The following is a 72,089-nucleotide window of genomic DNA, read 5'->3' as shown; positions in this document are numbered from 1 at the left end:
TTAAATTTTTCTAAATATTTTAAACTAAGTTTCTTATATTTAGCTGTTGTTGTAGTAGTAACTTTCTCTTTCTCTCTCCGTGTAGTACTAACTTCCTCTTGTTCTCCCTCGTCAGAGCTGGGGAGGTCTTCCTCACTTTCACTACTCGAAGCACCATTTTGAGACCTGGCGGCGCCATTTTGGGAGCTGGTGGCGCCATCTTGGGAGCTGGCGGCACCATCTTGGGAGCTGGCGGCAAGGTCTTTGCTCTGACTACGGGTGACTGGGAAAGCATAGGTATGGTGAGCACAATGGGGGTGGGGTGAGTGGACATTTTCTGGGAGTGCTAGGGCAGCAATGGTTTGAGTTGCCGACCGGAGTTCGGCGAGTAAATCGGCGGCCAGCTGCCACTCTTGATTAAAGGTTTCTTTAAAGTTATCGGAGTGTAGCCGGAGATTTTTTGTTATCTTTTCTAAAGCATGGAATTGAGGCAGAGACGTGGCTGGATAAAAAGGAGGATACGGATTGGGAAAATTAGGATTATGGGGGGTGGCCGAAATGGGGGAAGGGAATTGGTCTCGAACATGGAAGGGATTTTAGCTTTTGGTTTCGTCTCTGGGTTTTCAAAAAGAGGGGGGGTTTTAGCCTCTGGTTCGATTTCGGCTTGATCGGGCCATAGACTAGCTTGACTGGTTGGGGTATTTGGCCTACTTTCATTGGGGTTTTTGTTAAGGGGGCTTTCAGGCATATTATTACTGAGCTGCATGCTGAAGTGGGACGAGAGTGCTCCTTCAAAGCTTCCTCTCCCTTTTTGCAAAGTTCTTGAATGTCTGGAGCAGAAAAATGGACTTTTAGGGTTTCAGAAATAAAACTCCAGTAAGAAAAGGCAGTAACTGGGACTTTTTCTGGCCCAAAAGTTTTGTAATAGTCTTGTAGGCAGTCTCCGACCCTTTTCCAACACTTATGATCTATGGTGCCTTCTAGAGGGAACCAAGGGCAGGTTTTTAACAAAAATTCAAAAAAGCATGTGAGATCATTTTTCTTAACTCTAGTTCCTCGTGCCTTGAGTGCCTCTTTCAATTGTTTCATATATAAACTATGTTGGGAATTTCCTTGTTCCATGGTGGGGGAGGGGGGAGCCTACCTTTTTTCTTTTTTCTTTCTTTCTTCTTTTTGCTGACACTGGGTGATTTCACAACAGATCTGTCTCACGAGCGAGTACCTCGTGGCGATCTCAGGTGACGGATCTGTCTCACGAGCGAGTTCCCTTGTGGCAATCCCGGGTGCGGTGAGTGAGAGTGCTCTCTTCTTTAGTGCGGTGTTCTATCCCTCAGAGGCTTTGTGCCCTATGTTGGGCACCAGTTTCTCCCAGCCAGCGGGACGATCAATGGGAGCTCCAGATCCTAGGAGGGAAAGAATGGTATGGGACAAGAGAGACACAAGGAACGACAGCAAGACAGTATTCTGATCAAGCTGCAAAACTTTATTGAGGGGACTGAGCATATATACTCTAGGGAGGAGGGGGGGTGGTGAGTAAGGATAGGTGGCGGTCTGGGATTGGCCGCTGCTGTTGCTAGGGCAGGAGGCAGATTTGAGGTAAGAACTTTTGGCGGGAACTGGTTCTGTAAAGAAGGGGGGAGGGTGACCTAAGCTATTGTTGTATCAGCTCGGGCGGCCATGTTACTGGCATTGCTGAAAGGTAGATTCTATGCATGCTGCCTTAATTGCCCACAACACTTGCAGACACCTCCCATCATCTTGCTTCAACACATGGCAACAGAGTTTGATAAAGAAGTAACCTTGAGTTGGACTCTTTAGGGTCTTGTGACTGTAAGCTTCTACCCCAAATAAATACCCTTTATAAAAACCAACATTTCTGGTATTTTGCTTTAGCACCCCTTTGGCTGACTAATACAAGTGGAATAATTTCTTAGGTTACTGACATGTTGAGGTGCTTGCTTAGGAAGAGCGTCTCTGAAGGGGGTCTTGTCCTTACAGTATATTCTTGTCTCATGAGGGTAAAAGGAGTCTTACCATATAGAACCTGAACATTTACTGTGCCCTATTAGGGTAACTATTTTTATCTGTCAGTTTCTAGTGAAAACCATGTTTTGGGGGTTAAATAAATCACACTGTAATTCCAGTTTGGTAACTCCTGAGATGTGGCCCAGAGTCATTCCAGAAAGTTCTTTCTGGTTGTATCTGAGGTTTCCTGTCACCTGTTTTGGGAGTAAGTGGGGCAAAAGCACAGACTCAGCAATTACTTGGATTTGTTTCATCTGCTATATGGTGTGCTAAGAGGACAAAGGAATTGTGCTTACAATAAAAGTACACAGGACAGAATAGGGTAAAGAGAAGACAAAAGATCATGGTGAAGGAAGAGTGTTATTGGAGATGGAGATTGGACATTGCCATGATTAAAGGATGAATAATGAGATGCTTAAATGGATAGAAGAAAGACAGGGAATGAGGTAATAAAATCTGGCTGGGCCTTTTACTGTGAACTTGGGTGAAAGCTGACCAATTCATGACCTCATCTACTTGTTCCAAAGGTCTTGGTGAAAACTGTATACTTTTAGCTCCAACTACTTCTGGATGCTCCTGGTGAAACTTCAGTCTGAGGTTCTATTGGAGTGCTTTACCAGTCTAATTAGTTCTTATATATTTATTTATATATTTATATGTAAATATATATATTTATTTATTTAGCTTTGAGGCATGGATCCCAGATTGAACAACCTGTAATGTAACAGCAGTGTTAGCAATGAGTAAAACAGTATAAGGTCCTTCCTACCTGGGTTCATGTTTAATTTCTCAATGACAATATTTCAAAACACCAGGTTTTCTACTTGCAGATAATGCCGAGGTCTGTCAGGGAACTCAGATGAGAAAGCCAGTAAAGGCACTGGTAGGGTTGCCCCCTTCCCTTGCTCCACCTTTATTGCTTTTCCAACATTATATTTTTGGCAAATGAGGCAAGTGGTAACTGCCTGATGCAAATAAAAGCTAAAGGAACCAAACCATTGTTTTTCTAAAATATCACACATTTTGCTTGCCTATGATGTGTCAAACTATGAAGTAATTTATCGGGCAAGGGACTTAGATACCACCACATAGACTTTTGGGTGCCTCCAGAGCACAATGGAAGGAACTATACATCCAATCTCTTCTTTTCCCATCTGTATCAGTCAGAGAACATTGCCCCAATCCTGAAAGGTATTGCCACCTAGTTGGCATTGAAATGGAGTTTTCAAAAGGCCATTTCACTGTTCTATCAATCCAGCTGCTTCAGCATGATGGGGAATAGGATAAGAACAGTGAACTCCATGGGTATGTGTCCATTCCCACAAATCATTTGCTATGAAATGGATTCCTCAATCAGAAGTAGTGCTGTGTGGAATGCCATGGCAGTGGATAAGATATTAGGTAAGTTCATGGATGGTAGTTTTGGAAGAAGCATTGCATGCAGGGAATGCAAACCCATATCCAGAATATGTATCTATTCCAGTTAAAACTAATTGCTGCCCCTTCCATGGTGGAAGTGGTCCAATGTAATCAATGTGCCACCAGGTAGCAGACTGATGACCTCAAGGAATAGTGCCATATCAGAGACTGAGTTGAATCTTTGCTGCTGGCAGATTGGACACACAGCAGTGGCTGTAGCCAAGTCAGCCTTGGTGAAGGGAAGTCCATGTCACTGAGCCCATCCATACCTCCATGCCTACCTCCATGGTCACTTTGCTCATGATCCCCGTGGACAATGGCAGGAGTGGCTGGGGAAAGAGGCTGAGCATTAGTCACAGAGTGGTTCATCTTATACACTTGATTATTTAAATCATCTTCTGTGGAAGTCACTCTCTGGTGAGCATTCACATGTGACAAGTATTTTTGTTTTTTGTCTACTCAGAAAAGTTTGTCTGCACACCTCTTCCCCAGACCTCTTTGTTACCAATTTTACAATCATGTTCCTTCCAAGTCCCTGACTATCCAGCCAAACCATTGGCAACAGCCCACAAATGAATGTACAAATACACCTCTGGCCATTTCTTCTTCCAAGCAAAATAAACAAACAGGTGCACTGCTTGAAGTTCTGCCCACAGGAGAATTTTCCCTCACCACTGTCCTTCAGGGAAGTCCCAGAAAGGGGCTACAGTGCTGCAGGTGGCCACTTTTGGGAGATACCTGCATATCATGCAGAACTATCTGTAAACCAGGCCCGAGTTTTCTCTTCCTCAGTCAACTGATTATAAAGGCTGGGAAAGGGAAGTGGATTTGGCCCCACAGATAGGGCATCCACCTACCACATGGGAGGTCCAAGGTTCAAACCCAGGACCTCCTAACTCTGACCCATGTCATGAGCTGGCTCATGTGCAGTGCTGATGTGCACAAAGAGTGCCCTGCCACCCAGGGGCTTCCCCTGCATAGGGGAGCCCCATGTACAAGGAGTGTGCCCCAAAAGGAGAGCAGCCTAGTGGGTAAAAAGTACAGCCTGCCCAGGAGTGGTGCCACACACATGAAGAGCTGACACAGCAAGATGATGCAACATAAAGAGACATGGATTCCAGGTGCCACTGACAAGAATACAAGTGGACACAGAAGAACACACAGCAAATGGATACAGAGAGCAGACAACTGGGGGAGGGGTTGGGGAAGAGGAAAGAAATAAATAAAATAATAAAATAAATATATAAAAAATAAAAAAATAAAAAAATAAAGGCAGGGAAAGAGAAAGTAATATGGCAGGGATGGTAACCATAGGTATTTGGGCTACTTCCTCATGCAACTTACTTGTGCCTTCTGGACCCACTTGAGTCCTATCTCATATATACCACCTCCACTTATTTTTTTTTTGAAGGTACCAGGGACTGAACCCAGGATCTCATACATGGAAGCAGGCACTCAGCTACTTGCACCCCATCCACTCCCCCTACTGCCACTTTATTATGGAGCACTGCTGTGCATGCCCAACTTTATGGACTGATGAGTCAGGAAATACCCAGTTCATATTCTCCAGGAGGCTGCGTATACTCTAAATCAGCATCCACTTTATGGTGCTATTCCTCCCATAGCTAGGATTCATGGATCCAGGAATCAAGGGGAAGAAATGGAAGTGATGATATCAACATGATATCATCTCTATTACCCCTAGAGATCCACTAGGAAAATTTTTGCTTCCTGTCCCTGCAATCTTAAGCTCTACTGGTTTATAGGTTTTAGTTTCAAAAGGAGGGAACAAACAATGATTTTATTGAACTGGAAGTTAATAAACCTGGCCACCTGGCCACTTTGGGCTCATCTAACCTCTGATTCAACAGGCAAAGAAGGGAATTACTGTACTGGCTGGAGTGATTGATCCTGGCTATCAAGGGGAAATAAGATTGCATCTACACAATGGGGTAAAGAAGAATTTGCCTGGAATACAGGAGATTCTCTAAGGCGTCTCTTAGTACTGTCATACACTGTGATTAAAATCAATGGAAAATTGCAACAACTCAATCCAAGGACTAACAATGACTCAGAATCTTTAGGAATGAAAGTTTGGATCACTGCACCAGGCAAAGAACCACGATCAGCTGAGGTGCTTGCTGAGGGTAAAGGGAATGTGGAAAGGGTAGTGGAAGAAGACAGTGATAAATAAGAACTTCAATCACAAAAGCAGTTACAGATAACATGCCCCACACCACTAGACACCTAGAAATTTCACTGAGGTCAAAGGTCCTTGTATTTTTGCTGGTTTTATCTCTCATCCTCTCTCACACAAAAGCCTTACCAAGAATTCTAGAGTTGTTTCTACTTCTCACTGACTAGGACCTATCAACATGATATCATCAATATAATGAGCCAGTGTGCCAGTGTGATGTCTTGTGGAAGGAAGAGACAATCAAGTTCCCTGCAGACAGTACTATGACATAGGCTGGAGAAATGATATACTTCTGAGCCAGGACTGTGAAGGTATACTGCTGGCTTTGCCAGCTGAATGCAAACTGTTTCTGGTGGTCCTTACTAATAACAATTGAGAAAAAAGCATTTGCCAGATCAACAGCTGCATACCAGGTACCAGATGATATGTTGATTTACTCAAGCAATGATGCCACATCTGGGGCAGTAGCTGCATTTGGAGTCACCACTGGGTTAAGTTTATGATAACCTACTGTCATTCTCCAAGATCCATCTGTTTTCTGCCCAGGCCAAATAAGAGAGTTGAATGGGGATATGGTGGGAATCACCACCCCTGCATCCTTCAAATCCTTGATGGTGGCACCAATTTCTGCAAAACCTCCAGGAATCTGGTATTGCTTTTGATTTACTATTTTGCTAGGTAGGGGCAGTTCTATTGGCTTCTATTTGGCCTTTCCTACCAAAATAGCCCCCACTCCACAAGTCAGGGATCCAATGTGGGGATTCTGCCAGTTACTGATATGTCTACTCCAGTCTGGAACTGGGGATATAACCACAGAATGGGTTTGGGAACCCACTGGACCCACAGTGAGATGGACCTGAACTAAAACTCCATTGATCCCCTGACATCCATAAGTCCCTACACTGACTGGTGGACCACAGTGATGTTTTCTGTCTCCTTAAACTAAAGTCATTTCTGAGCCAGTGTCTAATAATTCCCAAAATGTCTGATCATTTCCTTTTCCACAAGGCACAGTTACCTTGGTAAAATACCATAGGTTCCTTTGGGGAAAGTTGGGAGGAAGTTTAACAGTATAAATTTTTGGCAGTTTAACAAGACCCCAGGGGGACCTGGCCTTCCCCTCATTCAAGGGGCTCTAGGTCTGTACACTCTCTCAAGCATGGGATTAATTAAGGAGCCATGATCTCTGCTTCTGTAATTCAAGTTAGGGTTTTGTTCACTCAAACTAGAACACTTCTGCTTATACAGATCAAGTAGCGGTTTAGTAGACTGCCTCCTTTACTTCTAGGTACCCATTAGCCAATGCAATAAGTCTATGCAACTACACACTCTTTTTTTAGAACAGCCCCTACAAAGCAAAATAGTAAATTAAAAGCAATACTGGGCCCAGTGTCCTAGACCATGTAACCACTGCCAAGGAAAAAGTCACGGCTCCCCCAAAGGCTAAAGGGGACCAGAGGTGGGTCCAGCAGCATACGTAGGAAGTTGGTGCCAGCTTTGCAAATTTTAGGTTCCAGGCAAAAGCACAGCCTTCCTGATCTACCTTATGATTATGGTTCTCTGGGGACCAACATCAATACACAGATCCATAAACAAAAGTGTAGGTTGGTGGGAGAAGGAGTATGGGTTGAGAAAGAGGAGCTGATGCTGGATATATGTAGACTGTTTAATAAGCTCAAATGTAAATATGTGGTAATGGATGGACTTGGTAGTAGCTCATTATAAGGAGTGTAACAAACATTCTTGATTTATGGATGTGATTGTGGCTGAAATGAGTAGTCTAGGGAGGTTAACGTTAGTTGCAGGCCCACTGGAGGATAATATTTGGAATGTTTAACAATGATTTTGGTGATAGATGAGGATTGTTGTTAATAAATACAGGAATGTTCTATTACTACAAGGTGTTAAGAGTGTGGTGATACATGGGAAAATATAACTAATGTAATTTATAGACTATAGTTAGCAACAACATTGTAATGATTTTGTAGCAAAACAAAAGGTACTATATAACACTAAAGGTCAAAAAAAAGAATATGGGGTTTGGTTTTATGAGATATGAACATTCTTAACATTTTTTTATCTTCTTCAATTTTTTCATTAATAAAGAGACCTTGACTATGTCATTTAGCTAATCTGTGTTCATCTGCGTATCTTTCTGAATACCAGAAGAACATTGAGTTAGTGGTTGGAATTAGATGAGATAAAAGTGCCTGGACAGAGCATTTTAGGAGTAATGCTTCAATAACCTGTTGACCTGTTGAATTACCCTTTTAATTTTTTTTTTTTTGAAAATTTTTGAATGATTATAACACTTACACATAACAAGGGCTCCCATGGCGAGGGTTCATACCATAGAAACCCATGAAAAATATATTGCCAGAATAGAGACAGCTCTGAATGGATCATTGCTGAGACCAGCTCAGCAACAGGTCTGCATGAAGGGAAGGTGATGCAGAACTGAAGAAATAAAAGGACAGAAAGAAAGACACAAGAGAGGAAACAAAGATGGGACCACAGGGCTTCACAGCTTTTGAAACTGAGAGCCTTAACCCTAGTTTCCCCATTGTATTTATTTGCAAGCTTAGTGAGCAGCTGTGGGCTACAGGAAGCAACTTGCAACATCTACAATAAGGTAATTTACAATAGCAAGAAGCAACTTAGAACATTTTGTACAATAAGAGGAAGCAACAAATAGGTAAGCCAATTTCCCACAACAGATCATAGAAAATACCATTCACTAAAGTCAAACTCAGGGGGTTATTCTATTCTTGGTATTATCCCCTTTTCACTGGGGAAGCTATCTCCTGTGCTGGGAGATGCTCTATAAGGTACAGCTGGTATTAGAAAAGGCAGCTTTGTAATTAGAAAAACTATCTTCCACCTACAGTTGGCTACCACCTCACTGTAGGATGAAGTATCAGAACTTGGTCAAATGACTCTACAAAACTGACTGGTATCAGACTATATTCTAGTTTCCCTGAGAGGTGTGTGTGCACTAATAGGCACCCAGTGCTTTGTATTTGTAAGACAGTCAAAAGAAAGTTCACCAAGAAGTAGTAGCAGCAAAAAGATGTACTTACCAAATCCAATGGATGTGTCATGATGATGGGAACGAGTGTTGCTGGGGGGGGGGGGGGGGAGAGGTGGGGTGGGGGGTGGGGTTGAATGGGACCTCACATATATATTTTTAATGTAATATTATTACAAAATCAATTAAAAAATGTAAAAAAAAAAAGTCTATTGTATAGAAGTACTCAAAACAGCATACATGCCTCCTGAATCTCAATGGTTTTCTTTCCTTTTTGGTTGTTTTTCTCAGCTTACAGGCTAGTTCAGGGGACCTCTCAAGGGAATGGCCTCTTTTATATTATTAATGGCCATGTTTTTGACTCTCAAGCACATCTTCACTCTCAGGAACACGAGGTTACTGCTGCTGATGTTATTAAATGTTCTTGCATGTGCCAAGGCCCTGAGGTAGTAGTACCTCATACCACATAAGTACCATATAAGTAGTACCACATAAGTAGACTTATGTGGTAGGAGAGCCTCCAGGAAGCCAGTATTGCTGGTGCAAAATGAGCAGGCAAGACTATTAGGAGTAATATATTTAAAGCAAGGTGAGGAGGAGGGTCAGTGTCAGCCTTGCAGGTCCTGGGAGACTTCAGCTTTTACTCGGAGTGGGGAATGGCTTAAGGTTTCTGAGCTTAGAACTGAGGAGATCTCACTTAGGTTTGAACAGGATCTCTCAGGTTCTGAAGGGGGCAGGTGGAAATGCAAAGAGGCTTTGGGGACCACTGCAGACCAGGAAAGTCCCACATGCATTATCCAGGAGTGACTGAGGATGTAGCTATGGGAAGCCAAAGAGAAAACTGTGAGTTGATACCCTGCAGCTGGGAATGCTGCCCTCCCACACCCCTGGAGGTGAACAGCCTTGGTAAAACCTGTGGCTGAGCAACCAGTGGAGAGGAGGAAATAAATTCCTCCCAGGGAAAAGGGAGGATGTGTTGGAAGGCTGACTGTGGTTTCTCTTCAGCAAATGTAACTACTATAACTCACTCGTTCAGATGAGCTGGTGGACATGGAAGGATTCATCTCCATGGAAGGCTCTGCCTAGCAGTGCCATTTTCTGGCCAGCCAGGAAGTGAAGGAAGATAGACTGGGCTCTCCCAATTCTTTCCCAGGCATGGTATACCTGGTCAGCCTCCATTAGTGGCTCCATGCCACAGTTTTGACTACTTAGGCAGGGCAATATTAAATTTTTAGAAAAAAATAAACAGAAACTCAAAGAAGAGCTGGGAAATAAAACCACTGGGCAGGAGAGAGAAACAATAAAGCAAAATCATCAACATAATCAAATGCCTAGGTATCAACAAAAGATAAACTCACGTAAAAACAGGAAAGTATGGCCCATTCAAAGAAACAAACCAAGAATCTAAATGAGAGCCAGGATTTAATACAAATAATAAATGGTGTTCAAACAAACCTCCTTAATCAATTTAAGAAGATGAAGGAAAATATGACTAAAGAGATAAAGGATATTAAGGTGATACTGTGTGAGCATAAATAACAATTTGAAAGCCTGCAAAGTAAAGTAACAGAGTTTATGGGAATGAAAGAAACAATAGATGAGATTAAAAATACATCACAGGCATATAACAGAAGATATGAAATGTTAGAAAAGAGAATAAGTGAATTTGAAGAGAGGATGTTTGAAATTGAAAAGATAGGAGAAGAGAGAAGAAAAGATTGCGGAAAAACTGAATGGGGTTTCAAGGAATTGAATAACAACATGAAATGCACAAACATAACAATTATAGGTGTCCCAGAAGAGGAAGATAATGGGAAAGGGGTAGAAAGAATATTTTAAGAAATAGTGACTGGCAATTTTCCAACTTTTATGAAAGACATGATTATCAGTATTCAAGAAGGACAACATACCCCAAACAGAATAAATCCGAACAGACTCAAACATCTACTATTCAGAATATCAAAGGCCAAAGATGATAGCAGCAAGAGAAAATAATGAATTACTTAAAAGGGAGCCTTACAAAGGCTAAGTGCCAATCTAGTTTCAGAAACCATGGAAGTGAGAAGGCAGTGGTAAGATATTTTTAAGGTACTGAAAGAGAAAAAATGCCAGTCAAAAGTTCTTTATCCGGCAAAACAATACTTCAGAAAAGACCATGTATTTAAAGCCTTTACAGATAAACAAAAACTGAGAGTATGTTACCAAGAGGCTGAATCTACAAGTGGTATTAAAGGGAAAAGACAAGTGTTAGAGAGAGCCATGGAAAAGACTGTAGCAATGAAGAATATAAGTAACAAAAATTGAAAGGGTTAAAAGACAGACAATAGTAAGCCAAGGGATAAAATGAAGTAATGCCTTTATAGTAGTAACACTGAATGTTAATGGATTAAACTCCAATTAAAAGACATAGATAGAATGCATTTTTTTAATGAGCCATATATTTGTTGTCTATAAGAAACTCAAGTTAGATGCAAAGACACAAACAGGCTGAAAGTGAAAGGTTGGAAAAAGATATTCCATGCTAATAGCAATAAAAGACAGTGGGTGTAGCAATACTACTATTGGATAAAATAGATTTTAAATGCAAAACTGTTATAAGAGATGAAGTAGGTTTCTATATATTAATTAAAGGGAGACTTCACCAAAATGAAATAACAATAACAAATATTTATACACCCAGCATACATGCCCAAAAATACATGAGTCATACGCTGGCAAAACTGAAGGAAGAAATAAACATCTTTACAATAAGAGTTGGACACCTCCACACTTCATTCTTGGCCTTAGATAGAACATCTGGATAGAGTATAAATAAGGAAATTGAGAGTTTGAATAATATGATAAATGAATTAGATCTAACAGACACTTATAGAACATTACACCCCCAAACAGTAGGATATACATTCTTCTCAGCTGCTCATGGATCTTTCTCCACGACAGACATATGTTGGGATATAGGTCAGATCTCAATAAATTTTAATACAATGAAATTATACAAAATACTTTCTCTGATAATAATGGAATTAAGTTGGAAATTAATAACAAGTGAAAAAAGGGAAAATCCACAAATATATGGAGATTAAGCAATACATTCTTAATCAGTGCATTAAAGAAGAAATTACAGGGGCGGCAGACTTGGCCCAGTGGTTAGGGCATCCGTCTACCACATGGGAAGTCCACGGTTCAAACCCCAGGCCTCCTTGACCCATGTGGAGCTGGCCCATGTGCAGTGCTGATGCACGCAAGGAGTGCCATGCCACACAGGGTTGTCCCTGAGTAGGGAAGCCCCACACACAAGGAGTGAGCCCCATAAGGAGAGCCACCCAGTGCGAAAGAAAGTGCAACCTGCCAAGGAATGGTGCCACACACACGGAGAGCTGACACAACAAGATGACACAACAAAAAGAAACACAGATTCCCATGCTGTTGACAACAACAGAAGTGGACAAAGAAAGAACATGCAGCAAATAGACACAGAGACCAGACAAGTAGGGTGGGGGGGAAGGGGAGAGAAATAAATAAAATAAATTTAAAAAAGAAGAAATTACAAGAAAAATCAATAAATACCTGAAGACAAAAGAAAATAAGAACACAACATACCAAAACTTAAGGGATATAGCAAAGGCAGGGTTGAGAGGGAAATTTATAGACCTCAATGCTTATTTTAAAAAAGAAGAAAGAGCTAAAATTAAAGACCTAACTGCACAACTGGAGGAATTAGAAGAGTACAGCACATCAATCCCAAGGCAAGGAGGATGAAAGAAATAATAGAGATTAGAGCAGAAATAAGTGAAATGTAGGAAAAAAAATAGAGAAAATCAACAGAACTAAAAGTTGATTATGACGTTTAGACTAATGTGTCACCTTGGACAGGTAATGGTGCCCAGTTGTTTGATCAAGCAAGCACTGGGATAATTGTAATACAAGGACATCTCATGGACTTTAATCATCAGGGTGTTGATTGCATAGATGGTGGTTACATCTACAAAAACCGAGGAGATTGCCATCAGCAATGACTGACATCTCATCAAATTAGTTGAAGGCCTTAAAAGGAGAAGTGATTTCAGCATTAAGAGAGAAAATTCCCATCTCTACTTCAGATATCCAGTGTATCTAAAGGAATTCAATGAGGACCTTGATTTGAGTTTATGGCTTGTAGCATGCATGGCCAATGGAATTTGAACATATGCATCCCCACAGCCACATGAGACAATTTCACAAAATCTCATACTCTTTACAGATATCAACTGTCAGTTCTCTTTCCCAAGAGAACCCTAATATATGAGTTCTTTGAGAATATAAACAAAATCAATAAACCCTTAGCCAGATTAACAAAGACAAACAGTAAGAAGATGCAGATAAATAAACTCAGAATTGAGAAGGCTAATAGTACTCCTGAGCCAACAGGAATAAGAGTGATCAAAAGAGGATACTATGAAAAACTGTATGCCAATGAACTAGACAATATTGATGAAATGGACAAATTTCTGGAAATATATGAATAAATAATACTGGCCCTAAAAGAAATAGAAGTCCTCAACAAAATAATCACAAACAAAGAAATTGAAACAGTCATCAAAAACGTCCCCAAAATGAAAAGTCCAGGGCCACATGGTTTCACAGGTGAGTTCTACTAATCATTTAAAAAAGATCTTATACCAATTTTGCTAAAATCCTTCCAAAAATTGAACAAGAAGAAACACTTCCAAACTCATTCAATAAAGCTAGCATCACCCTAATACCAAAGTCAAATAAAGATATTATAAAAAGAGGAAATTACAGACCAATTCCCTTAATGAATATTGATACAAAAATCCTAACAAAATACTCATTAACTGTATCCAAAAACACATAAAAATTATACACCACAATCAAGTGTGTTTTATACCAGGCATTCAAGAGTGATTCAACATAAGAAAATCAATAAGCATAATACATCATATTAATAAGTTGGAGAAGAAAAACCTCATGATCATCTCAATAGATGCATAAAAGATATTTGACAAAATACTTCATTTCTTGATAAAAGATACTCTGAAAAGATAGAAGGAAACTTTCTCAATGTGATAAACTGCATGTAAAAATATGCACAACTAACATTTTATTCCATGAAGAAAGACTTAAAGCTCTATGACTGAGGTTGGGAACAAGCCAAGGATGCCCACTTTCCCCTCTGTTATTCAAAATTTTCTAGAAGTTCTAGCTAGAAAAGTAGACAAGAAAAAGAAATAAAACGCATTGAAATAGGAAAGGAAGATTTAAATCTTTCATTATTCACTGATGATATGATCCTATACTTAGAAAATCAAAAAAAAAAATTTTCACAACAAAATTATTAGAATGTATGGACTATTCCAGCAAAGTAGCAGAATACAAGATTAATATGCAAAAATCAATAACATTTCTAAACACTACTAGTGAGCAATCTCTGGAGAAAGTCAGAAAAAAATCCATTTACAATACTGACTAAATGAATAAAATGTTTAGGATTAAACTTAACCAAGTATATAAAAGATTTGTTTTCAGAAAATGATAAAACATTGCTAAAAGTAACCAATGATAATCTAAATAAATGGAAGGATATCCATTTTCCTGGATTGGAAGACTAAATATCATTCAGATATCAATTCTACCCAAACTGATCTACATATTTAATGTAGTCCTTATAAAAATTCCAATGTCCTTCTTTGTAAACTTGGAAAAGACTATTTTAAAATTTACTTGGAAGGATAAGAGCTCCTGAATAGCTAAAAAAAAATCTTTAAAAATGAACAAAGTTGGAGGATTCTCACTTCCAGAATTTAAAGCATATTATCTAGGTGCAGTGGTTAAAACAGCTTTGTATTGGCATATAGATAATTGACCAATGGAATTGAATAAGGTGTTCATAAATAGGCCCTCACATCTCTGGTCCAGTGATTTTTGACAAGGTTGTCAAACCCACTCAGCTGCAACAGAATAGCTTATTCAACAAATGGTGATAGGAAAATTGTATATCCATAGCTTAAAGAAATAAAGGAGACCATTATCTCACATCTTATGGAAAAATTAATTTAAAATGGATCAAGGACCTAAATATAAAAATAAAACAGGAGGTGGGGCAAGATGGTGCCTGAGTGAGTGCATCTCATAATCTCTCCTACAAAGAAGTGGCTGAGTAGGGTTGGAGTCCTGCTAGACTGGGCTCTTTTGGGTGTTTGCAGGGCAGGAGGTGTCTAGATATTGATTTGGTGGGATGGTGACAGAGGAGATTCTTGCAAGAGGTAGAATTTTGGGTCTCTTGCAAGGAGGTCAGAGGTTGTGGGTGGGACCCTTCCCCCTGGGGCTGGCGGCTCAGCTGCAGTGATTCCTGAAGGCTTTGTTGTGCTGGGGTGTTCCCAAGACCTGAGTGGGCTGTTTGGGGGCTTGCAGGGCAAGAGGTGTCTGGAAGTCGATTTGGTGAGACAGTGATGGAGGAGGTTTTGCAAGAGTTGGAATTTTGGGTCTCTGACATGGAGGTCAGAGGTTGTGGGTGGAGCCTCTTGCCCTAGGGTTGGCAGCCCAGCTGTGGTGATCCCTGGGATCTTTGGTGTGTTGTGGTGTTCCCAAACCCTGAGCAGGCTGTTTCAGGGGCTTGCAGGGCAGGAGGTGTCTGGATGTCGATTTGGCGAGACAGTGACAGAAGAGATTCTTGCAAGAGGTTGAATTTTGGTTCTCTGACATGGAGGTCAGAAGTTGTGGGTGGGATCCCTCCCCCTAGGGCTGGCAGCCCGACCACAATGATCCCTGAAGGCTTTGTTGTGCGGCAGTGTTCCCAGGCCCCATATTAACTAGATGCGTGGTTCTCAGGTCTGTGTCCTCTAAACCCTGGTGACCCACGCTCCAGAGACTCACACACCTTGAGTCTGCAATATCACAGGCTTCCCATCCCTGAATCCACCATGTCCTGAGGTCCATCTGAGGTCCTTGATCACCCTAGCCCTCCGCATTTTGTGTTGTTGTTATTTTTTTTCTCACTCCTTGTGCTTGGAGGAGTGTACCAGCTGACTTGGGGAGAGTCTGGGAAGAAAGAAGAGGTGAATCTGCTGAGAAGACCCAATTTACCTAAATGTCCTGGGATAAGAAACTTGGTCTGGGAGAAGGTGGAGTCAGAAAATCAATTAGACCTCCCCTAGCACTCCTAAGGGGGAGGTAACTGTAGGAGGTGCTATCCAAGCTTCCAGTAGCATATTTGGGGTTTCTGGTGAGGTGTAGGTGCTCTCATGCTGGAAATAGAGTCTTAGTCTTCTGTGTTGAGTTGGTTCAACAAGACCTACTTGAATATCCTACTAGACTTCTCAGGCAGCTTTCCTGCTGCCCTGGGAGAGAAAGAAGTGAGGAAGGGAGAAAGGGGGAAGGTAAGATCCCTAAGCCTATTTAACTGCAAAGAGGATTCCTAGCTTGAAACGTTGGTTCTTTTTTTTTTGTCATGATTGCTACTATTACATTGTCTCCTGGTCTTTTCTCCCTTTTCTCCCCCAAGGTCCTTTTTCATTTATTTAGTTTTTTTCTCTCTTTTTCTTTTTCTTGCTTGTTCCCCCCCTTTCTCTTTCACTCCCCTTTTCTCTTCTCTTTTTTTTCCTCTCTTTTACTTCTTTTTTATTTTATTTTCTTTATATAATAGGTGCTGCATGGAGTGCTTCACATTAGCAGTGTTTCCTCATCCTCCTTTCCTCTTTACTGTGTGTATTGATTTTGGCCATCTACACTATCCCCTTTCTGCTACATCTTTCTATCCTCCATCAGCTACTATTTCTCTTACAGTCGACCTCCCTTTCCTTGGTCCCCAAATTGTCTGCTATTTTATTTCTAATACTTTTGTTCTCTTTTCTGTCTTTTATCCACTCTTGATATTATTGTCTTTCTTTTCTCTTTCCCTCTCTCATGAAAACACTGACCTTTTAATTCATACTATAGTCCTCCCCTTATTCAGTTGACTGTCTCATTATAGGTACTCTCCTTACTGCTATAACTCTAAACAACTTACATGAGTCTAATATCCATTCTCCTAGATCTCACATTGTTGCTCTGTTAACATTTATTACCAATACTACTTTATACATTTTCTTTTCTTACTCATTTTGCTTTCCCTGGCCCTAATATTTTTCTTCAAAGTGAACTTACCCAGGAACAAGAAAATAGAGTAAGAAGAACAAAGTGACAAAGAGGAGACATAACACTTATGCACGAACAACAACTAATTAATCCCAAGACTAGACAAAGAAGCTAAGGAACTGACTAAACTGATCAAGATAAAATGATGACCAGACAGCAATAAAAAACTGCAAACCAAACCAATAATCAGGAAAACATGGCCGAATCCAATGAACAAACTAAAAACCAGGAAGAGGAGCAAAACATCAGACAAGAAATTACAGATCCCAAAACATATATTAGAGACCAAATTAATAAGGTAAAGGAAGACATTAACAATATGAAGAAAACACTTGGAAAGAATACAGAAGAAATTGCAGACATATGCAAAGAGATAACAGATATGATGGTAATGAACACCACACTCTCATCAAATAGCAGCAGATTAGAAGAGGCAGAGAAGAGAATTAGTGATGTGGAAGACAGTACATCTGAAATCAAACAAATAGTACAACTGATCGATAAAAAGATAGAAAAAATCCAGCTGGGACTTAGGGACCTGAATGACAATGTAAAATGCACAAACATACATATTATAGGCATCCCAGAAGGAGAAGAGAAGGGAAAGGGGACAGAAGGGGTGTTGGAGGAAATAATGGCTGAAAACTTCCCAAATCTACTGAGGGAGAGGGATGTACATGTCCAGGAAACACAATGCACCCCAAACACCATAAATCCCAACGGGTCTACCCCAACACATATACTTGTCAAATTATCCAATGCCCAAGACAAAGAGAAAATTCTAAAAGCAGCAAGAGAAAAGAGAACCATCACATACAAGGGAGGCTCCATAAGATTAAGTGATGATTTCTTATCTGAAACCATGGAGGCAAGAAGGCAGTGGTATGATAAAGTCAAGGTACTAAAAGAAAAAAAATCTCCAACCAAGAATACTCTACCCAGCTAAGCTAGCATTCAAAAATGATGGAGAGTTCAAAATACTCACAGAAAAACAGAAATTAAAAGAGTATGCAAAAAAGAACCCTGCCCTTCAAGAAATACTAAAGGGAGTTCTGCTGGAAGAAAGAAAAAAACAGGAAAGGCAGAGTTGGAGAAGAGTGTAAGAGCAACAAAAAGACAAAAAGAGAGGGAAACAAACAAACAAAATATGACAAACACAACTCCAAAAAAAATATGGCTAACAAATAATTCCTTGAAAGTAATAACACTGAACATCAATGGATTAAACTCACCTGTCAAAAGATGCATACTGGAAGCTTGGATGAGGAAATATGACTCATCTATATGCTGTATACAAGAAACACATCTTAGACCCAGGTATTCATTGAAAGTGAATGGCTGGGAAACAAACTTACAAGTAAACAATAATAAAAAAAAACGACATGAGTAGCAGTATTAATATCAGACAAAATGGACTTTAAATGTGAAACAATTATGAGATACGAAGATGGATACTACATGTTAGTGAAAGGGATAATATTTCAAGAAGAATGAACAATCATAAATATTTATGTTCCTAACAAGGGTACCTCCAAATATGTGAGGCAAACACTGGACAAACTAAGTGAAAAAATAGATGCCTCTACAATTATAGTAGGAGACTTTAATACACCACTATCAAATTTGGACAGAACATCTCAAAAGAGAATCAACAAAGAAACAAAAACTTTGAACAGTATATTAGAGGAGCTGGATCTAATAGACGTTTACAGATCATTACACCTGAATACAGCAGTATATACATTTTTCTCAAGTGCACATGGATCATTCTCCAAGACAGACATATGGTAGGCCACAAAGAAAGGCTCAATGAATTCAGAAAGATCAAAATCATACAAAATAATATCTCTGACCACAGTGGAGTGAAGGTGGAAATCTGCAAGGGCCAGAGGCCCAGATTTCACAACAAGATATGAAAATTAAACAGCACACCCTTAGAAAAACAGTGGGTCAAAGAGGAAATCTCAAAAGAAATTAATAACTACCTTGAAATTAATGAAAATGATAACACAACATACCAAAACTTATGGGACACTGCAAAAGCAGTACTGAGAGGGAAATTTATAGCTATAACTTCATACATCAAAAAAGAAGAAGGAGCAAAAATTGAAGAACTAACTGTACATTTGGAGGAATTAATAAAAAAACAACAAAGTAACCCCATAGGAAGAAGAAAGAAAGAAAGAAAGAACAAAGATAAGAGCAGAACTAAATGAAATAGAAAATAAGAAAGCACTTGAAAAGATAAACAAAACCAAGAGCTGGTTCTTTGAGAAGATGAATAAAATTGACAAACCCTTAGCTAGACTAACAAAGAAAAAAAAGAGAGAAGATGCAAATATACAAAATAAGAAATGAGAAAGGAGATATCACCACTGACCCCACAGAAATAAAGACTATCATAAGAGGATACTTTGAAAAACTATATTCCAACAAAAATGACAATTCAGAGGAAATGGACAAATTCCTAGAAACACAAAAATCAGTAGCTTTTCTGTACACCAATAATGAGCAAGCTCAGGAGGAAATCAGGAATCAAATACCATTTACAACAGTAAATAAAAAAATCAAATACCTAGGAATAAATTTAACTAAAGATGTAAAAAAACTTATATACAGAGAACTACACAACACTATTCAAGGAAATCAAAGAAGACCTAAATAAATAGGATATTCCCTGTTCATGGATAGGAAGACTAAATATTATTAAGATGTCTATCCTACCAAAACTGATCTACACATTCAAGGCAATCCCAATAAAAATCAACACATCCTTCTTTAAGGAACTAGAAAAACTAACTATGAAATTTATTTGGAAAGGAAAGAGGCCCCGAATAGCCAAAGACATATTGAAAAAGAAAAACGAATTTGGAGGAATCACACTACCTGACTTCAAAACATACTACACAGCTGCAGTAGTGAAAACAGCATGGTATTGGCACAAGGAGAGACACACAGACCAATGGAACTGAATTGAGAGTTCTGATATAGATCCTCATATATATAGTCATATAATATTTGATAAAGCCACCAAACTCTCTCAACAGGGGAAGAATGGCCTATTCAACAAATGGTGCCTGGAGAACTGGATATCCATATGTAAAAGAATGAAAGAGGATTACCATCTCACACCTTATACAAAAATCAACTCAAGATGGGCCAAAGACCTAAATATAAGACCCAAGATGAACAAGACCATGGAAAGCAATGTAGGGAAGCATCTACAGGACCTTGTAATAGGAAATGGCTTCATGAACTTCACACCCAAAGCACAAGTGGCAAAATAACAAATAGATAAATGGGACTTGCTCAAAATTAAAGCCTTCTGAACCTCAAGGGAGTTTGTCAAGAAATTGAAAAGAGAGCCTACACAATGGGAGAAAATATTTGGGAACCATATATCTGATAGGAGACTTATAACCTGCATATATAAAGAACTCCTATATCTCAAAAATAAAAAGACAAACAACCCATTTTAAAAATTCGGAAAAGATTTGAACAGACACTTCTCCAAAGAAGAAATACAAATGGCTAAAAAGCACATGAAAAAAATGCTCAAAATCCCTAGCTATAAGGGAAATGCAAATCAAAACTACAATGAGATACTATATTACTCACATAAGATTGGCAGCTATGAAAAAAAAAACAGAAGACTACAAATGCTGGAGAAAATGTGGAGTAATGGGAACACTCATCCACTGCTGGTTGGGAATGCAGAAGGATCCAGCCATCCTGGAGGACAGTTTGGTGGTTTCTCAAAAAACTAGCTGTAGATTTGCCATATGAACCAGCAATTCCACTGCTGGGTATATACCCAGTAGAACTGAAAACAGGGACACAAACCGATATTTGCACATCAATGTTCACAGCAGCATTTTTCACTATTGCCAAAAGTTGGAATCAACCCAAATGCTCATCAACAGATGACTGGATAAATAAAATGTGGTATATACATACAATGGAATACTACTCAGCTTTAAGAACGAATACATTACAAACATACGTGATAACATAGTTGAGTCTTGAGAACCTTATGTTGAGTGAAGCAACCCAGGCATTGAAGGACAAATACTACATGACCTCAATGATATGAAATAAGTAAACCAAGCTACCTCAGAGAGCTAGGGGCTGGATGATAGGCTTAAAGGAAATTGGGGGGTAGAGGACGGATATAAGCTGACACCTACATGGGAGAAATCTATGATAAGCTGTAGGTAAGTATTTGTACAAGGAAGGGATAAAATGGGGGAATAAGGTTACCTTTGGGTGGGGCTTTGTTGGCTTGAGGGGGGCTTGGGACAGGAGGATGGGTAATATTTCCCAAGACATTGGGGGGGTGGGGGACATATAAACATAGGAGACTGTCAGGTATTTGGTTGAGAGTATAATGCTGAGAAAACTTTTTCAAAAATATAATAAGGTTACCTGTTTAAGAGTCTTAAAGGGGATAATCTGATGCAGGACAGATTCCTAGGGAGTGTGTGAGTGCTCATTTTGCCATAGTGGATTATATCATTGGATAGAAACCCGTATAATGAGAGTGAAGGTATACCCACATCCTGGGGAGGACTGATGTTCTCAAATAGAGGGAATTGTATCTCTCGAGAGAAATGGTGGCTCACGATGCATTAAGGTAGTTGGGCATGTCAAGCCCTCAACACTGTTGCAAGTATCTCTGAACATGGCCCTTCAAGTAATGAAGATTGACTGTCAGTGTGGGCCCTAAGGGGAGGGAAAAAGAGGTATCGAATGGATGGAATCAATGTAACTGTGTGGGCAATAGAAGTGTTCCACAAGATTACACAAGGATGGATACAAGACATGTTAAATTACACCAAAAATATCTAGGGGCTGAGAGGCTAAAATGTAAATCATAATGTAAAACATAAGATAACTAAAAATTTAGAAAATTGTATAGTCTAAAATATAAACCACAATGTAAACCCAAATGTTACCTTGTTTGAAAGCTATTGTCTCAATATCTGTACATCAGTTTCAGTAAATATAGTATGAATATATAAAAAGATTATTGCTATGGAAGGGAAAAGGGTTTATATTGGATATGAGAGAGTACTGTATATTGTATGTATGAATTACTGTGATCTAAAACTTTTGTGAAGATAAGCTTAATAATTAGGGAAAAAAAGAAAAAGAAATGACGTAGATACTGAGGAAAAGATGGAAGAAGTTGCCTTGCCAATTTGCAAACAGGGCAACACTTATTGCAGTGATGGAAGGCAAAACATCAAAAACAAAGCTTTTGCATTTTTTAATTTTTTGATACCCCAATTTATTTTTACCTTAATTTTTCTAAATTAATATGTATTCTATATCTAACCTTTAAACTCATCATTTTATACCATTTTACTATTCATGGAACCTGGTAATACATTTGGCTTCATTTTTCAAGAAGTTTTGGATCACAGAGAGGTTCAACCATGGCAGGGGAGGAATACTGGGGTGGGATGTTATTGACAGGGGACACATGTTTGGCAGGGAGTTCTCCAGGGCATATATCTAGGGTACATAAAAATGTTTGGATGTTTTCATAGTGGTTACAATTAAGAACAACTGGGGGAGTGCTGAGTTCCTAGCCAGGGAATCTCTATCACAGTCCCAAAAGGAGCAGCAACAATCCCCCAAGTCCAATGGCAAAGACCAGAAAACTGTTCAACAATGAACCCTTGATACTAATGACTATGCTTGTGATCCTGTGCACCTGAAATAAGAACAAGGCCTAGAGCTGCAGGGTGCCTAACATTTACCTCCTGAGAGCCTCCGTGTTTCTCAAATGTGGCCAGTCTCAAAGCCAAACTCAGCATGTAAATGTGTTGCCTTTCCCCCAGCGTGAGACATGACTCCCAGTGATGAGCCTCCCTAGTGCCGAGGGATTACTACCAAGTACCAGCTGATGATGTAACTAGAAAATGACCTTGAATAAAAGGGTAAACTAGGACCAGCAGAATATTTCAGTCTACATATAATACCAGGAGTTAAAAATGCTTTTTGACCTGAATCAAAGGGGGAAATGGAAAGGACAAGTGAGTTTATATGGCTATGAATCTCCAAAAAGAGCTGGGAGGTTATCAAAGGGGTTGCCCTTATGCACACCTGAGCAGAGTCCCAAAGACAGATAAAGTAGATACAACCCCAGGTATTGGTTCTTCTGAGGGATACAGAGACCCACAGGTTCTACGGTCATGGCAGATGGAGTTCAGTGCCATGTCAGTTGGCCCCACTTTGGATTTTGTGTTTCTGTGTGATGGAACTGAACTCAGATGTGATCTTTGCCCAAAAACCTCTCCTGTTACTTTTGCTGTTGATGCTGGGGTTTAATGTATACCCAGGGGACCTGAGTCTCTGGACTGACCATGTGATAGCCAGGCCCTGAGTCTCAACAGACTTGCAACCCCTACACTCTGGTTCATTGGACTTACCCTACTCAGCTAACATGGAGGTAAAGAAGGTCAACCACCACACCAGGGAACCAAGAGTGCCTACAACTGAAAACAGGAGAATTGCATCCAGCATCCATGTGGAATCTAAGCCCCCTCTTGATATAGATGTGGAGTGGACACAACCATTCCAAGGTCCACAGGATGGAGGAATAGAGTATGGATTACAGTGGACTTACTAATATTATATTCATGAACTATTGTGATTAGTAATCAAAGAAAATGTGGCATTGTTGTGGGTAGAGTGGCTATGGTGGCTGCTGGAGATAGGGAGTGGGAGGAAGAGATGTGAGGTGGGGACATTTTTGGGGGTTGGCATTGTCCTGTGTGGTGCTGCAGGGACAGTTACCAGACATTGTATGTCTTTCCATGGCTCACTGAGTGGACTGTAGGAGAGTGTGGGCTATGGTGTGGACCATTGACCATGAGGTGCAGTGGTGCTCAGAGTTTTAGTCACCAAATGCAATGAATGTCTCATGATGATGGAAGAGGTTGTTGTTATAGGGGGAGGAGTAGGGTGAGGGGGGTGGGGAGTATATGGGGACCTCATATTTTTTTAATGTAACATTAAAAAAAGACAAAAAAAGAATAAAAGCATGGCTAGAATTTAAACAAAAAATAAAAATAAAACAAAAAAACTCTTAGAAAATACTACAGGGAAACATCTTCAAGATATTGTGCTTGGTGTTTTCTTGGACCTTGCAGCAAAGCACAAGCAATAAAAGGAAAAAATTAACAAATGAATCTCCCTCAAATTTAAATCCTTTTGGTCTTCAGAAGACATTGTCAAGAAAGTAAAACGGCAGCCTACTTAATGGAAAAAGTCTTCAGAAACCATATATCTCATAAGGGATTGATTTTCATGTTATTTAAAGAGATCACACAACTTAATGACAAAATGACAAGCAACCCCACTAAAAAATGGGCAAAAGAACTGAACAGACATTTTTCTGAAGTGAAAATACCAATGGCCAAAAGACACATGAAAAAATGTTCAACACCTCTAGCTACTAGCGAAATGCAGATCAAAACTACAATGAGATATCATCTCACACTCTACAGAATGTCCATTATTAAAAGAACAGAAAACTTCAAGTGCTGGAGAGGATTGTAGAAATAGGAACACTCCTTCACTGTTGGTAGGGCTGTAAAATGATGCAGCATCTATGAAATACAATTTGGCAGTTCCTTAGTATTTTGTAAATATAGAATTGCCATATGATTCAAAAATCCCTCTACTAACAATATATTCAGAAGAACTGAAAGAAAGGGTGTGAACAGATATTTGCACACTGACATTCATAGTGGCATTATTCACAGTTGATAAAAGATGGAAACAACCTAAGTATTCTATCAATGGATGAATGGATAAAAAAGATGTGGTATATACATATGATGGAATATTATTCAACCCTAAGCAAAAGATCAATTTGGGAAATACATGACAACATGGAGGAACCTGGAGGATATTAAGTTGAGTGAAATAAGCCAGACACAAAAGGATGGATATTATACAGTCTCACTGATACGTATTAAGTACAATAAGCAGACATATGAAGATTGACTATGAAGTGTTTGGTCAGAGTTGGAATGTGGAATGAGAAGGTGGAGAGTAAACTGAGTGTATGTTGAATGTTTAATAAGGCTGAATGTAAATATTTGATAATGGCTGGCCTTGATGATAACATTTTAATGAATGTAACAAACCCTGTTGATTTATAGGTGTGATTGTGGCTGAAACAAGTAGTCTAGGAAGATTAATATTAGATGGAGGACAGCTGGAGGATAATATTGGGAATGGGAATGTGATTTTGGAAGTAGATGAGGATTGTGGTTAATAATATAAATACAAAAATGCTCTACTGCATTGTGTAAAGAATGGTGACTCATGGGGAAAATATGACTAATGTAACTTAAAGACTATAGTTAAAAATAATATTTTAATGTTTTTGTAGCAAAAACAGAATATGAGATTGGTTTTATGAGATATGAATATGATTAAGCATTTTTCCCTCTTCTTCACTTTCTTTATTAATAAGGAGACCTTGACTATGCCATTTAATTAATCTGTGTCCATCTGTGTATCTTTCTGAACACTGGAGGAACAATTGAGTGAGTTGTTGAGATTAGATGAGATAAAAGTGTCTGGGCAGAACTTTTTAGGAATAATACTTCCATAATTTGTTGAGATGCTTTTTGTATGTTATTTTATCTTTTGAATTTTAAATAGTTTGAATTAAAAATTTAAATTAAAAAATAAAGAAACAGACATCTCAAGGAATAAATCCCAGAATTAACATTTTAAAATATTAAAAAGTACAGTGTGAAACAAAAAAGTAAAAGACAAATTTACAAGAAATGATGGGGGGACAAGATGGCATTGGTTTAAGTGTGTACTCACCATCTTTTTTGCAAAGAACGGTTGAATAGGGACAAGATCCTGCCCGAGTGAATTGTTTTGGGAACCCAAAGAGCAGGAGGCTTCAGGACATTGATTTGGAAATAACTGGACAAAAAGATAAATTGCTCAAGGTAAAACCATGAATTTCTTGCCCTTGATGCAAGCAGCTAAGTCCCATCCTCAAGGCAAAGAGCCACAATGAGTCCTGACTCCCATTGTCCACCCAGCAGGAGAAATCCTTCTCCAAATGGGAGAGTTCTGGTGAAGGGTGGAGAGTGGTTTCCTTTCTGTGGTTTTATTGTCTGGACTCCCCTTGAGCTTTCAGGAGCATACAAGCTGGCTCAAGGTAGCACCAGGAAGAGGGAAGAGGTAGAGGTAAATCTGCCGATGCAGTCTGATTTACCTAACCACCTCATAGAAAGAAACTTGGCCTGGAATAGGGCAGAGTCAGGCAATTGACTAGTCCTGTGCTGAAAACTATCAAAATTTCAACTCTTCTAAGGAAGGAAAGCAGTAGAAAGCACTTAATAAGATTCAAGAGCTTATTTAGCATCTTCTAGGAGGAGGGGGTGGTCTGGAAGAGGGTTGAGAGTCAATTTTTTTCTGCAGTGAGTTAAGTCACCAGAGTCCCACTTGAATTTCAAGAGGGAACTCAACCTGACTGGGAGAGGTGAGGGGAGAAATGCTCACATAGGCTATTGCATCCTGTTGCCCTGGGAAAGAAAGTAATAAGAATAAAAAGGGGGAAGTGGACTTGGTCCAGTGGTTAGGGCATCTGTCTACCACATGGGAGGTCCGCAGTTCAAACTCCGGGCCTCCTTGACCTGTGTTGAGCTGGCCAACGTGCAGTGCTGATGCATGCAAGGAGTGCCGTGCCATGCAGGGGTGTCCCCGTGTAGGGGAGCCCCACACACAAGGAGTGAACCCTGTAAGGAGAACCACCCAGCATGAAAGAAAGTGCAGCCTGCCCAGGAATGGTGCTGCACACACGGAGAGCTGACACGGCAAGATGACGCAACAAAAATAAACACAGATTCCCGTGCCACTGACAACAACAGAAGTGGACAAAGAAAATGCAGCAAATAGACACAGAGAACAGACAACCAGGGTGGGGAAGGGGAGTGAAATAAATAAGTAAATAAATCTTTAAAAAAAATAAAGAATAAAAAGGGGGCAGGAATGGACTCCTAGTCAGCAGGAATTTATCTAACTGCAAAGGGCCAAACCTGCCCAAGGAAAAGTGACTAGATAGATTTCTGAAGAACTAACTGACCCAAGAAGAAAGTTTAGCTCATTAGAGGAGTTTCTACCTTGAATATATGAGATCCCTGTTTGATTCCTGGGTCCTCTTAGAGTAGTGACCCACTGGAATATCAAACATCCAACTGATACATTAGGACAAGGAAAACATAGACATTATTTTTGTATTAACTTCTCATAAGTCTTTTTTTTTTCTCCTAAAAAAGGTTACTTTTGTTTTAACATTTAACTTAGTATACTCACTAAAACCTGCTTCAAAACCTGCAGAGGGAAGGCTGCAGGGTAATTGATTTATGAACACTGGCAGCCTGGGAAGCTTCACAGGGGCTTAAGAGGGAAGACTGTTCTTCCTTAGTTTTTTTTTTTTTTTTTTGACTGCTTGCTTGTGTGTTTGTTTGTTTGTATTGTGTTCTTGATTTTCTTCCTTCTTTCTCCACCTGCCCCCTTATTTTCTTTTCAGTTAGGTGCTATTGGCTTGCTTCTTGTTTGCTCTGTTTCCTCTTCCTTGATTTTCCCTTTTTCTGTGTATAATGATTTTGCCTACCGATCTTATCTCTTTTCCTTCCTTCATCTTTCTATCTTCTGCTCTCTGTGGTTGTTCTTACATTGCACCTGTCTTTGTGTTAGGCCTCAAAGCAGGGCCTTTATGGATAACGAGAGATGGCATGAAGAAACTTCAATGCAAGGGTTAGGCAAACTCACATTCATTATGTCTGCAGAGGTAAGGAACCAAGGCCAGTCCAAAGTGACTCAGATCCAACTCCCTATGCTGCAGTTTCACTCTTGTTTAAATACCAAAGTTACTACTTAGCATTTGCTTTGATTATGCATTAGTGTTCATCCATGTGGATGAATGCACATAGCTGGTTATATAATTGTATGATTAGTATGCTCAGGAAATCATGCTTGCACATACATTGCATGATCAAGAGAGGGGTGGATAACTCCACCCCTGGGTGGGAATTTTACTATGTTAATTAAGCAGGTTGAAAAGAGGACAGCAAGGGGCTACTTCAGTGCAGGTCCAGTCAACTGGTTGAAGCTGGTTTTCCTATTTCATTGCTTCAACAGGATATTCTTGACCACCAAAAGCAGAATTTGACCTAAAGAGAGGATTGCATTTCATTACCTTCTGACTTACATACAATTCTTTTCTTTGTATCCTAGCAACAAGGAAAAAAATCAAGTTACTTTCAGGTATTCAGTCATCCTACATCCATCAATTCCCTCTTTCTAGTTTTTGGCGATATTTTTAATCACAGGGGAAAGGAACGAAGCTTAGATTTTCTGTAACTACTTTTTGCTGACACTATGGGCATTGATTTGTTAGAAAACTACAGTAAGAGGGTGATTTGAGGAGGAAAAGTTAGTTTGTTAGAGTTTGCAACTGCTTTTAATTAAAACATTGCATGTATGGTATGAGTAAGGCTTCAATCTTTAAAAGAATAAGGATAATAATTAACAAAGGGGACCAGCTACTTGGTGAAGCTAGATGGGTTCTAGGAGGAGAAATTATTTTCCTGTATTATGAAGTAATTGGGTTTGTTGGTTTTCTGTTTTTTTTTTTTTTTTTTTTTTTTTTTTTTAGTTTTTAATGCTTTTACTTCTCTGGAGAGGTTGGTGACTAAGTACAGGAATGCGGCTGCAGTACCAACGAACGTTGTGATTTTTAAAAAGGTAAAAAAGGGGATCAATTGGCTTTTAGAAAATTATTTGTGGTGTTACATGTTTTTGGATTTGCTTTTACAAAAGCCTGTTGAATTTTATTTAAATAGGCTGTTCTGCCTATTGCTTTTAAGGTGTAGATTAACTGAAACATTTTACAGTAAGCTGGTTTAGGCATATACTTGATATTGATTGTGCAAATTTACACAGTACTAACATTTGGTTTTATTGTAGAAGTTTTGGATGATTTGCAAAATATATGTGAAGGATGAGTGATATTTTCTCTCATGGCTAGTTACTGGCAGGTTCCTGTAGTAGGAAGAACAAGATTAGTATTTGGTGGAGTTTTTTCTTCTTGAACAGGAACCACAGGTACTCAACTGGCTCTATTTCATATTTTGCTTCATGTTCTGGTGTGCTCTCCAGCTCAGGACTTCTTTTATCTGCTGGCTCTGATAAGTAGTAGGGTTTTGCTTTGGTATGATGTACCCAGGACTCTATTCCCTGTAACTTAAGAGAAGAATGAGAGGGTAATAATACTGTATAAGGTTCCTTTTATTTGGATTTAAGCTGATCTTCAGGATGTTTGTTTTTTCAAACTTTTAAAAGAACTTGATTTTTGATTGAGAAAGGGTGGAGAGGCTGGTTAGTGGGGCATTTTTGGTGCATATTTGCATATGCGTGCATGGTGGTAAGGAGCTCTCCTAACTGCAAAGCCCACTTATGGAGGGCTCCCTCTAAGGTCACTGGTGAATTGGGTTTTTCCCTTGGGTTACTTAGAAATGGCTTTCTATACATAAGTTCAAAAGGACTTAATTCAATTCCTCTTCTAAGGGACACCCTAACCCAAAGGAGAGCTAGGTTAAGTGCTTCTGTTCATTTCAACTGTGTTTCTTGACAAATTTTACTTAAGGTTTTTTTCAAAGTATAGTTCATTCTTTCCACCTTTCCTGATGACTCAGGTCTCCAGGCTGCATGTAGTTTTGATGTGGGTTATGGGTGGGAGGCTCTTTATCTCTTCAGAGATAACCTTAACCTAAACTGTCTGTCCTGACTTGTGGGTATGGGATGGTGAGAGGCTGCAACCCTGCCCTTGGTAACCATGGCAATGACTCAAGCCCCAGGAATCAGTTTATCAATGCAAACTCTATAAAATTTAAATATTCAGGGAAAATGCAAACCAAATGTGCTAAAAGCTTATCTAGAATGTATGAAGTCCATGCTAAAAGCTTACCTAGGATGTGGAAGATATATGCTAATTCAAGCCTATTGAGCACTGAAACAAAGAACAATTTGACCCTTCCTCTCTGTATAAAAGGAACTCAAAATTCTTGCTCAGGGCTCAGGTTTGAAATAGAAAGCTCTCATTTTTCCTTCTCAAAATCATTCCTGAGTCCTGGCCTTTCTATATACAAATAATCGAACCTCTCTCAAGTTCTACAACAGTTTCCACTTAATTCCAAGACACTGATTGACACTCTGTACTACAGCTGAAATAAAAGCAGGTTCATTATCTGACTGAATTGTTTGGGGCAGTCCCAAACTTGGGATGATTTCCTGGAGGAGGAATTTAGTTACTGTGGAATGCTGTTCTGTATGGCAGAGAAAGGGTTCCACCCACTATTAGAAAGAACTCTTCTTCTGGAAGAAAGTAAGGCTCACCCAATTGTGGAGAAGAAAAGAATTTATTCTCAATCTTGTAAGAAGGGGCGCACAACAAGAAAACGTGGCTTGTGCCCTGAACAAAGAAAAATGACACAATTTATACCCCTAAACCTAGCATGCAAACCCTTCCTCTGTTTCTCCATAGATTGGATACTTCAGAAATTACAGCCTATCCAAGACGATCTAACTTTCCCATGCAAAAGTTTGTGATTAACCGCTTCTCCATCACATTCCAACCATTTCAGTTTTTACCTGCTCCCCTTTGCTAAATAAGGAATGGAATTTAGTGCTGAATTGGTATTGACTTAGCTCTTTCTTGGGCATCTTTTTTACTGCCTATAGGACTGGCTTAAGCTAGTTTCCTTTGTTCCTGCTTAACCCGGGAGTGGGAGACTGAGGCAGTAGGCTGCCAGGTTATATTAATCAATATTTTCTGCCTTTATGTGAAAACTAAACTAATCTTCATTTCTTACACCCACCCTGAAAAGTGTTTACAAATACTAAAAGATACTTAAAATTTCCTGTGGTTTTTGGCATTACTGTGAAGTTTACTTGCCAATCTTCTACTGAGGCAAGATTTTGATTTTGTGTTCCAAAAGAAGTTTAAGATGTTCCCTTTGGGTTATTTTTCTGATAGGAAAGATACTGGTTAGAGAATTTTTGCACAGTTTGAGCAAGCTGAGGTCCCACCACCTGTCAGTGAAGAAGGCTCAGTACTGCTTATTGTTCTAAATGTGTGGTTTGGTAATAATAAGAGACTAGGGGATATACTAGGTTCTCGGGCAGATAAAATTGTCCTTGGCTGTTTTTCAGCCTCTTAACCCCTTTTCCTGTTGTTGTTGTTGTTTTTTTAATTTTCTTGAAAACCTCATTTGCTTGCATGTTCAAGATTTTCAGGGGTATAAATCAGACTGAAAACTTTATATGTTGAGGAATCTGAGGAATCTGAGGTTTAATGAATGCAAGTACTTGATTAGGAGGGTAGTCTTTTAATGCAGCCTTTTTTGCTGCTTGTTTTGCTTGCCTGTTCATAGGGCTACATAGGAGTTTTCCTTATGATGTCCCTCCTGGCAGTGCATTAGAGCTACTTCTGCAGGTAGGTTTACTGCTTTTAAAAGTTCAGTTATTTGTGTGGCATGTTTAATGTGTTTTTGCCCAGATGATAAAAGTCCTTTCTCCTTCCAAATGGCCCCATGTGCATGCAAGATAAGAAAAGCATATTTTGAATCAGTGTAAATGTCCACTCTTTTTCCACCCCCTCTTTGGAGGGCTCTAAGAAGGGCAATAAGCTCAGCTTTTTGTGCAGAGTTTTCTGGGGATAGTGGTGCAGTTTCTAATACTTCCCCTGCAGTTACAAGAGCATATCCAGCTTTTTGAACACCTCCTTCAACAAAGCTGCTTTCATTACTGAAGATTTCTAAATCTGGATCTAGTAGAGGAGTGTCCTGCAAGTCTTTCCTGGAAGGAAAGACCTCCTTTAGCATTTCTATACAATTATGAATAGGTATTTCCTCAGTACTTGATAGGAGTAGAGAAGCTGGATTTAAGGTTGCACTAACTTTTAATTTAACTTCTGCATTGTCTAGGAGTGCTGCTTGATATTTTCTAAGCCTCCCTTGGGTTAGCCAAAGATTTCTTTTTCTTTCAAGCAGTGTGAGTATTTGATGGGGGTTTGAATGGTAAGGGGCTGTTTTAATGTAAATTTTTCAGCTTCCTGTAGTAAGACACAGGTTGCAGTAACAGCTCTCAAACATGCTGGCCACCTTTTTTGCAGCACTGTTTAGTAATTTTGAGAAGTATGCTACCAGACGATGCCCACCTCTTAATTTCTGGGTTAATACTCCAAGGGCTACAGTTTGTTTTTCATAGACAAATAAAAGGTTTTCTGAGATCTGGTAATTCCAGGGCAGGGGCACTCATTAGCTCTCTCTTCAGTTGGTGAAAGACTTGCTTACATTCAGAAGCCACTGGAGGGACTTTGCGTTCCCACCAACCAAAGCTGTGTGCAGTTTTTTTGGATGTCCAGTAATTTAGTGATTGAATTTTGCTTTGGAGCATCTTTCCACAGCCCAGCAAGAATGCAGATTCCAATGAGGATCAGCTTCAGGGACTGCCTCATTTGGGGAGCTGTAAATTAGGTTTTGCGGTGCCACCTGCTGCAATGCCTTGGCTTCTTGTTGCACTTTTTCAAGGACCATATGTCTTTCCTTGGGGGTGAGGAGGCCTTTTATAAGGGCTTGTATATTAGCCACATTTTATGTGGCAAAAATGGAAACAAACAGGGTCATTCCTTTCTCAGGATCTGCACAATAAGCTGGAGTGTTATTTTTCCAATTAAATAAACCAGAGAAACCAGAGGTGGTGAAAGGAGTGTGGATGAAAGGAAAGCCTCGGGGTTGTCCTTGATTATCAATTCCATTTGGAACTTGCCAGAGTGGGAACGGACCTACAATCTCCTTTGGGATGGGGGGGACTACCCTGACCAAAAACAGTTCCACTCTGAGTATGGGAGGGAGATTGGAGGAAATGCCCCTGTGGGAGAGAAAGGGGGCCTGATACTGCTAAGGGAAGAGTGGGTTTTAGTAGTGGCCCAGGTGGGGGAGGAGGCAGAGGTGGTCTATAATGAGGGCGGGGGGGTACTTAAGTTGAGGAATTCATTAATGGAGAGGATTCCAGGACCTCAATTGCTTTTGTAACTGGGACTGAAGGGGGCCCACACAACATTAACCCACAAATCCTTCTAGTTTCCTTTTTTTCCCCAACTCAAGACTTGAACTTGTGGGATTTCTGCCCATTTCTCTTGCTGTTTACAAAACAAATCCAATTGCAGTATAGTATTAAAACTCAAAGACCCATTTTCTGGCCAAATTTCTCTGTCATCTAATCTATATCTAGGCCAAGCTTTATTACAAAAAGTAATTAATTTATTTTTTGTAACCCAGATCCTCCAAATTTAGACCAATTTTTCAGGATGCATCCTAGTGGGGAGCACTCAGGTACTGATGCCTCATTCCCCATGGTGGCAGAAAGAGAGAGAGAACAGACAAAAGTAAAGGCACAAAAGGAAGCAGGCTTCCCCTTAAAGGGAATGAGGGAGTGGGATTCAAACCCATGAAACCTCTCCCACTACCACCAAACCTTTGCTACCCTAGTGAAGGTAAGCCAAATGCTAACTCGCAGTTAGCCAAAGCCAGACAGCATGTTTCCCTTTTAAAGGAGTAAGGCAGTGGGACTCAAACTCACCAAGACCTCTCCTGATGTGGGCTATGGGTGGGAGGCTGTTCATCCTTTCATAGATAACCTAAGCTGTCTGTGTCCTGACTTGTGAGTGTGGGACAGTAAGAGGCTGCAGTCCTGCCCTTGGTGACCATGGCAATGATTCCAGTCCTGGAGTAACAGTTTAGCAATGCAAAGTCTATAAACTTTAAAAATTCAAGGAAAATGCAAACCAAATGTGCTAAAAGCTTATCTAGAATGTATGAAGTCCATGCTAAAAGCTTACCTAGGATGTGGAATATATATGCTAATTCAAACCTATTGAACACTGAAAGAAAGAACAATTTAGCCCTTATCCTGTATAAAAGGAACTTGAAAATCTTGTTTGAGGCTTGGGTTTGAAACAGAAAGCTCCTGAGTCCAGCCAGCCATCAGTAAATCATTTTTCCTTCTCAAAATCCTGCCTGAGTCCTGGCCTTTCTAGACACAAATAATTGAACCTCTCTCAACTTCTACAACACTCCCACTGTAACCAAACCTCCACTACCTTAGTGAAGGTAAACCAAATGCTAACTTGCAGTTAGCTAAAACAAAAAGAGTAATGAATAAAGGAATGAACTCATGTGCCAGGGGAAGGAGACAACCTGGTCCTCTGTCCTAACCTCATGAGCTTTGGGTCCTTTGGCAGCTGGAAAGGGGCTCTGCCCTGGGTAACCCCTGAGTCCTTGGGAAGATCCTGAATGACCACTGTAGTCAGGGATGCCTCAGTGCAGACAACCACCTCCACAGCTAACCTTGGAAGCATTCTCTGGTTACTATTTTTATTTATTTATTTGGTCCCTTCATGGTTGCCAATTTGTTAGGCCTCAAAGCAGGGCCTTCATGGATAACCAGAGATGGCATGAAGAAAACTCCAACACAAGAGTTAGGCAAACTCACATTTATTATGTCTGCAGAGGTAAGGAGCCAAGGCCAGTCTAAGGTGACTCAGACCTGACTCCATGTACTGCAATTTCACTCTTGTTTAAATACCAAAGTTACTACTTAGCATTTGCTTTGATTATGCATTAGTGTTCATCCATGTGGATGAATGCACATAGCTGGTTATATAATTGTATGATTAGTATGCTCAGGAAATCATGCTTGCACATACATTGCATGATCAAGAGAGGGGTGGATAACTCCACCCCTGGGTGGGAATTTTACTATGTTAATTAGCAGGTTGAAAAGAGGACAGCAAGGGGCTGCTTCAGTGCAGGTCCAGTCAACTGGTTGAAGCTGGTTTTCCTATTTCATTGCTTCAACAGGATATTCTTGACCACCAAAAGCAGAATTTGGCCTAAAGAGAGGGTTGAATTTCATTACCTTCTGATTTACAGACAATTCTTTTCTTTGTATCCTAGCAACAAGGAAAGAAACAAGTTACTTTCAGGTATTCAGTCATCCTACATCCATTATTTCTTCAGTCCTCAATTTTTCTGGTATTTATTTCTATCTTGTCTATTTTGTTTTCTTTCTTTTATCAACTTTTTCTCTTTTTCTCCTTTCTTTTCTCTTTTCCTCTTTCCCCATCATTCTTGCCTTTTAATTCATTATATATATTTTTCTCTGTTCAGGTTCCCATTTCATTGTAGATACTCCACTTTTTTTTATATCTATTATTCTACACTGCTTACATGAGTAAAATGAATATTTAACTCATATTTTCCTGGGTTTTATACAGTTCCTCTTCTAACTCTTACTATTATTATTACTATTATTCTTTTTCTTTTCTTACCCCTTTTGCTTTCTCTACCCCTAATCTTTTTCCTTCAAGGGAACATAGAAAGCAGCAAGGAAACAGAACAAGAAGAACAAAGTGTCAAAGAGAAAACTAACACACACACACAAACAGCAGCTAAATAAAACCCTAGAGTGAGAAGCTAATCAACTGTATAAACACATCAAGATAAAAATCTGACCAGACAGCAACAAAAGATTACAAACCATACCAAGAAACAGGAAGACATGGTTTAGTCCAATGAACAAACTAAACACCAGGAAGAGATGCGGAATATCAAACAACTAATCAAAGCTGTCCAAACAAATATCATGGACCAACTTAATGAAGTGAAAGAAAGAGATTAAGGATATTAAGATGACATTGGGAGAATGTAGTGAAGAAATTATAAACATACATAAAAAGATAACAGATATAATGGGGATGAATGGCACGGTCCAAGAAATAAAAAATGCCCTGGAAGCACAAAACAGCCGAACTGAACAGGGAGATGAAAGAATTAGTGATGTGGAAAGCAGTATATCTGAAATCAAGCAGATAGTAGGACAGATAGAGAAAAAAAATAGAAAAAATCCAGCAGGGACTTAGGGATTTGAACAACAACACAAATCATACAAACATACACAATATAGGTATCCCATAAGGAGAAGAGAAGGGAAAGGGGACAGAAGGAGTATTGGAGGATATAATGCCAAAAACATTCCAACCCTATTGAGGGAGAAGGATGTACATGTCCAGGAAATACTGCACACCCCAAACAGTATAAATACCAACAGGTCTACTCCAAGAAATATACTTGCCAAACTCTCCAATGCTCAAGACAAAGAGAAAATACTGAAGGCAGCAATCAAAAAGAGAACCATCACAAACAAGGGAAACCCAGTAAAATTAAATGCTGATTTCTCATCTGAAACCATGGAGGCAAGAAGGCAGGGGTATGACATATTTAAGGTACTAAAAGAAAAAACTTTCAGTCATGAATTCTCTATCTGGCAAAGCTGGCATTCAAAAATGGTGGAGAGTTCAAAATATTCACAGAAAAGCAGAAATTAAGAGAATATGCCAATAAGAAATCTGCCCTTCAAGATATAGTAAAGGAAGTTCTTCAGGTTGAAAGGAAAAAGCATGAAAGAGAGAGTTGGAGGAAAGTGTAAGAACAACTACAAAGACAAATAGAGAAATAAAAACAACATATGACATACATAAACCCAAAGAAAATATGACTAATGTACATAATTCCTTGAAAGTAATAACTGTGAATGATAATGGATTAAACTCACCAGTGAAGAGACACCAATTGAGAGACTGGATAAGGAAACATGACCCATCTATATGCTGTCTACAAGAAACCCACCTTAGACCCAGGGATTCAAGGAGGCTGAAAGTGAATGGCTGGAAAACAATCTTACAAGAAAACAAAACAAAACAAAAAAAAAACAAATAAGGGTGGGAGTTTCTACACTAATATCAGACAAAATAGACTCTAAATGCAAAATGATTGTAAGAGACAAAGATGGATCTATATATTAGTAAAAGGGGTAATCTTTCAAGAAGAAGGAACAATCATAAACATTTATGCACCTAACCAGGGTGCCTCAAAATACATGAGGCAAACACTGGAAAAACTAGGTGGAGAAATAGATACCTCTACAATTATAGTGGGGGATTAATACACCATTAAACAAAACATCTTGTCAGAGAATGAATAAAGAAACAAGGACTTTGAATAATACATTAGAGGATCTGGACTTAATAGACATTGAGAACACTACACCCAAATACAATGGGATATACATTCTTCTTGAAAGCACATGGATCATTCTCCAAGATAGGCCACATGCTAGGCCACGAAAAGTTCTCATTAACTCAGAAAGATTGAAATTACACAGAGTATTTCTCTGACCACAATAGAATGAAGCTGGAAATCAGTAAGGGCCAGACAACCAGATTAGGCATAAAGATATGGAAGTTAAACAACACACTCTTAGACAAAGAGTGGGTCAAGGAGGAAATTTCAAAATAAATCAGTAACTACCTTGAAACAAATGAAAATGAAAACACAACATAGCAAAACCTATGAGATGCAGCAAAAGCTATACTGAGAGGGAAATCCATAGCCATAAATGCATGTAACAAAAAAAGAAAAAAGTAAAATTGAAGACCTAACTACACACCTAGAGGAATTAGAAGAACAACAAATTAACCCCAAAAGAAGTAGAAAGAAGGAAATAATAAAGATAAGAGCAGAATTAAATGAAATAGAAAATTGAAAGCATTAGAAAAAATAAACAAAACCAAAAGCTGGTTCTTCAAGATCAATAAAACTGACAGGCGGTGGACTTGGCCCAGTGGTTAGGGCATCTGTCTACCACATGGGAGGTCCACAGTTCAAACTCCGGGCCTCTGTGACCCATGTGCAGCTGGCCCACGCACAGTGCTGATGCGTGCAAGGAGTGCCAAGCCACACAGGGTGTCCCCCACGTTGGGAAGCCCCACGTGCTAGGAGTGCACCCCATAAGGAGAGCTACCCAGTGTGAAAGAAAGTGCAGCCTGCCCAGGAATGGCACCTCACACACAGAGAGCTGACACAACAAGATGACACAACAAAAAGAAACACAGATTCCCGTGCCGGTGACAACAACAGAAGCAGACAAAGAAGATGCAGCAAATAGACACAGAGAACAGACAACAGGGGTGGGGGAGGATGGGAGAGAAATAAATAAATAAATCTTTTTTAAAAAAAACCTGACAGACCCTAAGCTAGACTAAGGAAAGAAAAAAAAGAGAGAGAGAGAAGATGCAAATATACAAAGAAACAAGGAATAGGATATCACCACTGACGGCACAGAAATAAAGAATATCATAAGAGGATACTTTGAAAATTTTTATGCCAACAAGAAGGACAATTTAGAGGAAATGGACAAATTCCTAGAAACACACAAGAAGCCTAAATTGGTTAAAAGAAATTGATGAACTCAACAGACCAATCACAAGTAAAGAGATAGAATCAGTCATTAAAAACCTTTCAACTAAAAGGAGCCCAGGACCAGAGAGCTTCACAAGTGAGTTCTATGAAATGTTCCAGAAAGAACAAACACCAATCCTGCTTAACATCTTCCAAAAACTGGAAGTGGAGGGAATATTGCCTAGCTCATTTTATGATGCCAACATTATCCTAATACAAAAGCCAAAAAAGGATACCACAAGAAAGCAAAATTACAGACCAATCTCTCTAATGAAACTAGATGCTAAAATCCTCAACAAACTACTTGGTAATCATATTCAATAACACATCAAATGAATTATACACCATGACTAAGAGGGTTTTATTCTGGATATGCAAGCATGGCTCAGCATAAGAAAATCAATTAATGTAATACGCCACATAAACAGATCAAAAGAAAAAATCACATGGTCATCTCTGTAGATGAAGAAAAAGCATTAGACAAAATACAGCACTATTTCCTGATAAAAAGACTGCAAAAGATAGGAATAGAAGGAAATTTTCTGAACATGATAAATGGTATATATGAAAAACCCACGCTAACATCACCTACAATGGTGAAATCCTAAAAGCTTTCTTTCTAAGACTGGGAATAAGACAAGATGCCCACTATCTCTGTTCCTATTTAACATTGTGTTAGAAGTACTTGTTCAAGCACTGAGGGAAGAAAAAAATATAAAAGCCATCCAAATTGGAAAGGAAGAAGTCAAAATTTCGCTATTTGCAGACAACCTGATCCTATGCATAGAGAGCCCTGAGAATTCTGCAACAAAGCTTCTAGAATTTATAAATGAATTCAGTAAAGTCACAGGTTATAAGATCAATGCACAAAAATCAGTAGCATTTCTGTACACCAATCATGAGCAATCTGAGGAGAAAATCAAGAAAAAATACCATATAAAATAATAACTATAAAAACAAATGCCTAGGAATAAATTTAACTAAAGATGTAAATGACTTATACACAGAAAACTACAGAACACAGTTGAAGGAAATCAAAGTAGACTTAAATCAAAGGAAAAATATTCCCTGTTCATGGATAGGAAGACTAAATGTCATTAACTTGTATATCCTACCCAAAATAATCTACAGATTTAATGCAATCCCAATAAAAATCAACACAGCATTTTTTTTACAGAATTGGAAAAACTAACTATGAAATTTATTTAGAAGGGCAAGAGGCCCAAACAGCCAAATACATATTGAGAAAGAAAAATGAAATAGGAGGAATCACACTACCTAACTTTAAAACATACTATAAAGCTACAGTTGTCAAAACAGCATGGTATTGGCACAAGGATAGACTTACTGACCAAAGGAACCAAACTGAGTGTTCTGATATAGATCCTTGCATAAACAGTCATCTGATATTTGACAAGGCCAACAAGCCCACTCAACTGGGAAAGAATGGTGCTTGGAGAACTTGATCTCCATATCCAAAAGAATGAGAGAGGAACACCATCTCATGACTTATACAAAAATTAACTCAAGAAGAATCAAAGATCTAAATATAAGAGTCAAGACCATAAAGACTTTGGAAGACAGTACAGGGAAGCATCTACAAGACCTCATAGTAGGAAATGACCTCATGAACTTCACACGCAAATCACAAGCAGTGAAAGAAAAAATAGATAAATGGGACCTCCTCAAAATTAAAATCTTTTTCACCTCAAAGGAGTTTGTCAAGAAAGTGAAAAGACAGCCTACCCAATGGGAGAAAATATTTGGAAACCATATATCTGATAGAAACCTAATATCCAGCACATAAAAAGAAATCCCATATCTCAAAAATAAAAAGACAAACAACCAATTTTTAAAAAGGGTCAGTGATTGGAACAGATACTTCTCTAAAGAAGAAATACAAATGGCTAAATGAACATGAAAAGATGCTCAATATCACTAGCTATTAGGGAAATACAAATCAAAACTAAAATGAGATACCATCTTGCATCCACTACACTGGCAGATATTAAAAAAACAGTGGACTATATTTGTTGGAGAGGGTGTGGAAGAATGGAACCTTCATCCACTGCTGGTGGGAATGTAGAATGGTCCAGCCATTGTGGAGAACAGTTTGGTGGTTCCTCAAAAAAAACTAACTATAGATTTGCCATATAACTCAGCAATATAGATTTGCCATATAACTCAGCAATTCCACTGCTGGTTATATACCAGAAGAATTGAAAGCAAGGGCACAAACACATATATGCACACCAATGTTCATAGCAGCATTACTCACTATTGCTAAGTGTTGGAATCAACCCAAATGCCCATCAACAGATGAATGGATGAACAAAATGTGGTATATGCATACAATGGTATATTAATCAGTTGTAAGAAGGAACACAGTACTAACACATAGGATAACATGGATTAATCTTGAGAACCTTATGTAGAGTGAATCAAGCCAGGAATTGAAGGACAAATATTACATGGCTCTCTAATTTGAATTTTAAGCAAATTGAGCCAGCTCAGAGAGCTAGAGTCTAGAAGATAGGTTTATAAGAAATAGAAAGGGAGAAGAAGGTTGTGAACCAATGCCCACATGGGTGAAATTCATGATAAGGTGGAAGTGGGTAGTTGTGCAGTGAAGGGATACGACAGGGTTGTAGGGATACTATTGGGTTGGACAGTGCAAGATTGACAGGGGCTAGCATTGGGAAGATGGGTTGGAAGGTTCATGGAACTGGGGGGAGGGTTAGAGGAGGGAGCAGGTGAACACTGGGGATTGGCGGGTATGTGGTTGAAACTACAATGTTGAGAAAACTTTTTTGGCTATTTAACAAGGAAGGGTTACTGTTTTAAGGTGTTGGATGGGGGAGGGGCATTTGGGGCAGGGCACACCTAGGTCAGGCTTCTAGAGAATGTGCAAGTGATCATTTTGTCATAGTGTGTTGTATCAGTGGGGGGAGACCCACATAATGAGTGGGAAGGAGTTGGACTCCCATACTGGGGAGGCCCAGTATGTTTTCAGAGGGGAGGGTGTCTCTTGAGAGCATGAGTGGTCCCTAATAGGGAAGGACAGAGTAGTGTGTCAAGCCCTCAGCATTGTTGCAGGTATCTATGAATCTTGTCCTTCAGGGTGTGAAGCCTGGTGCTTGCTGTTGGCCATGAGGGGAAGGGGAAGGAGGAATAGAATAGATGAGAGAAGGGGTAGTTAGGGAGCAATGGAAGTATTCTTCATGACCTTGCAAAGATGGACAAAGGCAATGTTAAATTTCATTAAAAATTTATAAAAGTGTATGGTCTAAAATGTAAACCATAACGTAAACCATTGCCATGATTAATAGGTATATTTCAATATTTGTATGTCAGTTGTAACAAGTGTACCAACAATATGTAAAAAGGTTATTAATAGGGAAAGGGGCAAAAGGAGGAGGATGTTCAGTTTGTGGGAGTTCCCTATATTCTGTATGTGACTTTACTATGACCCAAAACATCTTTGAAGACAAAATGAAAAAAAGTAATACACTGGGGAAGAAATGCAAGAAAATTCCACTGTACATATAGGACAACGGTTATTACAGAGAAGAAAAGCAAAATGTCAAAATATTTAAATTATTTTTTCATTTTTTAATACCCCAATTTTTTAACTTTAATTTAGATTTTTCTAAATTATTATGTGTTTTATTTCTTATGTTTAGACCTATCTAATTTTCCTATTAATTGAATTTGGCAATATTCTTGGCTTCATTTTTGAAAAAGTTTTGGATCACAGAAGGGTTACAACTATGGCAGGGAGGATCATTGGTGTGGTGAGTCAGTGATGGGGGAAACATGGAGGAAGTTCACTTGGACATACATATAAGGTATATAAATATGTTCAAATGTTCATGGACCATTGTCACATGGGTAGAGATTCACACAACACCTGAAAGAATACTGAATTCCCGTCCTGGGGAGCTCTGCTGCATTCTCTAATGGAACAGCAAGAATCCCTCAAGTACAAGGGCAATGACTAAAGAAGAAGGATGATCTATTCATGACCCTTGATGTTGATGACTATGCTTATGAGCCTGTGTGCCTGAAATATGAACTAGGCCTATAGCTGTGGGCTGCCTAAGAGTTACCTCCTGAAAGCCTCCATGTTGCTCAAATGTGGCCCCTCTCTAAGCCAAACTCAGCATATAAATGCATTACATTCCCTTTAGTGTGGGACATGACTCCCAGGGATGAGCTTCCCTGGCACTGAGGGATTACTACCAAGAACCAGCTGGTGATGCATCTGGAAAAAGACCTTGAATAAAAGGGGGAAAGGTTTTTTTGTAAAAATATTACATTAAAAAAAAATATGAGGTCCCATTCAACCCCACCACCCCCACACCCCCCCACCCCACCCCCAGCAACATTCACTCCCATCATCATGACACATCCATTGCATTTGGTAAGTACATCTCTGGGCATCTCTGCACCTCATGGTCAATGGTCCACATCATGGCCCATACTCTCCCCCATTCCATCCAGTGGGCCCTGGGTGGATTTACAATGTCCGGTGATTGCCCCTGAAGCACCGTCCAGGGCAACTCCAAGTCCCAAAGGCACCTCCACATCTCATCTCTTCCTGCCATTCCCCATACCCATCAGCCACCATGTCCACTTTTCCCACTCCAATGCCACCTTTTCTCTGTGGACCTTGGATTGGTTGTGTCCGTTGCACCTCCATGTCAAGAGGAGGCTCAGATTCCACATGGATATTGGATGCAATCCTCCTGCTTTCAGTTGTAGGCTCTCTAGGCTCCATGGTGTGGTGGTTGTCCTTCTTCAACTCCATCTTAGCTGAGTGAGGTGAGTCCAATAAATCCGATTGTAGGAGCTGGAGTCTGTTGAGGCTCAGGGCCTGGCTATCATATTGTCAGTCCAGAGATTCAAATCCCATAATTATATCTTACACCCCAACACCAACTACAATTCCAGTAAAGTAGCATGAAAGTCTTATGAAAAGAGATCCCATCTGAGTCCAGTTTCATCACGCAGAAACACCAGCTCCAAAGAAGGGCCATCTGACATGGCAGTGAACCCCTTCTGCCATGACCATAGAACCCATGGGTCTCTTTAGCCCTCCAAGGAACCAATACCTGGGGATTGTATCTACTTTATCTGTCTCTTAGACTCTGCTCAGTTGTGCATAAGGGCAATCCTTCTGACAGCCTCCAGACTCTTTTTTAGAGACTCGTAGCCATATAAACTCATTTCTCCTTTCCTTTTCCCCCTTACATTAGGTCAAACAGCATTTTAAAGTCATGTTATTATATGTAGACAGGGATATTCTGCTGATCCTCATCAAACCTTCAATTCAAGGTCATTTTCCAGTTGCATCATCAGTTGGTACTTGGTAGTGATCCCTCGGTGCCAGGGAGGCTCATCCCCGGGTGTCATGTAAAAAAAAAAAAAAAAAAAAAAAAAAAAAAAAAAAAACTGACCATAAAGGAGATTAAGGAGAACCTTGAACTGCCTTTCAATATCACTCCAAATTTTGTCTGTTTCTGCTTGCTCCCTGGAAACATGATGGCAGAATAGAGATGAAGGAGAACGAATCATGAATAGTACTTCTGCATCTTCCTTAATATTTTCCTAAGAAATATTTATAACAACCCACAACACACCACACCCCACTCTCCACTACTACTACTGCTGGCTTTTTTTAATCTGCCTCTCATCATAAAGGCAATCATTAATTTTTTTTCCTATTCCATACAAAACCAGGCTAAAAGAAGTAATAAATCCGTATGACTAACATAAATCACCTTTTGAAAATAAATTTACAATACATGGTGTTCTTTGGCATTAAAATATCATGGTTATTCCTTTTAATGTGATATGATCCAATATATTTTATGACTTTTCTATTTCATGTCTACGAAGAAACTGTATAGAGAGTGGATAATGATCTACTTTGTAAGATTGTAATGCCTGACTCAATCATGCTTTTCTGCATTTATAAATACATAAAATGAAGCTTCCTTGACATCTTCACCTTCTTTTTCCAATCTTTTTGCTGAACTCCTTCAACACTTCAGGCAGTTAATGTACTACATAGCTAATATATGTTTCTTTTAAGTACAATAAAATATATGTTCCCTCTTTAAAAAAAAGGGGGGGGAGAAGGTAAAGACAAATGAGTTTATAGGGCTAAGAGACTTTAAAGTGAGATGGGAGGTCATCAAAAAGGTAACACTTATACATGTCTCAGTAGGATCTCATAGACAACCAAAGTAGATACTACCCCTAAAATGGGACTTCTCAGGGTTCATCCCAGAATCCTCAGGATTGGGGAATAAAATATGGACTAGAGTGGACTTACTGATATTCTACCATAGACTTACTGTGATTCTAGCAATGGAAGAAATTGTTTCATTGATGTGGAAACAGTGGCCACAGGAGGTGCTGAAGTCAGGGAAAGGGAAAAAGAGGTATAAAGTGGGGGCATTTTGGGGACTTGGAATTGCCCTGAATGACACAGCAAAGACAGATACAGGCCATTGGGAGAGTCTAAACTACAATGTAAACCATAATCCATACTGTGTGGCAATGCTCCAAAGCATGTTCATTAATTGCAATGAACATACCACTCTAATGAAAGAGGTTGCTAATGTGGGGAAAAGTGGGAGGTGTGGGGAGTGGGACATATGGGAATCCTTTATATTTTTTATGTAACATTTTATATAATTTAAGTATCTTTTATTTTATTTTATTTTTAAATAAACACCCAATTGTCTGCTCACTGTTCATTCACTGCATGTTCTTCTGTGACTGCTTCTATCCATATCAGTGGCACTGGGAATCTGTGTTTCTTTTTGTTGCGTCATCTTGTTGTGTCAGCTCTCTGTGTGTGTGGTGCCATTCTTGGGCAGGCTGCACTTTCTTTCATGCTGGGCTGCTCTCCTTATGGGGTGCCCTCCTTGTGTGTGGGGATCCCCTACATGGGGGACACCCCTGTGTGGTAGGGCACTCCTTGCACACATCAGCACTGCACATGGGCCAGCTCCATACGGGTCAGGGAGGCCTGGGGTTTGAACCACGGACCTCCCATGTGGTAGGCAGATGGGCCAAGTCTGCTTGCCAAGTATCTTTTAAAAATAAATAAAAAATATATTTATAAAAAAGAAATGATGTACCATCTGAAGGAAGAGGATAAAAAATAGAAAACACAAACAAGGTAAGAATGTGGACATACTGAAGAAATCCTTTAAAAAACGATCTTAAAAAAATGCTCAAGGAGATGAAAGAAAGTACAGAGAAAAAACTAAAGTCTACCAGAAAACAATGAATTAGCAATATGAGTGTCTAAGTAAAGAGATAGAAATTTAAAAAGGAACCAAACAGAACGAGTGGAGTTGAAGGCTAAAATGATTGAAATGAAAAATGATCAGGAGGGTTCCAAGATCAGATAAGAGCTGGCAGAAGAAAGAACAAGTGAACTTGAAGAAGACAGGACAGTTGAATTGAGTCAGGTTGAGGAGCAGAAAGAGAAAAGAAATAATGAAAGAAAAAATAGTCTCTAACACAACTATGGAACACCATCAAGTGCACCAATACATGATTTATGGGAGTCATAATGGGATGGGGTGCTCTGATCATTGATCTAAGAGGTAACATACTCATGCACAAAAGACAAAATTAACAAAACCAAAAATTGGTTATATGAAAACATCAATAAAATTGTCAAACCTTTAGTTATACTGACAAAGAAAAAGAGAGAAAACACCAAAAACTAAAATGAAAAATTCAAGTGGGGCCATTAATAGTAACTTTAGAGAAATAAAAAGGATTGCAAGAAGATACTATGATCAATTGTAAACCAAAAAATTTAAATAACATAGATGGAATAATTCCTAGAAATACACAAATTACAAAAACTGACCTAAGAAAAAATAGAATATTTTGAAAGAACCATAGTAGGCAGAGTTATAATAAAATAAAAAACCTCACAATAAAAAATATCCAGAGAAGATGCTTCATGGTTGAAATCTTTTTTCTTTTTTTCTTTTTTTCTTTTTATACTCTCTGTGCATTTATGTCCCCGCTCTCCATCCTTCAAAACTTAAATTTTGTGAGCTCTGAAAAGCATTCTCTCTTCCTTCCAATCAGAATTGAGCCCTGTCTCCTTTGAGCTCTTATAAGCATCTTATTCTACCTTTCTTTATGAGTACATTGAGCCAAGTGTTTTCTGTTTGCATCTATCTCTATGATTATACAATACACACTTTGTTGGGAAGGGCAATATATTCTTTGCATATAACAAAAACTGTAAAAATACATTTGTCACATAAAAATACATTAAACAAGGGGTGTTAAACACTAATTAGATAATCATTAGAGATATTCAAAGTATATGATAATAGCAGAATTTTAACAAATGGTTAAAATCGTGGAAACACGATTATTTGAGTTTTTGGGTTTCTTTTTAATCTGTTTCTAATCCCAGTTGAAAACTGCACATATTGCCAATGTGTGTCAGATATCTAAAAACAAAACAAAACTAATGCATTGATAATTTTTTCCACTTGTGAAAAAGGTCACCAAGACTTTTTTATTTTTAGATATAATATGCTATGCAAACTAATCAATTTCTAAAAAGATAAATATAGTAATAGAGAAATCATAACACTGATTTATGGAATTCCTGTTTTCTTTGAAATCCTTTTTTACATGTTTAGAAGCTACCAATAATTCTATAATGGTAGTGTTTGAGAAGTGATTTTAAACCACTATGGTTTATGGGCTGCATTACTGAAATAAATACATAATTGCTGTGAATATTAATAGGGATTACAAAAATTCATGCTCACTGGGAAAACCAAAATTAGGCAAATACAAAACAAAAAACAAATTTCTAAGGAAACTTGGAGACCTCTGAAGTTATCTATCTAATAAGTTCAATACCAGAATAACATAGCATTTTCACACACAGGGAATTTAAAGATAACTAGCATTACTACAAGTTTGTATTGTTTTAGTGCCAGGAGATAGGTGTGATGAAGTGAGTGCCAAATTAAAATGTGGGTGGGGTTTCAAGTTTTTCTACATTTAAAGAAGAATTAACACCAATATGTTTCAATCTCTTCTGAAAACAGAAGAGGAGGGATAAGTCAAATGTAACCATGCTATGGAACACTATTCAGCCACAAGGAATGGTGTTATGGTACATACTATAGTAGACAAATAAACATGTTAAGCAAAAGAAGTCAGACCTCAAAGTTCACTTTTTAAAAATGATTCCATTTATATGCAATATCAGGAATAGTTAAATACATGGAAAGAAGATTACTTGTTGACAGAGTTTGGTAAGCATGGGGAGTGGGGAGTGGCTACATGGGCAGGGGGCTTTCTTTGTGATGTCAAAATGTTCTGGCTTTAGATCCATCTGATGTCCAACACTGAATATACTAAATGCCACTGATTGTATACTTTAAAATGGTTAATTTTATGTTATGTGAATTCACAACAATAAAAATGCACAATCACAAGTACAAAAGCTACATGATATTTTATTCAAAGAAATCCAAGTTACTTTGAAATGTAAAACTATATATTTATTTTAGGAGGCACTGGGGATTGAAATTGGGACCTTGTACATGGGAAGCAACTACCCAAAACATATATTTTAATGTATACATGGGAATATAAACATTAATTGCTTAAAATTTAAGTGAACTTTTGTTTTTCATACTTACTTTCATACAAGAAATGACACTAAATTCAGAGAAAAAAATAAAAATTAAAAATGGCAATTAAAAAGGAAACCCTGGGACTCTTTTCAAATGTTAAATTTGATTGTGAATAAAATGGCAATAAAATTATGTCGTAAAGTATGCTATGCACTAGAATTTTTACTGAATTTCTCCTTATCTAAAACAAGCTTAAAATCATCTTCCCATTTTCATCACGGTAGAAATAACACCCATAACTTAATGGAGGGACCTCGACTACAACTCCCATTTTGCTTCCTTCATCCCAGAAACCTGTTTTCTTTTGGTCACGTGGTTGTACATATTGAAAGATTCATATTTATTCCTCTTACATTTATAAATATTTCCAGATTTATTTCAGGGAAGTCCAGCCTTTCCTCTGCAGGGAGTCAGTGTCTTTGTTTCCCTTCTTCATCTCCAAGATCTGAATGGTTCCTTACATCATAGTGCACTTAAGAAACATTTATGAAGGAATAAAGGAAGGAATGAATCATTCCACCTGCCCTTCAGAATGGCTTACCTCTATTCTCCAACCTCATTTGGCGATTATAATTCTGTAATTGTCTGGTAAATCTAATCAAGAGCAACAGTGTGTGTCCCACAGAATGAAGCCCCAACTAGATTTATTATCTGCCCAATCAGGTGTAACCCATGAAATATAGCCTTTCTTAGGCTTATCAACAGCTTCTACAAAACAAAAAACAAAACAAACAAAAAACAGAGTGTATGTGCCCAAGGAGCCAGAAAATGCAGGACTTTGAGAGAAGTGCAAAGTCCTTTCCTCTGGAATGTATTTGAGAAATGGGTTGACCTCACCGTATCTTAAAATTTGAGAAATCTGCTGAGGTCGCCATCAATAAACTGTGAACAGACCTCATTCATCTATATTTTTATAAGTTCTGTTTACAATCAGGCATTTGTTGTATCAAAGAAGCATGTAAATTTTATTGCATCAACTTTGCTCTCATTAATCTCCTCTATTTTTGGCTTGATGTCCTTTTACCATTTTTGTCATGAATCTGCTTCACTAGTTTTAACTGCGTCCTCCAAAATTCTAGATCTGTGCTGTGCAGAACTGTAAGCAGCAGCCACATGTGGCTGTTAAATTTACATTGATGATTATTAAAATCAAATAAAACTTAAAGTTCAGTTCCTCAGTAGCACCAGCCAAATCTCAAGAGCTCAATAGCCTCGTGTGCTCATTGGCTTCTCTAATGGACTGTGCAGGGATAGATGCACAGATAGAGCATTATCTTAGTGGCAAGCAACACTATTGGGCATGCTGATCTGCCTCTTAGGTATTTCTTTTGTTTTATAAATAATTTATTTTCTGCCTCTCTCTATTTACTGCCTTCTGTGCCATTTCTCAAATGATGTTTTAATTGTATTTATTTTGACTTTATAAGGTAAGTGTTTATATTGTTTAACTGGTATTTTCCACAATATAAGACAAAGAATTAGCTTATAAATATTGATTTAGTTTTGTTTTTTTTCTTTCAGGATGTGTTACTTTCATATATAAATTCCTTGGAGTATTGTGGGATCCATTCTATCTTCTCTATGTTCAAGATTACTAAATTTCTTTGGATATATTTGGGTGTTGAACATCAAGAAAGGTTTGGTTTAGATATGATCCAACATGAGAAGGCAGGCTTATGATTTATAATTTGAGTTCATATTTTATTCATATTGAAGTTATTTTGTTTTATGGTATGGTTGGTGTTTGCTTTTCTGAGTATTGCTACAATCTAAGAGGCAAGAAGGCAAGAATATTTCTTTTTGTTCAACTGTCCATTTATATCTGTGTTAACTTGTACTAATGCCTAATGCATTACTGGTGCTGGGATTTGAGAGGACCCAATAAATAACCTCTCTTTAACACACCGCATTACTGAATAAAAGGAAGCAAATGACCGGTGAATGGATATCAGATACCATACTATTTTTTGACAGAGATGTTGGGCAATGTGGTTTTGATGTGTGGAAACAAAAAGTTGCCTAACATTGAACCATAGCACTAAGCAGACCTGTCTACACAGACCAGGAGGGGCTGGGCAATGACAAGCTGCTTCTGTACCTCAGTGGATCCCTTATACATTGAAGTGACACTGAGGATGCAGAATACCTGCTGCCTGGTGGTTCTTTAAGAGATCAGGAGGGAAAGACTAAGCAGAGCACTCGCCAGAGCACTCGCCCAGCCTAAGGCCACCAAGGACCTATTCCCTACTTTTGCTTGGCAGAGAATTTGTACATTTTCTGTACAATATATTTTGAATGAATGGATGCATGGGTGATTTGGCAGCATTAAAAACTTTGTTAGATCTTCTCAAGATTGACTGTAGGTATATTCTCTGTAAAATATTCAATCTCCTTTTCATGACATAATTCCTGTTGATTCCACCCTGGAGTCCACTATGAAAGGAGTTTGCTTTGATTTCCTTCACTTAATATATGTCCTTGTGACTGTTTGCATTTGACCATATAAATTCTTTTTTGTTCATCTACGGGTAGTATATACATACAAAAATCTCCATCTCTTGCTGTGATATTTGAGAAAGAATTTTTGTGTTTATAATATTATAACGGTCATATTGGATTCCATGAAGGCCTTGTAAGTATTCTCTAGTATCCCAAACAGTTGAGGAAACTTGTCCCCATATTTGGATTCTGTTTCTTTTTCTTTTTTGTCCTGATAGTAAATATTTATCTTTATCTTACAGATAGTGTGAAGGACTTTGTTAAAGAATTTTATTTTTATATTTCTTTACCCACACACTGAATGAGCATTCCAAAACTCTAAATTGTTACTCTTATTAAAATTTTTATTGATTTAAATAATAAAATTATTTTTCATATCATTCATTTCATTGTCTTTACTAGTAACATTAATTTTATCAATTTTGGATCCATTTTCCATAACTTTTATATACTCTCTACTCAGTTAAAAAGGCTTTAGTTATTTTATTCCTTTTGTTTTTTTTCCAAGTATATCCTTTGTGTATATGTGTGATATTTAAGAAATGTTTATTTTCCCTTCCTTGATATTTCTTTATCTGGAACGGTTCTCTTTGCTTTTTCATTAAGGTTTTAGACTTGCCAATTTTTCCTTCTTCTCTTCTCTTACTTTAAAATCTCATACTGTGATTCTTCTATCTCTTTGGAAGTCCTATTTATTAACATATTTATGATTTTTTTCCACCAATTCATTCTTATTATTATATAGCTGGGCGGTGGGAATCAGTGTCACCTCATGGTTACATGAATGGTTGGGAAAACAAACTCATTTTGTGCATTAGCTTTTACATGAGGATCTTGGCCCTACCATGGCCTTTAGGCCCTGAAGTCTACCAGCCTGCCACCCTGTCCAGTGCAGCTGCTCCTCTCTCACCTGCTGTCCTGTCTGCTCTCAGTGCTTGTACCACTGCAGGTCCTATGATATCTCAGGAATGTTATGTGTGTTTCTTTACCATGAAAAGTATAGCTCTAAAACTATTCTTATCTCCACTAGTATTTTAAGACTTTGTCCAGTTATACTTTTAAAATATTAATCACAGTATCTGTGCTTTCCAATACCTCTACCCCATCACTACCAGGGAAGTTCTTCAGGATTAGATATGCAGATTATCCTCATTGTTATTTCCTGAAACAGTCTTTTCTAAACAAGCCTAGCCTTTACTCTCAACTGAAACGGAAAAGCGGTCGTTTTATTTGCTGGTATAACTCTACACTTTAGACAGTCATGGCTTAGAGTTACCAGGCAATATATATTTATTTTTGAAAAAAGAGATCATCATTTATCTCAAGAATGTCACAGTGCAGCTAGTCTGGACAGTCATGGTGACATATAAAAGAACCTTGAAAAGTGAGTACTTGATTACCTAAAATGCTTGCTACTACAATAACACAGACTATCTTTTCCCAAAAATGCGTAGTAAAAAAAAGAAAGAAAAAGGCAAAATATTTTCTAAGAAAATCTCTGCACTTTAAATGAAAAATATACTAATAACTGCCAGTTCAATAGGTGTCATATGGTATCTCATTATAGTTTTGATTTGCATTTCCTTAATAGCTAGTGATGTTGAATGTCTTTTCACGTGCTTTTAGCCATTTGTAGTTCCTCTTTGGAAAAGTGTATATTCAAATCTCTTGTCCATTTTTAAAAATGGGTTGCCTGTCTTTTTGTTTTTGAGGTGTAGGATTTCTTTTTATATGCTGGATATTAGACCTTTATTGGTTAAGCAATTCCCAAATACTGTCTCCCGTTGAGTAGGCTGCTTTTTACTTTCTTGACAAATTCCTTTGAAGCACAAAAGTTTTTAATTTTGAGAATATCCCACCTATGTATTTTTTCTTTTGTTGCTTGTGCTTTGGGTGTAAAGTTTATGAAACCATTTCCTACTGTAAGATCTTGTAGATACTTCCCTACATTATTTTCTAGTTTTATGATCTTGGCTCTTATATTTAAGTCTTTGGTCAATCTTGAGTTAAATTTTGTATAGGGCATGAGATGGCTTCCTCTCTTATTCTTTTGGATATGGATATTTAGTTCTGCCAGCACCATTTGTTGAAGAGGCTATTCTGTCCCAGTTGAGTGGGCTTGGGTGGCCCTGTTGAATATCAGTTCGGCATATACATGTGGGTCTATATCAGAACTCTCTATTTGGCTCCATTGGTCAGTATATCTATCCTTGTGCCAATACCATGCAGTTTTTGCCACTGTAGCTTTGTAGTATGCTTTAAAGTCAGGTAGCATGATTCCTCCAATTTTGTTTTTCTCTTCAATATGTTTTGGCTATTTGGGGCTCTTTCATAACTGGCTTTTCCAGTTCAGTAAAAAAATACTGTTGTATTTTTGTTGGGATTTTATTAAATCTATACATCAATTTGAGCAGGATAGATTCTTAATGATACTTAGTCTTCCAATCCTTGAACATGGAATATTCTTCCATGTTCCATTTGTCCTAATCTTAGAGGGAAAGCTTTCAGTCTTTCACTGTACAGTTTGATATGTTCCTTGAGTTTTTCATATATGACCTGTATCATGTTGAGGATGATTCCTTCTATATCTAGTTTTCTAGTTTTATTTTTATTTTAAGTGCCAAAAAAACCACACACACACACACACAAAAAAACAGACCAGGATTCAAGTAAACAATAATAAGGAGAAGCAAAAGAATAAAGCCATCAGTAACTCTGGATGTTAGTTGTACTGGATAGAGACCATAAGACATCTATACTTATTATGCTCAATAATAAACAAGATAAAATGTTGACAGTGTACTGGAAAGTTTAAAATGTGACAAAGCAGATTAAAACAATGCAAAAATGAATTTTAGAACAAATGATAGGGAGATGGATGTGGCTCAAGTGATAAGGCCTCCACTTACCATATAGGAAGATCTGGGCTAGACTCCTGGGGCTTCCTGGTGAAAAAGAAGAAGAGAGAGCATGCCTGTCCAGAGAGCCAGTGCCTGCATGGTGAGCCAATTGACCGCACAGTGAGCCAAGTGCTCACGTGGTGAGCCGAGTGTCCATGCAGCAAGCTAAGTACCCATTTGGGTGCATGTGTGGAGAGCCAAGTACCCATGTGGAGAGCCAAGTGCCCACATTAGTGACCATATGGTGAGCCAGTGCCTGCATGGTGAGCTGAGTACCCAGCGCAGCAAGCCAAATGCCCATGCAGCAAGCCAAGTACCAACGTGGTGAACCAGTGCCCATTGCAAATGAGTCACACAACAAGACGATGATGAAACAAAAGAGAGACAAAGGGGAGAGTCAAGGTGAAGCACAGCAGAGACCAGGAACTGAGGTGGTACAATTGACAGGGAAACTTTCTCCACAGCAGAGGACCCCAGGATTGAATCTTGGTGAATCCTAGAGGAGAAAGACAAGAAGAGAAGACAAAAAGAGAAATTAGATACAGAAGATCACCCAGCAAATGGACACAGACAGCAAAAACAGCAGGGCAGGGGAGGGGAAGAGGAAGAAAAAAATGATATAAGAAAATTCAATTAATATGAAAAACAATAGAATTGAAAGTCAAATATAAACTCATACATCTATGTTGTTTAACTAGGAAACCAAAACCATTCAATGAGGAAATGATAGTCTATTCAACAAATGGTGTTGGGACAATGATACAGCCACATGTAAAAGAACAAAATTGAAAATTGGACCCATACTTCAAACCAGATAGGGATATCAACTCAAAATGGATCAAAGACCTAAAGGTAAGAGTCAAATTATGAAACTATTAGAAGAAAGGATTGAAGTAAAGCTTTTTCACCTTGAATTTTGAAAAGTATTGTTTGCTATGAGCAACAAAAGGAAAAATAGATAAATATGATCAAAATTTTAAATTTTTATTCTTCAAATACACCACCAAGAAAGTGAAAAGACAACCTATGGAATAGGACAAAACATATACAAGCCATATATCTGGTAGAGGATTTGAGTCTAACAAATGAGCAAAGAATCTGAATAGACATTTCTCAAAGGAAGATTAACTTATGGTCAGTAAGAATACATATTTAAAAAGTTAAGATGGAAGCAACCTAAGTGTCCTTCGACCAGTGACTGGATAAACAAAATGTGGTTAAACAAATATTCCAATATGCACACAATGAAATATTGTTCGCTATATGCAACAACATGGATGAACCTTGATCACATGCTGAATGAAATAAGGCAGATACTGGTGGTGGACTTGACCCAGTGGTTAGGGCATCCATCTACCACATGGCAGGCCTGCGGTTCAAACCCTGGGCCTCCTTGACCTGTGTGGAGCTGGCCCATGCACAGTGCTGATGTGCACAAGGAGTGCTGTGCCATGCAGGGGTGTCCCATGCGTAGGGGAGCCCCACGCGCAAGGAGTGCGCCTCATAAGGAGAGCCGCCCAGTGCGAAAGAAAGCGCAGCCTTTCCAGGAATGGTGCCGCACACATGGAGAGCTGACACAACAAGATGGCATAACAAAAAAAACACAGATTCCTATGCTGCTGACAACAACAGAAGCAGACAAAGAAGACACAGCAAATGGACACAGAGAACAGACAACCAGGATGGGGGGGAGGGGAGAGAAATAAATAAATAAATCTTTTAAAAAATTTAAAAATGAAGTCAGATACAAAAGGACTATATTGTATGAAAGAAACAATGGATGAGAATAAAAATATGATTACAGTAGACTTGAAATGCTAAAAGAGTGAATAAGTGAATTCAAAGACAGAATATTTGAACTTGAAAAGATAGGAGAAAAGAATGCAAAAAATTGAATAGGGTTTCAGGGAATTGAACAACAGCATGCAATACATAAACATATGTGTTATAGGTGTCCTAGAAGAAGAGAATGGAAAAGGGGTAGAAATAATTTTTAAGGAAACTCTGCCTGGACATTTTCCAATCCTTATGAAAGATGTGAATATCAATACTGAATAAGGACAATGTATCCCAAACAGAATAGATCCTAATTAACTTTCTCAAAGACATCTAATATTCAGATTGTCAAAGTCTAAGATAGAGAATTTTGAGAGCAGCAACAGAAAAGCAATTTAATATTATAAGGAAGCCTCAGTTAGACCAAGTGCCAATCTCTCTTCAGAAACTATGGGAGTGAGAAGGGAATGGTAAGATATATTTAAAGTACTAAGAAATCAAAAACTGCCAGGAAAGAATTCTTTACTGTCTAAGTATTCTTTAGAAATGAAGGTAAGTTTAAAGTCTCTACAGACAAACAAAAACTTAGAGAGAATGTTACCAAAAGATTTGAATCTAAGAGAGACACTAGAGTGTGTGTTAACAGCTTGCAAGGAAAACACAAGGGAGAAAGCCCTGGAGAAGAGGATCAAAATGAAGTACATAAGAGAAATTGATAGGGTTAAAAGACAGACAATATCCCACTCAGCTAACATGGAGTTGAAGAATGTCAACCACCACACCATGGAGCCTAGAGTGCCTACAACTGAAAGCAGGAGGATTGCATCCAGTATCCATGTGGAATCTAAGCCCCCTTGACATAGATGTGCAATGGACACAATCAATCCAAGGTCCACAGAGAAAATGTGGCATTGGTGTGGGAAGAGTGGCCATGGTGGCTGCTGGGTGCAGGGAATGGGAGGAAGAGATGAGATGTGGAGGCTTTTTCAGGACTTGGAGTTGTCCTGGGTGGTGCTTCATGGACAATTACGGGACATTGTAGATCCCCCCAGGGCCTACTGGATGGAATGGGGGAGAGTATGGGCTATGATGTGGACCATTGACCATGAGGTGCAGTGATGCCCAGAGATGTACTTACCAAATGCAATGGATGTGTCATGATGATGGGAGAGAGCATTGCTGTGGGGGGAGTGGGGGGTGGGGGGGGCAGTGGGGTTGAATGGGACCTCATATTTTTTTAATGTAATATTTTTAAAAAATGAAAAAAAAAGAAACCGAAAAATAAGTAAAAATTTAAAAAAAAGACAGACAATAATAAGATATGAAAGCCAAGAGATAAATGGATGAAGTAACACCTTTATAGTAGTAACACTGAATGTTAATGTATTGAATTCCCCAATTAAGACATAGACTGATAGAATAGAAAGAAAAAAATGAGTCATCTATTTATGGTCTACAAGAAACTCACCTTAGTCACAAGGACACAATTAAAAGTGGAAAGTGAAAGGGTGGAAAAAGCTACTCCACACTAATAGTGATAAAAAAAGGAGTGTATGTTGTGATACTAATTTCAGATAAAATAGATTTGAATGCAAAACTGTTATAAGAGATGAAGAGTGTTATTGCTTATTACTAAAAGGAAAAATTCATCAAGAAGAAATAACAATAATAAATATTTTTTTCTACTAAAATAGGTGTACAAATACATGAGATACACTGGCAAAACTGAAGGGAGAAATAAGCATCGCTACAGTAATAGTTGGAGACTTAAACACTCCACACTCAGCATTAGATAGAACATATGGACAGAGGATAAATAAGGAACCTGAGAGCTTCAAGAATTTGATAAATCAACTAGATCTAATAGACATTTTTGGAGCATTACACCCCCAAACAGGGATATACATTCTTCTCAACTGCTCATGGATCTTTCTCCAGTATAGGCTATATATTGGAACATAAGTCAGACCTCAATAAATTTAGAAATATTGAAATTATACAAAACACTCTCTCTGACCATAATGGAATAAAGCTGGAAATAATAACAGGTAGAAAAAGGGAAAATTCACAAATAAAGGAGATTAAACACTATACTCTTAGATAATCAGTGGGTTAAAGAAGAAATTGCAAGAGAAAGACCAATGAAAATAAGAACACAACATACCAAAACTTATGGGATACAGCAATGGTAGTGCTGAGAGGGAAATTTATAGTCGTCAATGCTTATATTAAAAACGAAGAGCTAAAATCAAAGACCTACCTGCATACCTGGAGGAATTAGGAAAAGAAGAGCAAACCAATCACAAAGCAAGCAGAAGGAAAGAAATAATAATGATTAGGGCAGAAATAAATGAAATGGTGAATAAAAAATAACAGAGAAAATCAACAGAACTAAAAGTTGGTTCTTTGAGAAGATCAACAAAATTGATAAACCTTTAGGAAGATTAACAAAGAAAAAAAAAAGAGAAGATGCAAATAAATAAAATCAGAAATGTGAAGGCTGACATCACCCATGAACCAGCAGAAATAAAATTGATTCATATGAGGATACTATGAACAACAGTATGCCAACAAACTAGACAACATTGATGAACCAGACAAGTATCTGGAAACACATGAACAAACAAAACTGATCCTAGAAGAAATCGAAGACCTCAACAAACTAGTCACAAATAAAGAATCTGAAACAGTCATCAAAAAACTCCACAAAGCAAAGGAGGTGTAGCTCAGTTTTTGAGCACCTGCTTTGCATGTTTGAGATCACAGATTCAATCCCCAGTACCTCAAAAAATACAAATTAAAAAAACCTCTACAAAATGTAAAGTCCAGGATCAGATGGCCTCACAGGTGAGTTCTACAAATCATTTAAAGAAGATCTAATACCAATTTTACTAAGGCTCTTCCAAAAATTGTACAGGAAGAAACACTTCCAAACTCATTCAATGAAACTAATACCACCCTAATTCTAAAGCCAAATAAAGATATTACAAAAAGAGGAAATTACAGACCAATTTCTTTAATGAATATCAATGCAAAATTCCTCAATAAAATACTTGTTAACTGTATCCAAAAACACATAAAAAATTATACACCAAAATCAAGTGTGCTTTATACCAGGCACGCAAGTGTGGTTCAACATAAGAAAATAACACTACTTTAATAAATAGGAGAAGAAAAATCACATGATCATCTCAATAGATACATAAAAGGAATATGACAAAATACAACATCTTTTCTTGATTAAAAAACACTCTGACAGATATGATAGAAGAAAACTTTCTCAATATGATGAACTGCATGTACAAAAACCCCACAACTAATGTTTTACTTAGTGGAGAAAGACTGAAAGTTTTATGACTGAGATTGAGGAACAAGACAAGGATGCCCACTTTCCCCACTGTTATTCAATATTGTGCCAGAAGTTCTATCTAGAACAAGTAGGCAAGAAAAAGAAATAAAAAGCACTGAAATAGGAAAGGAAGATACAAATCTTTTGTTATGTACTAATGATATGATCCTACACTTAGAAAATTTTAAAAAAACACAACAAAACTATTAGAATGTAAAGACTTTCAGCAAAGTGGCAGGATACAAGATTAGTGTGCAAAAATTAATAGCATTTCTATACACTATTAATGATCAATCTTTGGAGGAAGTCAGAAATAAATTCAATTTACAATAGTGACTAAAAGAAACAAATATTTAAGAATAAATTTAACCAAGTACATGAACTGCCTGTATTCAGAAAACTATAAAACACTGCTAAAAGAAATCACTGATGGTCTAAATAAGTGGAATCATATTCCATGTTCATTGGTTGGGAGACTAAATGTCATTAAGATGTCAGTTCTACCCAAATTGATCTGCATATTTAATGCAATTCCAATATAATTTATAATATCTTTCTTTGTAGAATTGGGAAAACCAATTATCAATTTTATTTCGAATGGTAAGTGCCCCCAAATAGCCAAAAATATCTTTAAAAAGAAGAATGAAGTTGAAGACTCTCACCTCCAGAATTTAAAGCATATTATCTAGTTACAACAGTAAAAATAGCATGGAAATGGCCTAAAGGTAGACAGATTGACCAATGGAATTGGATCAAGAGTTAATAAATAGATCCTCACATCTATAATCAGGTGATTTTTGACAAGGCTATCAAACCCACTCAGCTGGATCAGAAGAACTTATTCAACAAATAGTGCTGGGAAAACTGGATATACAAATATATCTAGAAGAAAGAAAAAGGACCCTTACCTCACACCTTCTACAAAAATTAATTCAAAATGGACCAAGGACCTATATATAAAAAATAGAATGATCAATTCCATAAACCTCTAGGATTCTGAGAGGATGGAGTAGCACAACCTCCGCCAACAACAGTGAAGTTTATGTTGTTTGGTCGTGGCATGACTGATGTCACCTATGTGGAGGAGTTGGCTATTCAGTTTCCATAAGAGGATATTCTCCTGGTAACAGCATCTCCCATCGTTATAATAATTACAAGTTTCAAGCAGGTTTTGAAAACATTGGAAGAATTTGATGCTGAAGAACAGCCAAGTATCATATTAGAAAACCACTTCCCAACATTAAGGTTATAGAATTTGGAGTAAAGCAACTTAAGAGTGAAGAACACTGCATTTTAACAGATGAGAGCAATCAGCGTGTGTGTAAGGAGCTCTGCCTGTGTGCTGGAGTTAAACCAAAGTTGATATGTGAAGAAAATTTTTATGTATTAGAGATCTATGATATAGATAGCACTCAGGAATTCAAGAAGAGCTCTCAAACACTAAAAGAATAATGATCTTAGGGAATGGTGGTATTGCACTGGAGCTAGTATATGAAATTGAAGACTGTGAAGTTATTTAGGCCATTGAAGATAAAGCTTTTGAGAATACTTTCTTCAATACAGTACCACCTGTATTCTTGACTTCAAAGCTCATTGCTGAAAACCCAGAAACTGAAATTGCACATAAAAGAATGACATACACAACTGAAGGAAGGGAAAAGGAAGAAAAAACCAAAGCTAAGGCTGATAATGTAGGCATTGGCACCTATTGGCATGAAGGCTTGAATCTTAAAGGAACAAAAGAGTTTTCTCATAAGACTTATATAGAAACCATGTGTGAAGCAAAGAAAATCTGCCTTCAAGTAGAATTTAGAATTTTGAAGAAAAAGTCCTTGACTTTTCCAAAAGACCATCATAAGTCAGTTAAAACAATTGATAAAGAGATGTGGCCTGTCACTAAAGGACAAATACTGCATGATCTCACTTATATGAAGCAAGTATATTGAGCAGACTCATGGATGTAGAGTCTGGAAGATAGGTTACCAGGAGATAGAAGGGGAGTAGAGATTGGTAAGCCTATGCTTAATGTGGGAAAAATTTATAGTAAGAATCATTGAAACAGTTTGGTAATGGGTGGCAGTGATGGTGGTACAGCAATATGAATAATTAACATTGCAAAGTATGAGTGTGAATGTAGTGAAAGGGGAAGGCTTGGGCCAGCCATGATATTAGAAGGAAAGCAAGAGGATAAAACAAGTGACTGTACCATTTGGTGACCTCTGGGGTGGGCAAGGATTGTGATTAAGAATACAATTATAAGAATGTTCTATCAGGTACATGTTCTAAGGTACATCACTAGTACAGGGTGCCAACAGTGAGGTGTTATATGAGTAAAAATACACCTAACATATATTTCTATTGGAAGTGAATGTATTTGTGTTGTCATGGGTAAACTTTCTACAATAGATAAAGCCCACACAATAACCAGAAATATATTAAACTCGCATTCTGGTGAGTCCTGCTACTTTCTCAAATAAAATGGCAAAAATCTCAGGAATATATAGGCAGTGCCTAATAACTGAAAACAGGCCAATATGCCAAGCCCTTGATCTTAATGCTTATACTTATGAGCCTTATTCCTGTAAAAATGAAACAGCCTAATTATAATTAATGCCCATGGGTAATCCTGAAAACCTCCTTGTAACTCAAATGTAGCCTCTCTATAAGCCAAACTCAGCAAATAAACTCACTATTTTCCCTGACATGGGACATAACTCCTGGGGATAAGCCTTCCTGATACCAAGTGATCATTACATGCATTTGGAAAACAACCTTGAATAAAGGAGGAAACATAAATACAAAAGAGTTCCTAAAGCTAAGATATTTCAAAGTGAGTCAGGAGGTCATTCTGGAGGATACACTTATGCAAGTCTCAGGCAGTCTTCACTAACTGCCACAGTAAACAAAGCATCAAACAGAAGTGCTCCTGAGGGCTATAGGGATATCTAGACACCAGAGGCAAGGCACACAGCCTCATGAAATCAACACTCCCTTGGCAGACCCTATTTGGGAATACACGATAATCTATTTCTCTAATATAACATAGTTATATTTATTTATAACTTTCCCACAAGATTCTTCCACTCCTTTTATTTGAAACTATAGTTATCATTATACCCATTAAGTTTATGTGTGAGAGACTTAAATCCTTAGATTGTTCACATGCTGGATGAGCCCTGAGTCCCAGCAGAGTTTCAGTGATTTCCTACTGTCCAGTTCTTCAGGCTTGCCCTGGACAACTAACAAAATGATGATGATGGCCAAGTCCCATCCCAAAAGATAAGGAGTATCTACAACTGCAAGTAGTTTCTTCCATATGCCCCACATGATCTAAGCCCCCTTTCAATCTGAAGCAGAGCAGAAATCATCCCAAATTCCTCAAGATTGAGGAATGAACAATTTAAAGTGGGAGGGGGTAACCATGAACCAAAGTAGATTTATTGTTGTTGTAGTTATTATCATGTGGTACTACAGAAGAACTTGTAACATTGATATAAACATAGTGGTTATTAGGGATTCAAAGGAGAAGGGGAGGGATGAATAGGTGGAATACAGAGCATTTCTAAGGCATTGGAATTGTTTTATATGACACTGCAATGATGGATACATGCCATTATATATTTGTCATAGCCTATAAAACTCTACAGCCCAAAATGTAAACTATTATGTAAACTGTGGAACTTGATTAATGTTTCAATATTAGTTCATCAATTGTAGCAATGTAAGACACTAATGTAAGATGTTAATAATAGGGAAATTTTGTGTGTGGGTGGGGGGTTATATGGGAATCCCCTATACTTCTGATTTACTTTTCTATAATCTAAAACTTCTCCAAAATATTATTTATATTTATTATTTTATTTTTATTATTACAAAATATTTATATGACCCATGTGGAATCTAAGCCCTCACTTGACATAGGTGTGCAATGGACACAACCAATCCAATGTCCACAGAGGAAATGTGAAATGGGTGTGGGAACGGTAGCCATGGGGGCTGCTGGGTGTGGGGAACGGGAGGAAGAGATGAGATGTGGAGGCGTTTTCGGGACGTGGAGTTGTCCTGGATAGTGCTTCACGGACAATTACGGGACACTGTAGATCCCCCCAGGGCCCACTGGATGGAACGTGAGAGAGTCTGGGTTATGATGTGGACCATTGACTATGGGGTGCAGTGATGCTCAGAGATGAACTTACCAGGTGCAATGGATGTATCACGATGATGGGAGAGAGTGTTGCTGTGGGGGGAGTGGGGGGCGGGGGCGGTGGGGTTGAATAGGACCTCATATATATTTTTTTAATGTAATTAAAAAATAATAATAATAAATAAATATTAAAAAAAAAATATTTATATGGACATGTGAAGGACACAAAATAGTCCAAAGAATTTTGGGAAAAAAAAGAGACAAAGTTGGAGGACTTAACATTACCTGATCTCAATGATTATTATAAAACTACAGTAATAAAGGCAGAGGTATTGGCATAAAACAGATGAATAGATCAATGGAACAGATGAACGTCTTCAATAACAGACCATACATAAATGGCCAGTTGATTTTCAACAAAGATACTGTAACAGTTTGATATGGTTATGAATTCCAAAAATAGAAACTGGATTATGTTGTAATCTGGTCTGTACCTGAGTGTGATTAAGTTATGATTAGGGTCTTGATTGGGCCACATCATTAGGGCATAAAAGGCTTGGCAAAGGACAGAGTCAGGGTTTTGGATGTTGGAGTTTGATGCTGAAGACTTAAGCTGGAGCCCCAGGAAGTAAGCACTCAGAGGAAAGAGAAGCAAGCTCCAGGAAGGGAGGAACCCAGGAAGCCTGAAGCCTCACAGATTTCAGCAGCCATCTTGCTCCAGCACATGAAAATAGATTTTGGTGAGGGAAGTAACTTATGCTTTATGGCCTGGTATCTGTAAGCTCCTACCCCAAATAAATATCCTTTATAAAAACTGGTCAATTTCTGGTATTTTGCATCAGCACCCCTTTGGCTGACTAATATAGATACCAAGGGAATTAAATGAGGAAAGATTAATATTTTTAAAAAGTAGCTCTGAAATAATTGGATATTTATAAGCCAAAAAAATCTTAATATTTACTTCATACCATATACAAAAATTAATTTGAAATGGACTATCACCTAAATGTAAGAGTTAAAACTATAAAACTTCTAGAAGAAAAATTAGGGGAAAGTCTTAGAGTACTTGGATATAGCATAGATTTATTTAATATGAAACAAAAAGCATGAACTATAAAAGAAAAATTAATTGGACATCATCAAAATTAAAACGTTTGTTCTTAAATAAACACTATTATGATCTGGGAGAAACTATTGGCAAGACATGTATCTGGCAAAGAACTTTTAACTACAATATATAAAGAATTCCTACCACTCAAAAATAAAGATAAACAATCTAATTATAAATGGACAAAAAAATGGAACAGATATTTTACCAAAGAACGTATATGGATGGCAAGTAAGTACACAAAAAGATTCCCAACATCATAGACATTTTGTTTGAATGAATAAAGAAGTATACTTTTATGTGAGCATTTATTTTTTATTATATTTTTTCAAGATACATAGATCACAAAAAAATGTTACATTAAAAAATATAAGAGGTTCCCACATACCCCACACCCCTCCCCCCACTCCTCCCACATCAACAACCTCTTTCATCATTGCATCACATCCACTGCATTTGATGAATATAGCTTGGAGCACTGCTGCACCACATGGATTATAGTTCACATTGTAGTTTACACTCTCTCCCAATACATTCAGTGGGTTATGGCAGGATATATAATGTCCAGCATCTATCTCTGCAATATCACGTAGGACAAGTCCAAGTCCAAAAATGCCCTGACATCATGACATTTCTTCCCTTTCCTGCCCTCAGCAACTACCGTGGACATTTTCTCCACATCAATGCTACAGTTTCTTCCATTACTAGTCACAATAGTTCTGTAGTAGAATACCAGTAAGTCCACTCTAATCCATATTTTATTCCTCCATCCTGTGGACCCTGGGATGGTATACTTTTAATGTAAGCATTGATGGCTGTAAATTTCCCTCTCAGGAGCACCACTACTCGGGGCTGTATCTGCTTTGGCTATCTCTGAGATCTTGCTGAGATGTGCATAAGTGCTACCCCTCTGATGACCTCCCAACTCACTTTTAAGTCTCTTAGCCATATAAACTAATTTGTCTTTACTGTTTGCACCTTTTATTCAATGTCTTTTTCTAGTTGCACTACCAGCTGGAGCTCCCTGTGCCAGGGAGGCTTATCTCTGGGAGTCCTGTCCCATGCTGGGGGGAAGGTAATGCATTTACATGCTGAGTTTGGCTTAGAGAGTGGCCACATTTGAGCTACATGGAGGCTTTCAGGAGGTAACTCTTAGGCACCCTGAAGCTCTAGGCCTAGTTGAAATTTCAAGCACACAGGCTCCTAAGCATAGTTATCAGTATCAAGGGCCCATCCTTGGACCATCCTTCTTCACTGGTCTTTGCCCTTGCACTTGTGGGATTGTTGTGCTTCCATTGGAGAATGAGTGTGACAGAGCTCCCCAGGATGGAAACTCAGCACTCCCTCAGTTGTCATGTGAAACTCTACCCATTATGTCAATTCCCAATGGACATCTGAACATATCAATATACCCTATATGTGTGCCCTGGAGAATTCCTTCCCAACCCATGCATCCCCCATCAATGACACCCCCCATCAGGGCTCCTTCCCTGCCATAGTTGAACCCTTCTGTGATAAAAAAAACTTCATAAAAAATGAAGTCTAATATATTGCCAGATTCAATTGATAGGAAAATAAAATAGTAAAGATAGGTTTAAAGATTAGAAATAGAATACATAATAATTTAGAAAAACTAAACTGAAAAATAAATTGGGGTATTAAAAATGAAAAATATAATAATTTTTTTTATGTTTTGCCTTTCATCATTGTAATAGTTGTTGCCCTGTATGTACAGTGGCAAGATAATCTCCTCCATTTCTTCCTCTGTGTCTACATTCTTTTTTTTTTTATAACTTCAAAAAAGTTTTAAGTCACAGTAAAGTTACATATAGAATATAGGGGATTCCCATATACCCAGCATCAAGTCTTTTTCCCCTTCCACAGCAATATCTTTTTACATGTGGATATTATATTTATTGCAGCTGATGTACAGATATTGAAATATCGCTACCAACCATGGTTCCATTATGGTTTACATTATGATTTACATTTTAGACTATACACTTTTATAAATTTTTGGTGAAGTTTAATGTGGCCTGAATCCATCATTGCAGGATCATGTACAGCGCCTACATTACCCCCCAGTTATCCCTCTTCGAACTATTCTATTCCTCTCACTCCTTCCCCTCAGGGACCACAGAGATGACCATGCTTCATTGCTTGAAGGACAAGATTGCTAGATTACTTGCAACAATGCTGAGGGCTTAACACACTAGTCTGTCTTCCCTGATTAGGAGCCACCCATGCTCTCAAGAGACATCCTCCTCTCTGTTTGTGAATATCAGACCTCCCCAGGATGGGGGTATAACACCTTCTTGTTCATTGTATGGGTCTCCACCCACTGATATAATACACTGTGGCATGATAAGCATTCACACACTCCCTAGAAATCTGCCCCATGTTCACCCTGTGCTGGATGCCCTCCGTCAAACAGCTTAAACCAGTAACACTTCCTTATTATATTTTCTAAAGAGTTTTCTTAACATTATAGCTTCAACCACATACCCAACAATCTCCTGTATTCACCTGTTTCCCCCTAGCCTTGCCCCCATTCCCATGGACCATCTGACCCATCCTTCCAACCCTAGCTCCCCTCAAGCCTGCAAAGTCCAACCCAATAGTATCTTTATGCCCCCATATTCTCCCTTCACTGCGCAAATACTTACGTCCACTTTATCATAGATTTTGCCTGCATGGGCACTGGCTCATGACATTCCTCTCCACCACTGCCCCCTACTTCCTATAAGCCTATCTTCCAGGCTCTAGGTCTCTGAGACAGCTTGATTTGCTTAGTTCATATCAGAGAGGTCAAGATAGGTTTTGAGGACCTTTTAAGCTACTGAAATCCCACCACTGTTAGAGTTAGTTCCAGAGCTGAGGGCATAATTGCAGATACATTTCTATAAAGGAAAAAAGTGGAAAGGAAAGATAAAGGAACAAACAGAGAGTCTCTCCATAGATTTATGACTATAGTTGATGACAATATGGAGACTAAAGTTTTCTCAAGATATCTGTTAAGTGATTCTGATGTTGAATCTGATTAGTGTCCACTTATTCCAGAGGGTGTCAAGCCATTTGCTCAAAGTCTATAGAGCAAATTACTCTTCATGCTCCTTTCTGGAATCATGGGCAAGTTTCAAAACCATGATGTAGTATGTTATGTTCTGGGCACTGATGTGATTCAGTATGCTTTGTGGAGGGAAGAGAACCAAAACAGGGAGAATAGCAGGGGCAGGAGCATAAAAGGGCATATATGCCAGGTAGAGTGTTTGGAATTTGTTCTGAGTAATTTCGTGGACAGGGGAACATGTAACTTTTAGGAAAATGTTCTGACAATACTGTGGAGGATTGGAAGAAGGTGAGACTAGAGGCTAGATTATCGGCAAAATATTCTAATATTCAGGGTGAAAGAGTAAATTTCTCTTGAACTCTGGTGAAGGAAGTAGGATGGAGAGGAGTAGACATTTTAAGACATAGAGGAAAGGGAACATAAAAACGTATTAGAAACAGAGGTAGATGACTGGTGTGGAAGAAGGAAAAGTTGACATGACTCCCTGGTTGTAAACCTGCATAAAAAGATATTATCACCTATGAAATAAGAGGTAGGAGGAGGGAAATATTTAAAGAAAAAATAGGTTCAGATTTGTACACGGTAGTTCAACAAGCCTATGATGTATTTATTTGGGAAAATCTAATGGGTGGCTGAATATATGGGTCAAGGTGAAATATAAAGATGCAGCTGATTATGTGATTGTCCTATAAGGAACTAAATCAACCTTTGGTTTTCCCTCTAAATTATTGAACCACTTCTCTACTCTGGCATCATTTAATTAATTCCTCCAACATGCTGCTGGTCAAGAACATGATAAAATGGGATAAAACCTATTCCTTAGATAAAGAATGAATAGCTTGACTATTTCTTAGATGTTTGACTTTGGCAGAGTGAGATGAATTTTGAGGTTAAATATCTTCATCTTTAAAAGAATGTTATGATGATTCAATGTAAACATGTGGGAGAGAGAGTATAGCATAGCGTCTAAAGATAAGATATTCTCAATAAAAGCCATCACCCCCATCTTTGCTGTTGAGGTGATTTAAAATCCTTGCTAGAAATAATCCCCCATCTGCTGTCTGATTGCTTTCTGAAGAACATTGAGTAAATTCTCCTTCCCCAAACACATAATGTAACCCTACACCATAGTGCCTATCTACTTTGAGGAGGAATGATTGGGGTAGAATAAAAATATACTGGAAAATAGCATTCAGTTTCACACTATTGAAGTCAGAGGTCTTTTCTGCTTTCAAATGTGCCACCAACTGAGTAATATCTATCAGGCAACCTCCGTGGCTCTCAGTTTCTTTTCTGATCACCTTAAATTATTTATACTTCTAGAATAAAACAAATAAAATGACAGTTCCTGGTGGATAATAGTAAAAATATAAACTTCCAGTAATATCCAACAATGGGTTGGCTTAAACAATGGTAATTCATAGGCTATCAATTTTGAAGATAGGAAAAGTCCAAAATCAGGTGTCAGCAAACCGATGCCTTCTTTCCAGAATCTCTAACATTCTGGTGCTGGCTGTGACCTTAGGGTTCCTTGGTTTGTATCCCTGTCTCCTCTCACATGGTTATGTTCTCTCCTTTCTCTTCCAGGTTCTGTAGACTTCTGGCTTCTGTCTCCTCCTTGTGGCTTTCTCTGACTATTTCTGAACTTTTTCTGCTTATAAAGGACTCCAGTAATATGGATCAAGACCCAGTCAATTAGGCCAAACCTTAACTAAAAAAATAATAATCTTCAAGAGATCCTATTTGCATTGGGCTCACATTCAAAGGAATGCTGATTAAGATTAAAGATATGTCTAAATTTGGGTACATAATTCAATGTATCAAACCATCTAATGAGACAATTTGCTGACTAGGTTCAAGAAGCTATTGTGTCCACAATATCAAAGCAATGCTTGCAATCACTAGAGCTAATTAGAAGGTGAAATATCTGAAAGAACTTCCTTGCCCAGGTGCCTTGCGGTGCTTTCTCAGGTGCAGCCTGATTGGTGTGACCCTGGATGATAAAGAGAGCTATTTCCTGCTGTGTCCTTTGATGTTTCTATTGCCTATTTACAAATCCTGTATACCAGATTAGTAGCTCTCACAGATGATTACCTGAACCATCAATGTCAGCATTATAATTTTTTTGCTAATAAAAATTCTCAGGCTCCAACCTACAATTAGTGAATCAGAAACTGCAACCACCTCCAATTTCTAGAGCCTCTCTTCCAAACAAAAGAAAAGGAACAATAAATGCAACTTTATTTTCTAGAATGCCTCTGTTTTTCATCCAACCATCCAAACCTATGATCTCTGCGTCCATATTCCAATACATGGACAAATTTTGTCTTCCTCACAATGACCACCACTACCCCATCTGCATAAGGCAGTCAATGAGTTCCACTGACTCTAAAGTAGAATTTTCTTTAATGAATTCCTGGAGTAATGTCAGCATCTTCAAAGAATGGAAAGAATACAGATCTGGGATTTAGAAATTTGGATTCTAGTCTTGACTGTTGCTCATTAGCTGTGACTTGGACAAATTATTTAAACCTCTATACCTAACTTTCCTTTGTATAACTTTAAGTGGCTTGATAAATTATTAATCATCATTATTGTATATAATAATGATATAAAAATTTATTGATGTAAATATAGGTAAAAATCTCTGCAATTTCATTAAATCCTCTTAAGAACCCAATCAGGTAAACATTTTTACTATTATCCATGTTTTACAAATGAAAAAACAAATCTCAGATTATGAAATTTTCAAATGTCATATTGTTAGTATATGTCAGAGCTTGTTCCTGAAGTCTTCATATTTCACCCCTCCTCTACCTTTAGCCTGATTAATGACCATATTTATTTGGCCACCAAATTTTGACTGAAAATAAAATTATGTATACTGCAGAATGCTAAGTATTCAGGAAATTCATCAGTTTTCCCTTTCTTCCCATCACTAGTGAAATAAAAGACCCTCAGGTGAAAAGCTAACTCTGTTAGAAAATCACCACCAGTCATGAGCAATTGTGACAACAAGATCTTTCCTGTCAAGTTGTCCTTCCGAATTAGAAGTGTAGAGCCTGGCCAGTGTTAAGTAGTGGGGAATCCAGCTGCCCCACTTCTTTCCTTAAACATATAACTAGGCATATTCACTGTTACTCATGGATAGCCAATTAATATTAACATCCTGAAGAGTCCTCTCTGAGGAACAAATTACTAACTTGTCAAAAGAAATCAGCATTTTTCATAAAGTTCATGCTGCTTGCTTTGGCTGAGGCAAAATTAATAACTATTATTAAGAATAAATTATTTCCTTCCTTACACATATTTTAAGCTTTACAAGACACTAAGAAATTGACTCTTTGAAATTCTTTCTTGTCAATGAATATCCATCCCTCTCTTGGCAGATGTGATTAACAATGAATGTGTCTCAGGGCATGAATTTTCTGGTGAGAGAAGTGCTATGCCAATGAGTGAGGGGGACAGAGAGAAGGAAGAAGTCACATTTCAGAGTAGAGACAGAGGGTGGCTAAGAATAGGCTGGAAAGCCAAAGGTAGATAGTGATTCATTACCAAAGATGTCAGCAGCATTGTGAATAATGGCTGAGTGGTTTAGAAAGTAAAGTCTTTAAGATCACAATTTGGGCCCCAAAACAAACAAAGATCTTAGCATCTTCTACCTGAGATTGGTACCTCAGTTGGGAGGAAAATACACCACTATCTTTGCTATGACAAAGCAAAACTGATTGGAGACAGGAAGTTATTTTCAGTTGAAAAGGACCAATAAAACTAAAAGCACATTCAACTTTGTACTTCTAAACTCCAATTAAAAATCACCAGCTGTTCCTCAAAGATATATCCTTCTAATTTTAATGAGATAAATTTTTCTTGATCAAATACATTAAAGGTTACTTACAGGTGTTCTTTATTTTCTGCAACCCTGAGAGGAGCCCTGAGGGTAGTGTGACTGTTTTTCTTGGATTGTTGAAGTATGTCATAGTTATATCTCCAGAATAAGTTCAAATTTAAAAAAATAGTTTATTCTTTACAGTTTCCTAAAGGGGTGAATCTATGCAAGTGTGCAGAATTCAGTATAACTGGAAGGTTTTCATTTTTGTCTCTTCATGTTTATTAATATAGTACCAAAGTCAGTAGGACCTGGAGAAATGACTGTAGGAAGTCAGAATAATCGAATCTTTTAATTCCATTTTGGAATTGTGACTCTTCTCCTTATGTTTTGGTATAGACATTTCTTTTCAAGATGGTATGTGTACATGGATGTTCAGCAGTTAATAGTTTCTTCCATGAACAGCACATGGATATTCAAATGTGTCAGGAATGACTTCTTTTTTTAATTTTTATTATTTTTTTATTTTAATAGAGGAATGGCTTCTTGAGTTTGCTGTCTTTTAAGGCTCTTGACTGTGCTGCCAAATGTCATTAGTGACTGAGTGAATCAGACAAAAAGTGGATTCTAATCAGATGCTTCCGGAGATCACATATCAAACACAGTCTTCTTATATGCTGCAAAGTATTGGCTCAAGAGTAAAAAAGAAATAAATATATGCATGAATGGTTTTGTTCATTTCTTTGATTGATCTGCAGACCTTCAATCAGCTATGGAGATAAAGTTGAGGACAATTTTTGATGTTCATCTTTGTAAGTTCAGGAATCCCACATTACCATTCTGAAGAGTGATTGGATCACTCATTTACCAATAAGTATTTATTGATTGCTGCCCTATACCATGCACTGTTCTATATTCTGGGATTATAGCATTAATTAAGACAGTCAAGGTTCATATCTTCATGGAACATACTGTTAAACAGAAGAGACAAAAAATAAACAAGAAAAATATTAGATAGCTGTAAGTGCTGTGCAGAGAATTATTAAGGGTCATAGTAATTTGGAATATGGAAAAATGAAACATGTTCTAGGTAGTAGAGAAATAAAGATATTCAATGATTTCATATATTCCTACAGTTTTTTAAACCATAATCACAACTTAATAAAATGCTCTCCACAAACAATATTTTCCTTCTCTTCCTCTCAAATGTGCATTTATCTGGGATGGACTTCTCAGAGTTTGATACTGCCAGATATGGTGCTTGCAGAGCTACAATATCAGCTCCTCCCAGCACCTATTAATCATATCCTAATAATATCATTGATATTCACTTTTCAGAAGCTTGAGGGTAGTTCAACATTACAAAATTATTCAAGAACAAAACTTGTAGGCTTACCATGCAACATCAATATTTCATTGAGTTTCTTCTTTTTCTTATACCAGGACTCAGATTGTAGAAGTTGGAATTAGACATAACTGAATATTCTAGAAGTGTGTAGGTATAGGTGGGGTGGGTGGA

The 72,089-nt window shown here is 38.1% G+C and overlaps 1 pseudogene; it reads left to right on the top strand.

The window, feature by feature from the left end:
• Positions 1–16,977: 16,977 nt before the first annotated feature.
• On the top strand, positions 16,978–60,365 carry LOC101411028 (pyridine nucleotide-disulfide oxidoreductase domain-containing protein 1 pseudogene; annotated as a pseudogene).
• The last annotated feature ends 11,724 nt before the right edge of the window (positions 60,366–72,089 follow it).

The sequence above is a fragment of the Dasypus novemcinctus genome, chromosome 20 (genome assembly GCF_030445035.2).
Source record: "Dasypus novemcinctus isolate mDasNov1 chromosome 20, mDasNov1.1.hap2, whole genome shotgun sequence".
In the NCBI taxonomy this organism is placed as follows: domain Eukaryota; kingdom Metazoa; phylum Chordata; class Mammalia; order Cingulata; family Dasypodidae; genus Dasypus; species Dasypus novemcinctus.
This window is presented reverse-complemented; position numbering and strand designations above follow the sequence as displayed.